Here is a 70707-nt window from a genome sequence, read left to right as displayed (position 1 = left end):
ACCAAAACGCAAGGTTAAGAGCATGGAGTCTGGAGCCAGTTTTCCTGGGTTCAAATCCTGTCTTGCACATTTTCAAGTGGTAACATAAATTCTGTGTTTTAGTTTTTACCTCTGAAAAAGGATAATAATATTATCTGCTTCATAGTGTTGTATAAGGATTAAATGGGTCAATATGTGTAAATTGCAGGGGGTTCCTGACTTTGACCATTTTTTGACTTTATGATAATGCAAAAGAGATACATTCAGTAGAAACTGTACTTTGAGTACCAATATAACCATTCTGTTTTTCACTTTCAGTACAGTATTCAGTAAATTACATGAGATATTCAAAACTTTATTATAAAATAGACTTTGTATTGAGGATTTTGCTGAACTGTAGGCTAATGTAAGTGTTCTGAGTATGTTTAAGGTAGGCTAGGCTAAGCTATGATGTTTGGTAGGTTAGGTGTATGAAATGCATATTCAACTTACAATATTTTCAGTATATGATAGGTTTTCTGGGAGGTAACATCATCATAAGTCAAGGAGCATCTGTACTTTAAGTGTTACTTGGGTTAACATAACAATTACATATCATAACAATATCTATGTCTTTGAGCAAAGTAGAGTTCGGATGACCCTGGAGCAGAAGTCTGGGGTGTCACATGCAATACCATATTTGGCCGGTAGATGACACCAAGGTCCACAATGTGCCAGCCTAAACATGAAGATATTTTTGTGTCTTTTTGGCTGCTCCTTTACCTGTGATTTGTGGGCATTGTAAGAGAAGAAATAGGACTGAAGAAGCTAAGTTTCCTTTGTAAGGCTCAAGTCTGAAATACTGGGATATTTGATTATGGTGTGAAAGCAACAGTATGTATTTGAGAGTTGCCTGACTGAAAATTATGGGGCCTGGATTTTAGTTCTGATGCTGTGGACACTGTGTGTTCCTGGGTGAGTTTCTGAACTTATCTGGGCTTCAGCTTCCCCTTCTCTTTTGCTGTTATTTGAGGAATAAAATAGAATGAGAATACAAAACAGACGTATAGCAAAGTGGGAAAAACATGAGGGAGAAGCAAAGAAGATATGGTAGGAATTAGAATTGGAGGTGACGGAATAGTGGGGATATGGCAAGGGAGGGGAATTAAAAATGGAAGTGATAAAAGTAGGAACATGACTATGGAGGCGAAGACTTAAAATAGAAAAAAATATAAAATATTATACTTGATGCCTATAATTTTTCGCGTAAAGATACCTCCCTTTACTACATTTCAGACGCTGTCTCTTGCACAAATACATGCACACACACAGACATGTGGCTTTCATCCATTCCCACAGTGTAATGGGTGTGAGGAAGGCAGAGGGGCAGGGAACTCAAACTTTCTGATAAAAGCACATAGAATCTCCTCTCTTTTAAAGCACATTAAGCAGCTCTCCCTCAGCTTTGTGTGAGCCGCATTTCCTTCCCCAGCAATCTCCTGAATGCCCTGGTTACCTCCTTGTTCCTCAGGGTGTATATGAGAGGGTTAAGTGAAGGAGTGCTCACTGCATAGAAGAGACCAAAGAACTTGCCCCTTTCTTGGGCATAGGGATTTTTGGGCTGGAGGTAGACAGCGATGACTGAGCTGTAGAACAGGGTGACCACAGTGAGATGGGAGGAGCAGGTCCCAGAAGCTTTCCTCTGCCCTTTTGCAGAGTTAATCCTCAGCACTGCCCGGGTAATGGCTCCGTAAGAGACAAGGATGAGGCTGAGAGGCACAACCAAGATGAAGACACTGGCAACAGCCATCTGGATCTCATTGTAGGAGGTGTCCCCACAGGAGAGTCGAATTAGAGCTGGGACCTCACAGACAAAATCATCCACCTGCCGATGGGGGCAGAAGGGCAGGCTCAGGGTGGATGGTGTCTGGACCACTGACTCCACTAGCCCAATGACCCAGGCCACAGATGCCAGCTGCCAGCACAGGCGGGGGTGGATGATGGTGGCGTAGTGGAGGGGCTGGCAGACAGCCACGTAGCGATCAAAAGCCATCACTGTCAAGAGGATGCACTCAGTGGTCCCCAGGGACAGGAAGATGAAGAGCTGGACAGAGCAGCCCAGGAAGCTGATGGTCTTCTTTGGGCCCCAGAGGTTGACCAGCATCTGGGGGACACAACTCGTGGTGAAACAGAGGTCCAAGAAGGAGAGATTGGAGAGGAAAAAGTACATTGGAGAGTGGAGCCTGGTGTCCAGCACAGACAGCAGGATGATGAGTGTGTTGCCCACTAGGGTTAGGAGGTAGGAAGTAAAGACAACCACAAAGAGAGTCGTTTCCAGTGCTGGGTGTTCAGAGAAGCCCAGAAGGAGGAAGCCCGGTGTGGAGCTTTGGTTAACTATGGCCTGTTCTTGTTTGTACCTGGAGGGATGAGGCTGTCACCCCAGTGTGATTCAACCTGTCTTATCAAAACTCAGCCTGGGTGTTTGTGAGGTGACAGCAGGTAGGTGTTTCTCTTCTGTCTCTGCTCGCCCAGCCTCCCTTTCCAAGGCTCGTCACCATCCAGCGGCTCCTTCTCGTTCCCTGTTCTTCCTGGTCAAACATTGTCTAGTGAGAGTGAGGAATCCATGAATGTACTGGACAGCGGATGGATACTTCCTGGGTGAGGGCAAAGGAAGCTGATTAAAATATGCATTAATTAATTAATTCATTCATTCAGGGGAAATTTATTGAGTGCCACTATGTTCTGAATGCTGTTCTAGAGTTGTCTCTTATTTATTGGATGATCTCGTAAGGTATATTGAATGAATTTTCTGATAAGTTGTCTCTGTAGGCTCAATTATTGCTCTATTGGTTGAATGAATTATATAGAACTCTGTACATTCCATTTATTTTGTATTTTTTCATTTGCAGGTAAGCTTATCAGAGACAGTATTTTATCTATGAGAGAGATTTTGTTTTGTTTTAAGATATCCCTACTTATAGAGAGACCAGGTTTGTTGCCCTTGCCTTTTTAGCAACCTAAGTTTCTGAACCAACTGACTTGCAGGGAGGGGTGGAAATTGGTCCACATGCTTCATCCTTGCCATGAGTAGTTTACAAGTAGGAGGCAAGAGTGGCCACAAGCATGTTAAAATCACCAGGAGTTCACAGGAACATTATCGAAAGACTCCAAGAGTCACTCTCCCTAAATCCTGTAGTCTTTCAGACACCACCAAAAAAAGAGTCCAAAATTTAAAGGCCAGTAACACCAATGTACTGGGTGAATGAAAGTAAAGGTTCTGTAGGATGACTGACCAATTTGGTTGGATATATCAGGGAAAGCTTCCTAGAGGAGGTGACTGGACTTTTTCCTTAAAATAGAGATGTATTGGGGCATAGAAGGTCAGCTGAGAGCTGGGGGTGGGAGACTGAAGCCACTCTGGCAGGTCAGAGACAAGGACTCAGGGTCTTATAGGACCTTAGGAAGGCCATGAGGGGAGCAGATGAGACGGTGGGCCACCCCACAAATGTGCCATGGAGCTCAGAGGATGGCAGGAGTGTCTTCCTCTTACAGGGTCCCCATCTTGTATTAAGCTCTATCACATCTCCCTTTTTGCCAGGACTCTCTGCCATTGTCTCTGTCTTCTTCCTCTTTCTCCCATTATTCTTTTCTCGCTTAAAATGTATTTTTAATTTTCAAAATATTGTTACGTATTTAAACAACCAGGTTAAGGAACTGAGCAAATGTTTCAAGTATCTTAGAAGCTTCTGTGTGCCCCTCCCTGCTCTCTCAATTTTCTCAATTTGTCACCCCTCAAGATGTCACCACCATTCTATTTATTTTTTTTTTTTTTAGACAGAGTCACGTTTTATAGCCCAGGCTGGAGTGCAATGGCATGATCTCTGCTCACTGCAACCTCCACCTCTTGGGCTCAAGCTATTCTCCTGCCTCAGCCTCCCAAGTAGCGGGGATTACAGGCACTCAAGACCATGCCTAGGTAATTTTTGTATTTTTAGTAGAGACGGGGTTTCACCATGTTGGCCAGGCTGGTCTCAGACTCCTGACCTCAGGTGACCTGCCCGCCTCGGCCTCTCAAAGTGCTGGGATTACAGGCATGAGCCACCGTGTCTGGCCTCTAAATTTTTAATTATGCCTTCGCTTTCATTTTTTGAGATGTATTTCACATACCATAAAATTCGTCCTTTTGAAGTGTGTAATTTAGTGGTTTAAAGTATATTCACAAGTTGTGCAACCAACACCATTTACTTCCAGAATATTTCATTACCCCCAAAAGAAACCTCATGCTCATTGGCTGCCGCCCCCTGCTTTGTTTTCTTTGTAATATAAAATTCTTTGCATGTAACCTTAAACAATAGCCAACTGTTTCTTATTCATCCGTCATGTGTCATCCTAATTCATTTTCTACATTTCTAACTTTGTCATTATCTTGGCATTTCATTCCTTTCCTTTCTCTGCTATATTGCTGAATCTCTTTAGATTACAACCTTTCTTAGTGACTCTTTGTTTCCATTTCCCTCTTTGATCTCTGTCTTTTCCACTCTCATTATTTTTCTCCTACTCCTTTTCCTTCTGACATATTCATGCATTGGTCTATGCATTTATTCATTTCTTGAGCCCCAAAGTGCCAGCATTGTGTTAGGAGCTGGGGAAGGAGTTGGGAGGTCCCTTGAAAGGGGTTTATGATAGTCTAGTGACCATGAGCTACCCTTGCTGTTAGTAGCTACCATCAAAGCATGGTGATAAACAACTCCCTGAACATCTGGTTCTCACAGTGACCCTACAAAGAGATATAATTATCCCAATTTTACCAAAAAGTGAACAGTCACAGATGGGACAAGAGACTTGTAGAAGGTTACCTAGTCAATAAGTGCTAGGACTAGGATTTTAGAGTACGTTTAACTCCAAATCTGGTGCTCCAGTGTTGACGATAGGTGGAAACTGATATCTCACAGCCAAAGAGCAAAGGTTCTACTTACCTTCAATCAAATAAAAATCTCTTCTGCTACCAGCAATTCCCCATGACAGAGCTCTTAATTGGTGCCCAGCCTCCACTTGTACATCAGGAAGAAACAAAAAAATAAAAAGGAATGGGCATCCTTGAATGGGCAACTGCATCTCTGGTCACAATAGGGATTGCTAATGCTGACCATCTGGCACTTTTCTAAGCACACATGTGTGTGATGAGCTGGAGCTGGCTCAGATTATCTCTTGATTAGTAAATTTTTAGGAATTTTGTGAGACAGTTATTAAACCGTCAGTGGCTTGAGACAGCCATGGCAGGAATATTTACACTATGAAAATTGGCAAACACTACAAATTGGGGCTCTCCCCATTTGCCACCAACCAAGATGTTTATTAAACATTTACTCTATGCTGCTGATTGTCCTTCACAACTCTACATATTATTCTCTTCCTTCCAATATGAAGAAGTTGAAACAAAGAAATATAAATAACTTTCCCAAGGCAGTATAGTTAGTAAGCACCAGAGCTGATGTTTGAACCCAAATCTGCTAACTGTAGAGGGAGTGCACCAACCAAAGCCCACCAAATTTCTGCAGGGAGGATGAAGCCAAGGTCAGAACTTTGCCATCGAGTTCTTTGCCATCGAGTTCTTTGCCAACAATTTTCCCCCTCAGTCTAGGGAGAGGTGTGCCTCTGTTTTAGTGGCATTGGAGGTAGAAATGTTGACATGGTATGGTGGTAGAGAGAGGGATCCCACGGAGGGAAACAGCTGATTAATTCTGCTGAGACCCTAGGGTCCATAGCCCACAGACAATTCATTAGCCACTAATTATGGTCAAGGGGGCAGGGGAATATCTATAGGAAATATGCCAACAATAGTCATCACTTTGGTAGGTAAAAGAGGTCACTCACTGCTTCTTTCTGTCAACAGGAAGAAAAAGGACAGTGTGTCTCCTCCCCACCACCTCCAGTGAGTCCCGGGCATCCTGGTAGTCCTCTCAGGCTTATGATTCATCCATTCAGGACTTCAGTTTTTAAAGTTCTCAGCTTCCTCCTTTTCTATTTAGTTATTCTGAGATGGACCACACTGTAGTAACAGAATTATAAAGCTCTGGGTTTGGAGAGTACTTAGAACATTTAGCCAATCTTCATATTACTGAATCGTTATGCTTCTCTTCCATTAGAAAGGGAGCCTATGAGATCAGCTAATAAATGGCGTGTACTAGGTCCATGGATCTACCCAGTAGTCATTTCTGCAGTCTCTAAATCTGTAACTGGAATGCACATGCTTGTCAGTTGGCAGAATCCCCACATAGTTATTTAGTCTGTGGAGTACGAGCTACAGATTGAAGTGGAAGCCCTGAATCTACACCTCTTACCACAAAGACAGTGAATCAAGACAATATCACAATTCAAGTGAAATGGCTGATTGAGGCCACCTTTAAAGGATGCAGGGGTTTGTTCCTATCATATTTCACATTTAATTCACCAGTCTGGTCACTACAAAAATCAGATGCATCTCGAAAGATGACCAGACTAGCACAAACTCAACCAAGAAATAGCTGTAATTGCAGCTGTTGTGCCTGATTAGCATGGTTTCAGGTCCATGTTATATAGCTATTAATCTGGCGAATAATGTGTTCTTTTCTTTTTGAGATGGAATCTCACTGTTGCCCAGGCTGCAGGGCAATGGCACGATCTTGGCTCACTGCAACCTCCCCATCCCGGGTTCAAGCGATTCTCCTGCCTCAGCCTCCTGAGTAGCTGGGACTACAGGCGAACGCCAGCACGCCTGGCTAATTTTTGTATTTTTAGTAGAGACAGGGTTTCACCATATTGATCAGGCTGGTCTTTAACTCCTGACCTCATGATCTGCCTGCCTCAGCCTCCCAAAATGCTGGGATTACAGACGTGAGCCACTGTTCCTGGCTGAATGTGTTCTTTTCAAATACTATCAGGAAGGAAGACCAAAGGCAGTTTGAATTTACAGGGTATGCATATAAGTGTACATTTACGTTTACATTTCTGCTTCAGTACCACGTTAAAACTCTCCCGTCATAATAGGGTCCAATGGGACATGGATGTGCTGCAAGTCCAGGCAAAAAAGCCTTGATTTACATCATTTGCTGATTTCTGCAGTGTAAATATTCTCACCATGGCCAATTTAAAACTGTCAATGTGATATTACTGAAAATGCAGAGTTGTAGAGAAATGTACAGTAACACACCATTACACAGAAGAATGTATAATACAGAGGGTTTTTTGTTTTTTGTTTTTTGTTTTTGAGGAATAAACAAACGGTCTTTATTAGGCTCAGACCAGAAGTCCACTGGGTCTTGAAGAGACCTGTGTGTATTTGTCAATTTTCTTTTTCATGTTCTTTTCCACCTATTTCTGTAGCCTCATAAGCTGTTTCTTCTTCTGGTAGTGGATCTTGGCCTTCTCCTTCCTCTTCTCCAGGGTGGCTGTCACTGCCTGGCACTTCCAGCTAACTTCATGAGCTCGGTGTCCAGGCGGACAAATTTTCTTGTAGGCTTCAGACACACAAGTTTGAGGGCAGCAGGAACCACCAAAGCTTTTTCTTGTCATGGGGTGGTGGAATGCCATCAGACACCTTGAGGTGGTTCAGGGCAGCCTGGCCTTGGTGAGTCTTGTGGGGCAGTGGGCCTTGCACCATCCACCAGAAGATGCGGCTAGGGCCGAGAAATGGCAGGGCCTCGAGAAGGGTTAGTGTTCATCCGCTTGCGGAGAAAGCCCAGGTACTTCAACTTGTTTCTGTAGAACTTGCCAGAAATGTTGATGCTCTCACAGTGCACGACCTCTACCTTCTGGCCTAGAGGGAGGGAAAGGGTTGGGAAGTGCTGAGGGTGCCACCTGAAGGCTCTCCCTCTACCTGTGACTGCACACAGGCAGTGATGGCCACAGCAGAGTTCATGTTTAAATTAAAAGATAGCCTAATGGAAAATCACTTCCGAACCAGGAGGACTGCACCCCAGGAACAGGAGTGGCTGGCAGGTCTCAGAGCAGTGCATGGGGTTGGTCTCATGGCCATGAGACTCAAACGAAAGATGGTGATTGTTGCTCATCACCAATCCAGAATATTTTTATTATACAGACAACGTTATTTAGTATTTTTATTATATAGACATAACAGATATAAATAACCAGAAGAGTATAGAAAATATGGTAAGATAGTTAAATACCTAGAAAATGAAGAGCTTAGGGATTTGTTACCTATATCTTAAAATAACTTATTTTAAAATAATAGTCATGTTTAACAACTGGTTTGCACAATTTCTGAAAATTTAACAGTTGGCTCCATGAGGCAGTATGAGCTAGCTGCAGCACACCACTGAACGTGGACCTTCTGGACATTCTGCAAAACATGACATTGTTCCACTGTATCAACAATATCTTATTAATCAAACAGAATGAGCCATGAGGGCAAGCATATTGGTGGCACTGGTAAGACAAACGCACTCCAGAGAGTGGGAAATATACCCTTTGAAGATTCAGCATCCTCCACATCTTTGAAGTTTTTAGACTTTGTGCCAGGACATCCCTCTAAAGTAAGAACACATTATTGCTTTTCACACTTCACACTAGTAATGCAGAATTGGAAAGAGATGCACAGTAACACACTATTATACAGAAGAATTTATAATACGGAGGTGTTTTTTGTTTGTGTGTTTTTTGGAATAAACACTCTTTATTAGGCTCAGACCAGGAGTCCATAGGTCTTGAGGAGAACTGTGTGTATTTGTCAGTTTTCTTCTCCACGTTCTTTTCTGCCTGTTTCTGTAGCCTCATAAGCTGTTTCTTCTTCCAGCAGTGAATCTTGGTCTTCTCCTTCCTCTTCTCCAGGGTAGAGAATGCTTGGTTGTCCTATTTAGGATCTAGAGGAAGCATATTCCACACTCATGAGAATACCACAGGGAACAGTTTACTAGCGACTGACTGAAGCCCAGAGCAGACCTGGGGTCCGCAGCTGTTCTAAGCTGTCATATCAGCCGTGTAGTACTGCTTTGGCCATGTGACTCAATACACTCTGGGGCACTAAAAGTATCAGTGGTGGGAAAAGATACAGTGTGGCATTTTGGGCAAGCCTTGAAAGGAAAATCACAACATAGATCCCTGGGGTTCTTGATCAAATCTATGCTGTCTGCTGCAGGAAAGTAAACCCCATTAGGAAACAAGTCCTAGCCTGCTCTTGGGCCTTACTAGAGACAGAGCTCCTGATCATGAGACATCAAATGGCTATTAGGCTAGAACTGTCCATCATGAGCTGGGTCCTGTCAAATCAATCAAGTGATAAGGTCTGGTGGTTGCAACATCATCAGTTATAAGAGAGAAGTAGTATATCCTGGATCAGTCGTGGGTGGAAATGGAGGGCAAATGCAAGGTGCTGAAGTGGGGGGCCCAGATTCCCATGTGCTCCACACTGTGGCCTTGGTACTTCCCAACTTGCTCATACCAGTGGCTCATGGGAGTGTTCTAGTTATTTATTGCTGCATAACAAAGTCTCCCCAAATTTAATGGCTTAAATGAACACAAACCTTATTGTATCTCACATGTTGTGGGCCAAGAATTTGGGAGGAAATTGGCTGGGTTTCTTTATATTTCATGTTGCATCAGCTGGGATCCCTTGGAAGTATTCAGCTGGCAGGTGGACTTCTCTAGAGGGTCCGAGACAGCTTCACTCACTTGCCTGGCACCCTGGTGGGTTCACTGTAAGTTTGGGCTCATCTTCTCTGTCTTCGTGCTATCTCAGGGCCTTTCTACATGGTCTGCCCATGTAGACTTTTTACTTGGAAACTCAGGACTCCAAGATAGCAAGGAGGAACAGCCAGTTCTCTTACAGGCTGGCCCCAGAGCTGGCATGGTGTCACTTCTGCCGCGCTGTTTTTGTCAAAACAGACATAGACTAGCACAGATTCAAGGGGAGGGGAAATAGATAGCCCTCCTGATGGGATGATTGTCCGATAGTTTGTAGCCATCTTTAATCTGTCATGGGGGGAGGGGTACTTTATAATTGGCTAATGGAGGAAAAATGAGATGACCTTGGTTCATGGATGTATCTGCTGAACACATTGGTGTGAGCTGAAAATGGACTGCTGCTGCATTATAGCCGCACTCAAGAGTAGTTCTGGAAGACAGTAGAAATTGTAAATCCTCCCAATGGGCAAAGCTTTGAGTAGTGCACCTGATTATCTATTTTGTGTGGAAAGAATAATGGCCTAATGGAAGAATATTTGTGAATACATGGGCAGTGGCAAATGGCTTGGTTGGTTGGTCAAGTGCTTGGAAGGAGGAGGTTTAGAAGATGAAGAACAATGAAATTTGAGGAAGAGGTGCTTGGATGGATTTATGAAAATGGGAAATCTTTTTATTTATGAAATTGGGAAAATTGTGAATATCTTTGTGTTACATGCTAATGCCCACTAGAAAGCATCCACAATAGAAAAGGCTCTAAACAACCAAGTAAACAGTGACTATAGGCCAGTTCACACTAAGCAGCCTTCTCCACAGGCCACCCTAGTGCTGGTAAAAATGGACTTATGAAGGCAGTAACTATGGTGGCAGGATGCAGGTCTGTATGTATTCAACAGCATGGCTTTCACTCACCAACACTGATCTAACTCCTGCAGCTACTGAATGTGCACCCTGTCAGAAACAAGCAAATGCTGCCCTTAATATGGCACTATATTCTGGGCATGAGTTTGCAGATCCAGGATTCAAATTGGATTTGAATCCAGACCATCTGATGCTGCACAATGCGAAAGGGCTCCGTGTATTTGTAGAAAACCCCCAAACTGACCATTTTCTCCTACTATATTCTCAACATTCAACACTTCTAGTCACCAAAACATGTTGGTTTTTATTTTATTTTATTTTATTATTTTTTGAGATGGGAGTCTTGCTCTGTTGCCCAGGTTGGAGTGCAGTGGCGTGATCTCGGCTCACTGCAAGCTCTGCCTCCCGGGTTTATGCCATTCTCCTGCCTCAGCCTCCCGAGTAGCTGGGACTACAGGCGTCTGCCACCACGCCCGGCTAATTTTTTGTATTTTTAGTAGAGATGGGGTTTCACCTTGTTAGCCAGGATGGTCTTGATCTCCTGACCTTGTGATCCGCCTGCCTCAGCCTCCCAAAGTGCTGAGATTACAGGGCTGAGCCACCGTGCCCGGCCAACATGTTGGTTTTTCTCCCAGACTGACCAATAAATTCTTCAGTGGACACCAACTTGGTGTCCTATAATTCAATTCAATTCACTTCTGACATTATTCACCTGGAGATAGAGTGAGATCCCACAGGTTAAAGGATCCCATAAGACTACTCCCCACTTTAGGTGCCAATCACAAGTCCAAGCTTCTGGAACTTCTGACCTACTGGGAACCCTATTGGGGGTTCCCACATTCCCCTCCTTGGGTTTGATCATTTATTAGAGCAGTTCACAGAATACATGAAAGCTCTTTAGTTCAATTTACCAGTTTATTATAAAGGATATTCCACAGGATACAAATGAACAATGAAATAGAAGAGATGTACCGGAAAAGGTGTGTGGGAAGGGTTACAGAGCTTCTGGGGCATGCCGCCCTCTCAGCATTTCTGTGTGTGCACCAGCCTGGAAGTTCTCTGAGCTCCGTAGTTCAGGGATTTTTGTGGAGGCTTTGTCAAATAGGTATAGTTGATTATTATTATTATTTTTTATTATTATTATACTTTAAGTTTTAGGGTACATGTGCACAATGTGCAGGTTAGTTACATATGTATACATGTGCCATGCTGCTGTGCTGCACCCATTAACTCGTCATTTAGCATTAGGTATATCTCCTAATGCTGTCCCTCCCCACTCCCCCCACCCCACAACAGTACCCAGAGTGTGAGGTTCCCCTTCCTGTGTCCATGTGTTCTCATTGTTCAATTCCCACCTATGAGTGAGAATATGCGGTGTTTGGTTTTTTGTTCTTGTGATAATTTACTGAGAATGATGATTTCCAATTTCATCCATGTCCCTACAAAGGACATGAACTCATCATTTTTTATGGCTGCATAGTATTCCATGGTGTATATGTGCCACATTTTCTTAATCCAATCTATCGTTGGACATTTGGGTTGGTTCCAAGTCTTTGCTATTGTGAATAGTGCTGCAATAAACACACGTGTGTATGTGTCTTTATAGCAGCATGATTTATAGTCCTTTCGGTATATATGCAGTAATGGGATGGCTGGGTCAAATGGTATTTCTAGTTCTAGACCCCTGAGGAATCGCCACACTGACTTCCATAATGGTTGAACTAGTTTACAGTCCCACCAACTGTGTAAAAGTGTTCCTATTTCTCCACATCCTCTCCAGCACCTGTTGTTTCCTGACTTTCTAATGATTGCCATTCTAACTGGTGTGAGATGGTATCTCATTGTGGTTTTGATTTGCATTTCTCTGATGGCCAGTGATGATGAGCATTTTTTCATGTGTCTTTTGGCTGCATAAATGTCTTCTTTTGAGAAGTGTCTGTTCATATCCTTTGCCCACTTTTTGATGGGGTTGTTTGTTTTTTTCTTGTAAATTTGTTTGAGTTCATTGTAGATTCTGGATAGGTATAGTTGATTATTAACTCAATGTCTAGCCCCTCTCAATTTTCTGGAAAATTAGGGTAGAGCTGAAAGTTTCAAACTTCTAATCATGGCTTGGTCCCTCCAGTCAGAGTCCCCATTCAGGGGTCCACCAAGGGGTCACCTCATTAGAACAAAAGATGCTCCCATTACCCAGGAAATTCCAAGGGATTAGAGCTCAATATTAGGAACTGATATATTTGATCAAAGACCGAATATTAGAACAAAAGACTCTCCTAGCACCCCTGTTGCTCAGGGAATCACAAGGGCCTTAGGAACTCTGTGCCAGGAACTGGGATCAAAGGCCAAATATGTATATCTTATTATATCACAATATCACAGCCTCTTGGCCACCGCATTATTCTGCAGCCCATGACTGCAATAGCTTTTTGGATTATATTCAGATGCTTTTCACATGTGGCTATAGACTCATGTACCATACTCAGTGATGATCTCAGAATTACATGTCATTTTGCTATGAGTCTCTCCCAAGTTTAGATTTTTGAAAAATCTTTTGGTTTCATATTATATTATGGGATATATTAGCAATCTCTGATAGTTTTGTGGCATATTAAATATTTATGGATGAAGCAGCTTTGGGAGCAGATAATGGATAGGGTGTTTATAACTAACCTAATTTAAATTTTATTATAGTTACTACATTACTATGGCTATTTTGCATGGCAATTAATGAAGAGCACTGGAACTGATTCCTACTGGGGCATAAACTTGTAGCCACTTCTGCCTTGAGCTTATTAGCTGCTTAAAATTTACACACATGCACACACATACACACAATTTATTTTGAATATGTAAAGCACACACAGCTGTAACATTTAAAAGACAGGCAAAAATATAAAGTGAAAAGCAGATTTATCTTCCATGTCTGTTCTTCAAGTTACTGCTGTCGATGATGTCATAGGGCTCACCAGCTCCAGAAACAGCTTCTTCTGCAGGAACCTAGGAGGCTTCCAAGACACAAAGGGATTTTACTTCCTGCTGAACGAAGTTGGTAATGGCTTTCTTGACTCCTCTAGACCTTGCGACCGCTGGATCCCAGTTGGTGTAATCTGCCACACTCTTTGGAAGGAGCAGGCGTCATGGGCCCAGAGCTTGAGCCGATTTCTTCTCCTTGACACGGCGATCTTGTCTAGGGGAGGCTGGCACAGAGGTCTGCAACCATGGGCCAGCTCCGCCCTGCTCTGCTGTCAGCCCGCGCTGGAGGCCAATGCTTTCGTGAGGATGCAGGCCCTAGGATTTCTTTCCATAAATATAGTCTATCCTCCATTCCCATGGGTTCTGCATCCACAAGCAAACATGAATTGAAAATACAATATTCTCAGGATGCTAAACTCATGGATGTGAGAACCGACTTTTTGTATTTGTGAGTTCTGCAAGGTCAACTTTGGGACTTCAGCATCTGCAGATTTCGACATCCAAGGGGTGTCCTGGAACTAATTCCTTGGGGATACTGAGGGGTGACTGTAATAAATATTCGTTAAATACCTACTATGCCAGATACTATGCCAGGCACTAAGAGTATAAGGATAAGTGGGCCAAAACCCTGACCCTCACTTTCCTTACTGTGTACTTTGAGAGGTAGACAATTAAAAAGATCCTGTTACTTCATGGGAAGTGCTTTTTGTTGGTGGTAGAGAGGAGCTGGAGGGGAGAGTCTTCCAAAAAGAGGGAGGAGCACGTTCAAAGGCTAAAGGTGGCAGAGAGCCTGGTGTGGTTCATAAACTTGCACTTGCAGGTAGGTCTGTGAACTTGCAGGATTCTAGGTGGTTGAGCCTTAGGAGGTGGGGATCGTAAGGTCTGGAAAACAGGCACCCGATCTAGGAGTTTGGGCTCCACATTTTATTACAGGGGGAATCTATATATTATTTTTGGCTAAGGGAGTAACATATTCAAAATTGTACTTTGGAATGATTACTCTGGTTCAACATGGATAATCAATTTGAATCGGTCAAGACTGGAGGCAAAGAGGCAGTTAGTAGTCATTCATATCATCCACCAAATATTTCTGGTTCCCTTTCCTGCCACATGATTGGTTTATTTCCCCTCACCTTGAAGTTATATGTAGCCATGAGATTTGCTTTGGTAAATGACCAATGAGTCAAAGTGTTATGCCCTTCTGATTGGAAACTAAGTGCTAGTTTGCCATTTGTCATGCTTATTATTTCCTTCTTTCCCAGCACCTAGGAGTGTTTGAGATGTTGGGTGTTCTGTCAGTCCACATCTTGGGGTGAGGATGACAAGGCAGAACCTCTGGTTGGATGACAATGGGCATGCAGCAGCAGCAAGAAATAAACCTATGCTGTTTCAAGTCACTAAGGATTGGTATTGTTATCACAGCATAACCTCTTTCCTGAGAGGAAAGAGGAGAGAATGGTTCAGTTCTAAACAGATTTTCCATCACACTCTCCATTCCATTCATGTGAGGCTTTGAGAAGGTAATGAATGTAGATCAACTTGAAAAAGGAAATAAGATTTCATAGAAGTTGGGGCTTACACTGCTGCTCCCTTTCTTCTGAAGCCCTTGCTCCATCCAGGCTCCATTGCAGCACTTTATTACTTACAATTGGATTTCATTTTTGTGCCTGGCTAGTAGAGGTTGGTCAGAATTTCAGAACTGCACTAGAAAATGGATGCAGGACAGCTGTTGCCACTGTGTAGCCACTGAAGAGCAGACTCACACCTCCTCATGGTCACTGTCATGCAGAGGTTGAGAGGAGGTAAAGGAAAATCATCTCCAGGAATGGGAGCACATTTTCAGGATTTGGCAGGAGATTAGTGTTGTGATCCCTGGAAAGTTGGATGATCAGGAAACCTACTAGGACTGGAAAAATAGAGTTTTCTGCCTGATAACCCATTTGGGTATAAATCCTAATGATGTTGGTATATTTATAATGGTGTAAAACCAACAGCATGCACTTGGTAAGTTAACAGATATGCATCTCAATTTAGGTCTAACAAATTGCTGTGTGTTCTTGGGTGAAATTACTAAATTCTCTGAGCGTCAGCTTCCTGTCAGTCCACCTCAAGCAAGTGGAGATGAACCATCCTGATGACAAAGGAAAGAAGACATTGTAAGAATCAGAAGTGGCTGGGCGCCGTGGCTCACTCCTATAATCCCAGCACTTTGGGAGGCCGAGGCGGGTGGATCACCTGAGGTCAGGAGTTTGAGACCAGCCTGGCCAACATGGTGAAACCCCGTCTCTACTAAAAATAAAAAATCAGCTGGGCGTGGTGGCATGTGCCTGTAGTCCCAGCTACTCGGGAAGCTGGGGCAGAAGAATCGCTTGAACCCGGGAGGCGGAGGTTGCAGTGAGCCGAGATCGCACCACTGCACACTCCAGCCTGGGAGACAGAGTGAGACTCCATCTCAAAAAAAAAAAAAAAAAAAAAAAAAGAAAAAAGAAAAAAGAAAAAAGAATCAAAAGTGATGGTAAAATGATGATGATAATGTGACAATTGGAGAGGGGTTACATAACCAGAAATAGGCATGGTGCAGTTGGAGAACCTGTAATGGAGGAGAAGAGAGTTAAAAACCAAATTGAAAAGAAAATAAAAATATAGAAATTAAATATTAAAAATGGGCAGGTATGATAATCTTTTTGAGCGTTAGATGTTAATTAAAGATACCTACCTCCTCTTACCTGACTCTTAGTCTTTCTCTGTCTCTTTCTCTCTCTCACACACACTAATATACTGTGACCCACTGTAAACGCTTTGATGGGTGTATGAAAGGTAGTATACTTGGGAGCTCAAACTTGTTCACAAAAGGATAAATAATTTCTTCTTAATTTAGAAAGCACATTAAGCAGCTCTCCCTCAGCTTTGTGTGAGCCCCATTTCCTTCCCCAGCAATCTCCTGAATGCCCTGGTTACCTCCTTGTTCCTCAGGGTATATATGAGAGGGTTAAGTGAAGGAGTGCCCACTGCATAGAAAAGACCAAAGAACTTGCCCCTTTCTTGGGCATAGGGATTTTTGGGCTGGAGGTAGACAGCAATGACTGAGCTGTAGAACAGGGTGACCACAGTGAGATGGGAGGAGCAGGTCCCAAAAGCTTTCCTCTGCCCTTTTGCAGTTAGTCCTTAGCACTGCCCAGGCAATGGCTCCATAAGAGACAAGGATGAGGCTGAGGCACAGCCAAGATGAAGACACTGACAACAGCCATCTGGATCTTATTGTAGGAGGTGTCTTCACAGGAGAGTCGAATTAGAGCTGGGACCTCACAGACAAAATCATCCACCTGCCGATGGGGGCAGAAAGGCAGGCACAGGGTGGATGGTATCTGGACCACTGACTCCACCAGCCCAATGACCCAGGCCACAGATGCCAGCTGCCAGCACAGGCAGAGGTGGACGATGGTGGCATGGTGGAGGGGCTTGAAGATAGCCATGTAGCGGTCAAAGGCTATCACCGTCAGGAGGATGCACTCAGTGGTCCCCAGGGACTGGAAGATGAAGAACCGGACAGAGCAGCCCAGTAAGATGATGGTCTTCTTTGGGCCCCAGAGGTTGACCAGCATCTGGGGGACACAACTCATGATGAACAGAGGTCCAAGAAGGAGAGGTTGGAGAGGAAAAAGTACATTGGAGAGTGGAGCCTGGGGTCCAACACAGACAGCAGGATGATGAGTCCACCGGGGTTAGGAGGTAGGAAGTGAAGACAACCACGAGGAGAGTCCTTTCCAGTGCTGGGTGTTCAGAGAAGCCCAGAAGGAGAAAGCCTGGTGTGGAGCTTTGGTTAACCATGGCCTGTTCCTGTCTGTATCTGGAAGGATGAGGCTGTCACCCTAGTGTAATTCAACCTGTCTTATTAAAACTCAGCCTGGGTATTTGTGAGGTCCCAGTAGGTGGGTGTTTCTCTTCTGTCTCTGCTCGCCCAGCCTTCCTTTCCCAGTCTCATCACCATCCAGCAGTTCCTTCTCATCCCCTGTTCCTTCTGATCAAACATTGTCTAGTGGGAGTGAGGAAACCATTAATGTGCTCAACAATGGATTGAGCCTCACACTGGTGCCTCTGACTTCCTGACTGAATGCAAAATGGCTGATATGAAGCGTAGATCAGCTAACTAGTTAGTTTTTATTAATTTTGCAAAAATTTATTAAGCACCTATTATGTTTGATCGCTATGCTACTACTGAATTTTCCCTTTGTTATGTGTGGAAGGAAATACAAAGAAATGTGTGTTCAGTGAGTTTCCTGATTGTAAACATTATTAGAGAATTCATCATGTTTTCTAGTGGTGGGCATAAATTTTCTCAAATCATTCACATTCTATCCACTTTACACTTTTGCAAGAGATTCGACCAGTGATAGAAATGTGGACTGTGGAGATTTCTTCTGTATGTGAAATGACTCAACCGCTAGAAAGATCACTCAGGTGATTTAGGTCTTTCAAAAAAAATTATGACTTATTAAACTAAGAACAAACATTTCTCCTGCAAATGAAATGTCCTGCCTAAATTTTCCATTAAGTGTAATATGTAAAAATAAGAAAAAATATAATGTCAGTCAGTTCTGGTTCTATAACTGCAAAAAAATCCTGAAGAATTGATGTTTGGTGATAGAAAGCTGAAATAGATTTCAATATCCTCTCCTTTTCATGTAAGATAAAATATAGTAGTAAAAACATACCATGTTGAATTTGGGACATGTAAGTAGAATTTTGCTTTTGAAAATGCTCTGTTAATTTTATTCACATGCAATTAAAAACCTTTGATTTTGAAATAAGTTGAAACTTACAGAAAAGTTGCAAGTGTAGTTCCAAGAACTTCTATATAACCTTTATCAAATTCATCAATTTTTAGTATTTTTACTCATTTTCACTATCATTATGCTCAATATGTTTATGTATTATCATTTTTACTCTGAGTCACTTGGGAATAACTTGTGGACATCATGCCTCTTTCTCCTTATTGTCTTAGTATGCATTTTCTACAACAAGATGGTCTTAATTAACACTGTACAGCAATTAAATTCAATAAACTTAAAATTGATACAGTATTGTTATGTAACATACAGTCCATATTCCTATTTTCTCCATGTCTCAATAATGTTCTTTGTAGGATTTTTTTTTTTTTTCTTGTAGGATCCAGTTGAGAGTCACATATTGTACTTAGATGTCAGGTCTGACTTTGTCCTCTTTAGTAGCCTATCCTAAGTCACTGAAGTAAGGAGTCTACTTCAAATTATTGAACAATGTGGTCATTCAAGGTGGAGGAGCTTATGGGCTGGAAGAAAGAGTAGTTCATGGCTTTGAAAAACCCTGGGTAGTTCATTCAACATCAGCAGAAAACTTGAAACATTGCAGGCAAAGAAGGCAAAAATACTGGGGTAGGGGGCTAGAGGTGAGAGATAGATCTGTAAAGAAAATTAGTAGGGTGGTTGAGTGTATCAGGGAATGCTTCCTGGAGGAGGGGACTGTCTTTTTGAGAAGGTGAAGAGAGTTTCAGCACACAGGGCCAACTCAGATGTGGGTGGACGGTGGCAGCCACTCTGGCAGTTGAGAGGCAGGAACTGAGCAAGTTGATGCGGAGGTGGCTGGAGAGGCTATAGGTTGGCAACATCTCCCCATTACAGTGTCTCTTTTTGTGTGTTTAAAAGCCCCATCTCATCTTCTTATTTGTTCAATCTGTTTATATTTGCCTCTTTTTTCTTTTCCTTCCTCCTATATTCTTTTTACTCTGAGAAAAATTTTTCCTTTAAAATATTGTTAAATATTTTAACAAAAGATTGTTTAAATCTTAAAAGCCTTCTGCGTGCCCTTCCCTAATCATACCCACTACCTACTCCTGAAGAGGCAATGACTAGTTCGATTATTACTTTTATGAAATCATTCCTATATTGTCTTATAACATTACACCCTTTGTGTTGGTAAAAAATAGCCAACTGCTCCTTATTTATCTGTCAACCATCATTCTAATACACTTTCTGCATCCCTGTCTTACACTGTTATACTCTTGGTAATTCATTGCTTAACTCTATGTCATTTTTCAGTCTCTTCAATTTACATAATTCTTTGACTCTCGTTCTGTTCTCTCTTGTTCTGTGTTTCACAACATATCTTTATTCTCACTCTCTTTCTTCTGGTCTTTTTAGTTTTTCTTGGACACCAACAAAAGTCCAGTACAACTTTACTCTCTTCCTATTAATTTCATGTTCACGGATGTATTTATTTCTTTATTAATCACCAAAGACCTAGTTGTGTACTAGGTGCTACAAGGGAATGAAATATCAATTCTTTTCTCCAATTCATTAGTGAAAACCACGTTAATACTTTGGCAGCTACCATCTATTGTGTGCTTCCATACACCAGGCACTGTGCTAAACATTTCCTGAATACCTGGTTCTCATAACTCTTTGAGGTAGTTAGTATCATCTTCCTTTTACAGAAGAAGAAATGGTCGCAGAGAGGTTAAGTAGCTTGCCCAAGGTTACATAGCTGATAAAGACCAGGCCTGGAGTCTGAGTCCTGTTTGATTCCAAATCTGGTGCTCCTGGGGTAGCTCTACCATTGACGATATGTGGACATTAATGGGCAGTAGGAGAAGAATAAACTTATAACTTTTCCTCAGTCATGTCAGAATCTCCCCATTGCCTGCTGCTGGAGCTTCTCCCTGACAACGAGCTTCTAGACTGAGTGAGCCTCTACTTAATCCTCACAATGAAATCTATAAGCAAAGTCAGGAGTGTTGGGCACCTTTGAAAGGGTGGTGGATTAGGACTCAGGTAGTACTGTTGACTTCTAATGCTGCTGCCCCACCTTTCAAAGCACTTCACAACCTATGTATGACCCGGATAATATTTCTATATTCTATATTTTCAGATGAAGAAAATAAAACATAGACAGGTTAAATAATTTGCTCAGAATTATATAGCCAGAGCTGAGACTTGAACCCACGTGGGCTGGCTCTAGAGTCAGGCACAAACTATACCCCACCACTGTCCTTCTTCTGGAACTGTAAGGCTGAAGGTTGCTGTTTGCCCACAACCTCTCCTCTTCAGCCTAGTAAGTTAACCTCTCTTTTAGTGGTAGTGGAGATAGAAAAGGAAACGTGGTGAAGTGATGGAGGGAGGGATCCCAGGACTCCCATCCCATGGAGAGAAATGGCTTGTTAATTCTCCCAAGACTCCAGAGCCTCACAGCCCACAGACAATTAATTAGCCACGGGTGCTAATGATGATTAAGAAAGAAGGAGATGATTCAGAGGAAATGTGCCAGCATTGGTGCTCCCTGTGGTAAGTAAAAAGGTCACTGCTGCTCCTCTGTGTCATTGAGGAGCACAAGGTCATGTTTTCTCATTGCCACCTCTCCTGAGTGTGCCCCATTCTTTTCTCTCAAGTCTCATTTGAGCCCATGTAAGACTTCATTATTTCTTGTTTCTTCTCTACTTGTTGACATTTGGATATAATTTACATGCAATAAAATGCACAGATTTGAAATATACGCTTTGATGAATTTTGATGACTTCAATGAAGAAACAGAAGATTTCCATCATCCTACAAACCTTCCACTTGCCTCTTTCCTTGATACTTAGTTTTGCCTCTTCTAGGACTTCATACAAATGGAATAATATATACTCCTTTGAGTAAGAATTCTTTCACTAGGAGTAATTATTTTGCAATTTATTCATGTTGTTTCATGTATCAGTAGCTCATTTCTGCTTTTAAAATCAACTTCAGTCTGGGCATGGTGGCTCACATCTGTAATCCCAGCAATTTGAGAGGCCAAGAGGAATGGATCACTTGAGCCCAGGAATTCGAGACCAGTCTGGGCAACATAGCCAGACCTTGTCTCTACAAAAAGTACAAAAACTTAGCCAGGTGTGGTGGCCTTCACCTGTAGTCCCAGCTCCTTGCGGGGCTGAGCTGGGAAGATAACCTGAGCCTAGGAGGTTGAGGCTGCAGTGAGCTGTGATCATGCCACTTCACTCTAGCCTGGGTGACAGAGTCAGACCTTGTCTCAAAAAAACATAAAATAAAATAAACTTCTTTAAGGTAGAATTTACATGTAATAAAATGCACACATTTTAAGTATATTGTTCAATATACTTAGGAGGTCAAGGCTGTAGGGAGCCGTGATTGCACCACTGCACTACTGCACTCCAGCCTGGGTGACAGAGTGAGACCCTGTCTCAAAAAAAAAAAAAAAAAAAAAAAAAAAGCAAGCAAGCAAGCATTCATACATTCATACCAGCTGATTTCATTGACATAACTTTCCTACAACAGGAAAAACAAATCTAGCAAGATAGAAATCAGATGATTGGTTGTCTGGGACAGGGCATAGGATAACTTTCTAGAATAATGAAAATGCATGCTCTATATCTTGAATGGGGTATTGGTTATCCAGGTGTGTACACTCGTCAAAACTTATTGAACAATATACTGAAAATGTGTGAATTTTATTACCTGTAATTTGTACTTCAATGAAATTTACTTTTTTTATGTTTTTTGAGACAAGGTGTTACTCTGTCACCCAGGCTAGAGTGCAGTGGTATGATCACAATTCACTGCAGCCTCAGCCTCCTGGGCTCAACCCCCCAAGTAGCTGGGACTACAAGTGCAGGCCACCACACATGGCTAAGCTTTGTACTTTTTGTAGAGACAGGGTCTCGCTGTGTTGCCCAGACTGGTCTCGAATTCTTGGGCTCAAGTGATTCACTCACCTTGGACTCCCAAAATGCTAGAATTACAGGCATGAGCCACCATGCCTGGCTTCATGCCTTATTTCTGGCTTCCGTTATCCAGCTTGTTATGGAAATTCATTCGTAGTGTTTCATATATTAGTAATTTGCTCCTTTTTATTGCTAATAGTATTTCACTGTATAAATATATCACAGTTTATCCATTCATGCATTGATGGGCATTTGGGTTGTTTCTAGTTTTGGGCTGCTATGAAAGAAGCCACAATTGTTGGGTGTGGTGGCTCACACCTGTAATCCCAGAACTTTGGGAGGCCAAGGTGGGAGGATACTTGAGCCCAGGAGTTTGAGACCAGCCTGGGAAACATGATATAACCCTGTCTCTACAAAATAATACAAAATATTGGCCGGACATGGTGGTGCATCCTGTAGTCTCAGCTACTTGGGGGGCTGAGGTGGGAGGACCACTTGAGCCCAGGAAGTTGAGGCTGCAGTGAGCCATGATCATGCCACTGCACAACAGCCTGGGTCAAAAAAAAAGAAGAAGAAGAAGAAGAAGTGAACAGTTAGTTGTGTTGCATATAGTTCTTTGTTCTTTGTGTGAACACATGTGTTCTTTATTTTGGGTAAATACCTAGAATTGGAATTTCTGAGTCATTTGATGTCTGTTTATCTTTATAAGAAACTGCTAAACTGCTTTCCAGAGTGATTGTGCCATTTACACTCCCTACAGCAATGAGAGTTCCAGATGTTCCACATCCTTGATAATACTTGGAATTGTCAATCTCTTGGTTTTAGGCATTCTATCGGCTGTGAAGTGCTCCCTCAAGTCGTTTCAATTTGCTCTGTGATGGTTAATGGTGTTAAACATCTTATCATGTGCTTTATTGGTCCTTACATGTCTTTTATTCAAATTATTTTTCATTTTTTTAACTGTGTTATTTGTCTTATTAAAACTGTAGTCATATCTTATAATAATATAATAAAGTAATATAATAAGTATTTATGGTAATACTTTGAGATTATGCAAGTATCTTTTTCTCATTATAGTTTTGCCTACTAATTTTAGCATCCACAAATGAGTTTTGACTGTAACAATTACTATTGGGCTGTTTGCCTAATGATAACTTTCATCATTTCTCCTGTTTGTTATTTTGAATTCTGTAAGAGCTGTTCCTCTCTTCCTATTCGTTTACTGTTTATTTTCTTTATTCATATCCAGTAATGACTCCTGGATGTTTATTTTATTCTTTCTTCATTATTCTCATTATTTACTTTGCTGCTTACGTTTTCCCAGATTTGGCTGTGGGGAAATCCTTTAGCTTGATTACTGTGAGTTTTTTGATGTGTCCTCATTTTTTTTTAAATCACTTCTTTTGTTTCTGGCACCATACAGTATTCCAGGGTTATGTTGTATGTTCTCTTTCCTCTCTCTGGGATCAGCCATCTCTCCAAGGACTCCTGGTTCTTTTTACCAGAAAATCGTATACAGTTGACCCTTGAACAATGTGTGGGTTAGAGGTGCTGACCCCCTCATACATTTGGAAATCCATGAATAACTTTTGACTCCCCTAAACCTTAACTACTAATGAACTACTGTTAACCAGAAGCCTTACTGATCATATATACAGTTGACTGACACATATTTTGTATGTTGTATATATTATGTACTGTATTCTTACAATAACGTGAGCCAGAGAAAAGAAAATGTTGTTAAGAAAATTATAAGGAAGAGAAAATACACTGACAGTACAATACTGTATTTATCAATTATGTAAGTTTGTGTCATCTGTTAAGAAGATGAATCATCAGTCAGAAATGGCAGGAAACTGCAGCAGCAGACCTCAATCTACAGCACATATCAAGCAATTCAACTTTTTCCTGTAATGTTATGGCTTTTCTCTGTCTCCTGGGAAAACTTCCAGCATCACTATATGGGTCTCCCGGTGTTATTCAAGCTTTATGGAATTGCACTAAACACAATTAAAAATACACAAGATCCTGGGCGCAATGACTCACACCTGTAATCCCAGCACTTTGGGAGGCCGAGGGGGGTGGATCACTTGAGGTCAGGCGTTCAAGACCAGCCTGGCCGTCTTGAACCAAAGACCGTCTCTACTAAAAATACAACAATTAGCCAGGCGTGGTAGTGCATGCCTCTAATCCCAGCTACTTGGGAGGCTGAGGCAGGATAATCACTTGAACCCGGGAGGCAGAGGTTGCAGTGAGCTGAGATCATGCCACTGCACTCCAGCCTGGATGACAGAGCAAAACTCTGTAATAAACAAACAAACAAAAGAAAAACAGAACAACCGCAAGAACCGTGAGACATCACTTTTTCCTAAAGAGAAGATGAACTGCTTACATGGGAATGATTAGTATTACATGGCATTTTAATCCCATACTCCCAACACTTGAGCTCACCCAATAGTAACAGGAGGTGGCTACACAATTATTATAGTAGGACAGTATGTACTATGACTAATTTTATGCAGTTATGATTTAATACTGTATTTTATGATTGTTTATAAGTATTTGTGTGTGAGTTTTAATAAATTTTAACTTTTTATAATAGATTTGTATATATTTTATAGTAAATGATAAAGTATGCTAGTATCTACGTATGTTTTATATGCATTTATGATATACCTAATTGTTTCTTAATTATTTTGATGTTTCTAAGCTATGAAGTTTGCGAGTTTTTTCAAATTGTCACAAAGGTACAAAAAATTTCCAGCATATTTACTGAAAAAAATCTACATTTAATGGACCCATGCAGTTCAAACCCTTGTTGTTCAAGGGTCAACTATATTGTATTTTTCAGTTCCAGCATTTCCGTTTGGCTTTTTAAAATGGCAGTTTCTACATCTCTCTCCTAAAATTCATCATTTCTTTACCCATTGTATAAATCTTTCCCTGTGGATTCTTTAAAATACTATAGTGATTTTAAAGTTTCCATCTGATAATTCTAACATTTGGGTGGCGTTTGGGTTTGTTTTTATTGAGGATTTAAAACTGTTTGTCTAATATTTCTGTTTCTTCACATGATTGGTGATTTCCTGTTTTACACTTGATGATGTGAGTAATGTGTTACAGAGATTTCGTATTCTATTATCTTTATCTATTTCGTATTCTGTTATCTTTCTCTGAAGCGTATTGAATCTTGTTCAATAAGCAGATATATTACCCACTTATCACTTTGAACTTCTGAAAAACTGGCTTTACATTTTGCTGGAATGGATCATTGCAGTTTTTTCTTGGTTCTAGGGTGAACTCCTTAAGCCTTGGTTGTCATTTTGACTTCTAGGATCTGGTCCTTTTGGGGTTTCAGTTAAAGCCACATTATTTTCAGGTGTCTGTTAATGGTAGCAGAGCCTAATCCTAAGTGAAATCTGAAATCCCCAGCTGACAGAAGAAAGTACCAAATAACTTGCATGAGAAGTAGGAGGCAGAGCCTGGATTCACTCCAAGATGGCCTGACTGCTACAAAGTGGAAATGGGCCATTGGTCAACACATCATCCTGCACTTATGACTGCATTAGTTATTCCAGTTGCTTTGTCAGGTTGGACAATTTTTGCACATTGACATCAGTCCCAAGTACCAGGCTCAGCAATTGTCTCAGAATTACTTTTTTTTTTTTGTTAGGTTTGTTCTCTGATTTTAGCTAATTATAAATTTCTTTGCTTTCAGATATATTATGGGCTATATTATCAATGTTTCTAAGTTTTGCAGTATGTAAAAGATTAGTGGAAAATAAATTTTGGGGAGTAGGGAAGGCACAGAATCACAATAGTTAACCTACTATAGCCACCAACTTTTCATGGCCCTTTGCCTGTCAACTAGTGATGAGCACTGAAACTGGTTCCCATTGGTGCATAGCTTATAGCCAGCTCCATTCTGAGCTGATGACTATATAAAAAATATACTATCCCTTCCCACACTATCTGCCTATCTGAATATGTAAAACACGCACAGTTGCAAAACTAAAAAATAACAACAATAATAAGATAAGACATATAATGAATAGTCCACCTCTCATTCCTGTTCCTCAGGCAACTCACAGAGTCAGTGTCTCCTCACAGAGGTGTTGTATGCACATTTTAGCATATGTGTATATTTTCTTCCTTTCTAAATAACAAAATATTATACATATATTTTGCAACTTGGCTTTTAAATTTAATTCAACTGTATACACCAGCATTTATTTAGTTGTCTATTGATAAGTGTTGTTCCCATTTATTTCGGTTGCAAATAATTATTTCACATGAATATTCTTGTACATGGCTTATTTCACACATATATAAGTGTACTAATAGGGCCAGGCATGGTGGCTCATACCTGTAATGCCAGCACTTTGGGAGGAGGAGGCAGGCAGATCACCTGAGGTCAGGAGTTCGAGACCAGTCTGGCCAGCATGCTGAAACCCCATCTCTACTAAAAATAAAAATAATAAATAAATAAATAATAGCTAGGCATGGTGGCGCATGACTGCAATCCCAGCTGCTCAGAAGGCTGAGGTAGGAGAATCGCTTGAACCCAGGAGTCGGAGGTTGCAGTGAGCCGAGATCGCGCCATTGCACTCCAGGCTGGGAGGCAAGAGTGATACTCCTTAAAAAAAAAAAAAAAAGTGTACTAATAGGATAAGTTCCTAGAAGCAGAATTGCTGAGCTAGAGGATATGAACACGAAAATTTTTAAATTATGTTTTTATTATAATCTTTGATACTACAGATAAATAAATGTAACCCATATAGAATAATATAATGTAACACTATAAAGCATAATAGTAGCATAATGAACACTCATGGTTTTTACATTTTTATAACAGCCTTATTGCTTACATATGTAGTTCTAGATACTATATTCACTTTTGCTTATGTTTAGTTTTCTTTGGAACATTTGTTTTAGATAATATTACTTTACCTTTAATAAAGTGAATATACAGTATGTCTCTCAAGTAATAAATTGCTTTAACAAACATTAAGTTCTCTTGGTTAAACTTCAGATTCTGAATATGGCAAGATGAAATAATATCAGGGCTTCTAATGCCCTCTTACTTCCTGTAGAAAATCTTCTAGTAGCTTATATCAGCATTTAGATTGGGCTTCATTTTTGTTAAAAAGCAGACATATCCTGAATTTCAAGTAGTTCCTCTTTTTCTCTGTCTCACTATGTAGTTTTGCTTGCTTTTGAGATTTATGGAGAGTATCATACTTTATGTAGTCTTACTCATCTTGCTTTTGTTAGATATAGTGAACTCCAAGTTTCTCTTCAAAGAATCAGTATGTCAGCATATTCATCTCTCTTATTCTTTGATTCTCCATTTGAAAGTTGAGCTTCCGGGTTCTCTTCACCCTCTTGCCTCTAGTTTCAGTAAACAACTTTCCTGTCAGTTCTAATCAGTAGTTCATATCTGTTCCCCTGGTCACCTGCTCCATCCGGAGTCACCCCTGGCCACCTGCTTTGACTTGAATCATCCTGAGTCACCTGTTCTGTAACCACCCTTCCCACCAAACTACCCACCCTGCCACTCTGGCTCATACCCCTGCTCTCTTTAAAATAGCCAATCGGAATTAGCTTAGATTGTGCGGTCCAAACCTAGCCAATAGGGGAACGACACAGCAGTAGGGTCTACCTGCCTCAGGAATAAGAACTCCTTCCCCTCCCTTGTCCAGGTGTGCTCTTGCCGTTACTCCATCCATGAGTCGCACCCTCCTATAGAAGTAAAAATTCCTTGCTGAGAAAATTAAATTTATGTCTGAGTGCTATTTCTTTGTGGCACAGTGGAATAAGCATTTGTTTCTAACACTTTTTTCACTCAATAGGTTCTAGCACATTCATCCGTATTGTTGTTTGCAGGTATGATCCTTCTATTTATGCTGCTTATGATATTCTACAATTTGGTTACCTATCTCCCTAATACTGATAGGCATTTGGTTGTCTTGGTTTGGTATGTCCATTTTAAATTTTGGTAGGTATTTTCAAACTGTTCTTCTTTGAGTGTAGACTTTTTTCCCAATCACCAATAAATGAGAATACACAGTAACTTTCTGACTGAGTTTGGTTGGCATTTTTGAAGCAATATTCTAGATCTCAAAGCAGTTTAGAAACTCTTTCATGGACGTTATTAAAGAGACTAGAAAGAGACATCTGTTCCAAGTAGGCCTCCATGGGGGCAGTGACAGGCCCAAGAGCATCCCGTCAGCCAGGGCCACATTGGGACACTCGTAGATAACCGCAACAATTGTTTTATAACTTGGCAAGATCTCCATACCATCATCTTTTACTTTTGTTACTGGAAAGGGATCCTGATCCAGCCCCCAAGAGAGCGTTATTGGATCTTGCACAAGAAAGAATTCAGGGTGAATCCATAGAGTAAACTGAAAGCAAGCGTATTAAGAAAGTAAAGGAAAAAAAGAATGGCTACTTTATAGGCAGAGCAGCCCTGAGGGCTGCTGGTTGACTATTTTTATGGTTATTTTTTGATTATATACTAAACAAGGGGCGGCTTATTCACGAGTTTCCCAGGAAAGAAGTGGGAAATTCCTGGAACTGAGGGTTCCTCCTCTTTTTAGACCATATAGAGTAACTTCAGGACATTGCCATGGCATCTGTAAACTGCCATGGCCCTGGTGGGAATATTTTGTGGCATGCAAATGTTTTATTTAGCATATAATGAGCAGTGGGAGTGACCAGAGGTCACTTTCGTTGCCATCTTGGTTTTGGTGGGTTTTGGCTGGCTTCTTTACTGCTTCCTTTTATTTGCAAGGTCTTTATAACCTGTACTTTGTGCTGATCTCCTCTCTCATCCTGTGACTTAGAATGCCTAACTTCCTGGGAATGCAGCCTAGTAGGTGTCAGCCTTATTTTACCCAGCCCCTATTCAAGATGGAGTTGCTCTGGTTCAAACACCTCTGACACTTTAGCTGGTTTTCTGAATTTGTCAGAGGGGTAAATGATGTAGTTTGGATGTTTGTACTCTCCAGATCTCATGTTGAAATGTGACCCCCAGTGTTGGAAATGGGCCTACTGGGAGGTGTTTGGGTTGTGGTGGTAGATCCCTCATGAATGGCTTGGGGCTGTCATCATCGTAATGAATGAGTTCTCACTCCATTAGCTCCCATGAGAGCTGGTTGTTTAAAAGAGCCTGGCATTTTTCCCACTGTCTCTTACCTCCCTCTCTTGCCATGTGACACGCCTGCTCTCCTTCACCTTCCGCCATGAGTAAAAGCTTCTTGAGGCCTCACCAGAAGCAGATGCTGGTGCCATACTTCTTGTATAGTTGGCAGAACTATGAATCAATTAAACTTTTTTTCCTTATAAATACCCAGCCTCAAGTATTCCTTTATAGTATGCAAAAGAGACTAATACAGCAAATGAAAAGAGATCTGTCTCTGAAAGAACTTATTTTGACATAGAGAGAGACAGAAAAAGTCAGATTGACACTGGGTAAGAAGCAAGGAGGTCAGGTCCCAAGATGAAATCCTGCCTGTGGTCAGCAAAGGGGCACCAAGGTGTCTGGGACAGTCCCGGCCCTGGCTTTGGGCAGGGAGGGAATTTCCCATAGGAAAGGAAAAGTAAAGAGAGAGAGAGAGGTCAGAGTCCAGGTTTGTTGTTCATATGGTTTCTTGAAAGGGCACTATTTCCCAGAATCCAGGTCCTCTCTGGGTAGGGAATCCCCTGAATTAGTTTTTTCTGAGAGTATATTAGATTTGCCCTCACAGTAACCCCATGCTGGAAATACCCAACTGCAGTAGCACTTTTCTCCCTGCCTTTTCCCACTGAAATAACAACAATATAGGAAGAACACAAGGACTATAGAAATACAGATTAGCGTTTGAACCCTTGCTTACCAGCTACTACTAATATGATTGTGGATGAGGTAGCTTCTTACTTATTAACAGGGGTACTAATACAGGTGGTTCCTTACAATGATTCCACTTATGATTTTTTATTTAATAGTGATGCCAAAGCAATACATACTCAGTAGAAACCTACTTCAAGTTCCCATAAAATCGTTCTGCTTTTCACTTTCAGTACAGTATTTAATAACTTAAATGAGATATTTCACACTTCCGTAGTAAATATGCTTTTTGTTAGATAATTTTGTCCAACTGTATGCTAATGTAAGTGTTCTGAGTATGTTTAAGGCAGGTTAGGTTAAGCTATGATGTTTGGTGGGTTAGGTGTATTAAATGCATTTCTAATTTTGGATATTTTCAGTGTACAATGGGTTTACTGGGATGTAACCCTGTCATAAGTGAAGGAGCACCTGTACTTACTTCATTAAAATGCTGAAACAGTAAATTAGGTAACATTTAATAATAAGTTGTGCAGTTCTTGAAATTGAAGTACTCACTAAATATTACTTTTCCTTTTTTGTTATTTACTTACTTTTCATTCATTTATTAATTCATTTGTGCATTTAGTAAACATTTATAAATTATTTCCTGTGCCAGACAGCATGCTGGAGCAGTGCTAAAGATACAAGTTAATTAAGACACAATCACGACCTTCAAGATTCCTACTGTTTTCTAAAGATTACAGACAAGCAGACGATGCTATTGTTGAAGAAACATGCTCTGAGAGCCATTTGAAGGAAGCGTAGAGGATAGAAGATGGACACATAACCCAGGATGGGGAGGAAAAGAGTTAGGGAAGGCTTTTTGACGAAGATGCTGTTTACACCATGTGTTCTTATAAATTCATAGTGGTGGGGATAGAGTTGGAGGAAAAGGCATGCTCAGTGGCATGGAGATGGCAGAGAGATTGGGGTGTTCAAGGATATGCTGGGAATTCAAGGAATGAGAATTCCCATAGACACAGACACCGCTAGACATAGAGATCTGCAGCTTAGGTTGGGGCTGTGGGTATAGATCCAGGTGGCTTCAACAGACAAAGATCTTTCCTGAGAAAAGGGAAAAGTTTTCAACACAGAAAGACCATCCCATGTTTGGAATGAGGTTTGCAAATAGATTGCTTGAGGGGAGAAGTACGTGATCAGAAAGCATTCTTTGTCTATTAACTCCTGCCCAGCAAAAGTGAAAGAAAATTCACGGGAGCATGCAAGAACAAAGGGCACAGCAAAGCTGGACAAACTCAGCAATCCAGGCAGGGGATTTCCAGCTCAGCGCTGGTATATAAGCTGCATGCAAAGTCCTTTTTCTGTCTCTGGTTTCTGGCCCCTTGACTGCAGAGATGGCTCCCAATGCTTCATGCCTCTGTGTAAGTTGGGATTTGATAAAGGGGATGGGGAAAGGAAAAGCACTTTCAAGAGTTGGGGAGAGATCTTAGAAACGGGGGATGGGCAGTAGTCAGGGCTCTGGGTGGCTGGGCAGGCATCCTTAAGGAGAAGAGGCTGGCATCGACATTTGCAGAATGGGAAGAGGGATTGTCTGAAGAGAAGCTGGTTATCTGGCTTCTGTGTTCTTTTTTAAATAAAACATTGGACTAGCTACTCTTAGGGATAAATGGTAGAAGAAAAAGTGGGGGTGAGCTTTGTGTTCCACAGGGCTGGTGAGATTTGAAATTATGGTAACATTTTTTAGGGTTCTTAAACTTAATCTTCCCTCTCCTTTCAAAGGAGAGCTTCACAAAACTCATTTATCGGAAGTTGTTAATGATCTAACACATTACATTGCATAAGAAAATATGCACCATGGAGAGAACCTGGAATTAACGCAATGCTTAACACAGAGCCTCCAGTGAAGAAATGTCTGCAATATCTAGATTGGGAAAATACTTCTGAATGGAGTATGAGGGAGGTCTTCTCAGGCTTTCAAGTGGCCATTAGGGGTGAGTTTTCTCATCTTTCAGGATTTCCCAGCTATTGAAGTAAGACTTAGATATAGTCCCTACCTTCTGTGAGTGAGGCCCTAGTCTTATCAAAGGAGATCACATTCTATATTAGTGTTACCAGGGGGTCTTTGCTCCCAGAGCTCCCAAGATGGTGGCAGGCTGCTTCCAAAATGGCGGTGGGCCGCTTCCAAGATGGTGGCAAGCCTCCTGTTCTCTGACCTGGGGTTCTTGGCCTCATGGATTCCAAGGAATGGAATCTTGGGCCATGTGGTGGTTGTTACAGCTCTATTAGAAGCTGTGGGTCACAGAAGAGAACCATGGACCCAGTGACTAGTGTTCAGCTCGATTAGGATGAACCCGGGCACTTAGCTGTGCAGAACAATGGTAAGCCTTTAGCCCGATCAGGAGCGGCAATGGGCGCCTCACTGGTTCAGAAGCACAGTGGACACCCTGCCGGATCTGGAGGGATGGAAGTCAGCCGCGGGTCTGCGACGGTGGCAAACAGCAGTGGTGAATGGCGAGCAAAAGCTCAGCTCGAGCCGTAAGAAACACGGATCAGAAGACTGCAGTTGCAAGATTTAATAGAGTGAAGACAGAGCTCCCATATAAAGGGAGGGGACCCAAAGAGGGTAGCCTTTGTTGGCTCGAATGCCTGTGTTTATATCTCGATCGTTGTCCCTCCCACTGTGATCTCAGGCAATAGATGATTGGCTATATCTTTACCTCCTGTTTTTGCCTAATTAGCATTTTAGTGAGCTCTCTTTACTACTTGATTGGTCGGGTGTGAGCTAAGTTGCAAGCCCCGTGTTTAAAGGTGGTTGCAGTCACCTCCCCAGCTAGGTTTAGGGATTCTTAGTCGGCCTAGGAAATCCAGCTAGTCTTGTCTCTCATTAGATAGAAATAAAAACACAAGAAATATAAATTAACAAGAAACACTGAACATAGTGTCTCGGTAATTTGTAAGTTATTATTATAAAGCAGTGGGATATTTGAAAAGAAACTAACAGTTCAGTGATTATGTGTCCTACCCAGGATTTCCTTCTGAAGTATTGACAGAGGGTATCCTATAGCTATGAGTATCTTCATGAGGCTGTCATATTTTGGAAATTCTCTTTGATAGTTGTTTTTAGAGTCTGATGTACATCTTTTGAAGCCTCATATTTACTTTTCGACATTTGACAAAATTTATCTGGATAGGAGAGGCAGGTAAATAAGGTGGAAAATCACTAATTACATTTTGAGATGGATAAAGGTATGTTTTTTACATCCATTGAAATGCACAGAAAAACGAAATGTAAAGATTGTCAACTAAAAAAAATCACACAATTCATAAATTTAGAAGGGGAGTTTATTTCTTATGAAAGGTTATAGTCTGCAAGGTAGCCATTCTGACAGGCTGGGAGGCTTTGCTTCTGATTGAAAACCAAAAGCAAGCACTTTGCAGGAGGAAAGGTGACACAGGAATTTATGCTGCAGGGGTTTGCTAAGTATACATATCCAATAGGTTATAGCAGAGGCAATGAATATTCAGGAAGAGGGTCCTAATGCATGCATATTGAATAAGCTTGCATGTTACATACCACCCATGGTCACTCTGAAGTGGAGACTTAACATTTAATTGCATTACAGTTAGGCCTTATACATGAAAATGTGAAGCAGGGACACAAAGGCATTCAAATGCGCAGCTTCTGTAAACTAGCCAGAACCAGTCCATGGTCAGTGGTCTCTTATCAGGAGAAAATTACTGAAATCAGTCTTTTGTCCAATTAAAACTGTAGTTATGGCTTGTGGAACAGAGGGTCAGTTAGCCTGTGTTCCACAACACGGGGTGAGCTGTAATTGTTTTAATATTGTTCCTCTCAAGGCCCATGCTTGTTTAGCTGCTAGAGAAAAAAGAAAAAACTTTGTGGCAGAACATAGTTTATTCTTTAAGTGTAGGGATGCATGACTTAACTCTTGCCTGTTATAACCCTCGGTCTTGTTTATAATTTGCTATCTTATTGCCACAAAGAATCCACTCTCTCAGTCCTATAATCTCTAACATTGCTGGTCAGTTGTGTCTAAACTGCAAAAGGGAGAAGATATAATGAGGCATGTCCAACCTCCTGTTCCATCATGACTGAAATGTTTTATTTATTTATATTTTTGAGACAGAGTCTGACTCTGTTGCCCTAGCTGGAGTGCAGTAGTGCCATCTCCACTCACTGCAACCTCTGCCTCCTGGATTCAAATGATTCTCATGCCTCAGCCTCCTGAGTAGCTGGGATTACAGGGACTCACCACCATGCCTGGCTAATTTTTGTATTTTTAGTAGAGACGGAGTTTCACCAAGTTGACCAGGCTGGTCTCAAACTCCCAGCCTCAATTGATCAGCCTGCCTCAGCTTCCCAAAGTTCTGGGATTACAGGTGTAAGCCACCACCCTTGGCCCAATGACTAAGTTTTTAAAGTTTCTCTAGGGTCCCCCTGAGCAAAAGAGCGTCCGTTCAGTTGGTTGGGGGCTCAGGATTTTATTTTCCATTCTCAAGATTGAAAAAAAAGGTGTGATTATAAAGGAATGGGACAAATTATCTTATTTGTGTTGTAACTTGGTAATTCCAAAAAAGAAGTTCCAAGAAAGAGAGGGTCACTGGCTACTGAACAGGAGCTAGAGGACCAGATAGATAGTGGAAGCGGGGGAGCCATTGTGGTGGGGAGTAGAAGTGTAAGGGAGGCAGGCATCCTAGGTAACTGTCTTGTGGCTTTCACTTCCCAGGTGCATGTCCGTTCCGAGGAAGGGGATTTAATGACCTTTGATGCCAACCCAGATGACAGCGTGAAAAAAATCAAAGAACATGTCCGGTCTAAGACCAAGGTTCCTGTGCAGGACCAGGTTCTTTTGCTGGGCTCCAAGATCCTAAAGCCACGGAGAAGCCTCTCATCTTATGGCACTGACAAAGAGAAGACCATCCACCTTACCCTGAAAGTGGTGAAGCCCAGTGATGAGGAGCTGCCCTTGTTTCTTGTGGAGTCAGGTGATGAGGGACAGAGGCACCTCCTCCAGGTGCGAAGGTCCAGCTCAGTGGCACAAGTAAAAGCAATGATTGAGACTAAGACGGGTGTAACCCCTGAGACCCAGATTGTGACTTGCAATGGAAAGAGACTGGAAGATGGGAAGATGATGGCAGATTATGGCATCAGAAAGGGCAACTTACTCTTCCTGGCATCTTATGGTATTGGAGGGTGACCACCCTGGGGATGGGGTGTTGGCAGGGGTCAAAAAGCTTATTTCTTTTAATCTCTTACTCAACGACCACATCCTTTGATGATTTCCCAAAATTAATGAGAATGAGATGAGTAGAGTAAGATTTGGGTGAGATGGGTAGGATGAAGAATATTGCCCAACTCTCTGTTTCTTTGATTCTAACACAATTAATTAAGTGGCATGATTTTTAATAATGTATTACTGAGACTAGTAAATAAATTTTTAAGGCAAAATAGAGCATTCAAAGCCAGCTTGGAATTTAATTCTTTCTTGATACCTTGTTATTTATGGAAAAACTCTTGTCTCCTTTCCTTTATGACAAGAGAGTAAGTTTTAGGTTGGGATCCATGTTCTACTGATTTCTGTATTTCTGTCTTTGTTAAGTCCAGTGCTTTATTTATATCACTCAATAATGGTTGAACCAAATTGAATTTCTACGTATAGAGCACAGTGAAATGATTTTTTATAAAATGTATTAGTTGCTCTGACATGATCACAATCAAATTACTAAACATTTTAGAAACTAAATTAAACTCCTTCCCCCCCTTCTTCTTTAAAGCTATTTGTATGAAATTAAGTCTGGCACCATGCCCCCTTTTATTCTCTATGTCCCACACCCGACTAAAATAGTTATTATTTCTGGGGATGATGGTGGGCAAGGAAAGGTATTTTCCACAGGAATCTAGCGATTCTGTTTAACTAGTGGGGATTCCTAGGGGTAGATGGACATTGGGAGTGAACAAATTTTCTAAAGCTGGGGGACTGTGGACCACCCTCTCTCCTACCTGCCTTAGGGTCTAGCAGGTCTTCTCCAGGATGAGGGCGCCAGTCTGGGTGAGGGTGGGTGAGGAGCTGGCTTCTGGGTTGACCTCAATATTCTGCTCAGGTTCTGCTGATTGAGCATTTTCTTCTCTTCCTTTTTCATGAGGAGATCCCTGTTCCTGTCTTGAGAACTTGAGTCCCTTCCTCCGTCTTCCTCCCTCCATTTACTCCTCTTTCTGACTCTCTCTCTTGCTCTCTCTCTCATGACTCACTACTAATCACCTGTGAGTTTTTTTCACGGCCTGAGACATGCCCGCCTTCTTCCACACTCATCCTAGTTCCTTGTTTCTTTAAAACTTGCTCAAGAACCAACTCCTGCAGGGGGGTTTCCAGTCTTAACCCCACTCAGCAAAATTCACCACCATTTATGGGCTTTCCTCATCACATTTATGGGTGAAATGCCCCGGGGAGGGCACTGGTCATCTGGCAAGGTCTGCACTAAGTTGGACTGATTTCTGAGAAGAGAGTCCATGGCCGCTTTTTCTGGATGTACCCTCTCCTGCAGGGTAGGGACCATGATTTTCTTGTCAACTTGAGACTTCTGATTGTAGAGACCAAGAGGTCTTCCATGGTCTTCCATCAGATAGGGAGGAAGCTAAAGGCGAGCATCACGTCCATCATCTTCCCTGCGCGTGGAGTTGTGAGGGGTAGGTTTTCCTTCCCTAAACCTGAGTATATAGAGGATTTAGGGATTTTCCCTCAAGAACTAAACATTTCCTCACGGGAGGAAAACATTTCCCCCATTGGACTCCTTAGGGCAAATCTGGCAGATTATCATACAAAAATGAACAGCCTGAAGTCTAAACTGACTCACTAATGGGTATTTCCATCCTTGGGTTGTGGCTTAATACTATCTCCCCTCCCCAACTACTCACTGCCCAGCCTGGCCTCTCCCCAGACTCCGCAGCAGCCTCTTCGCTGCCCCCTTCACTTCCTTATTCCTGAGGGTGTAGATGAGCGGGTTGAGAGCAGGTGTGACTACGGTGTAGAAGAGCGATACGAACTTGCCCCGTGCCTGGTTGTAGCGCTGCGCGGGCTGCAGGTAGGTGTAGATGGCCGAGCCGTAGAACAGGCAGACGGCTGTCAGGTGGGACCCACACGTACCCACCGCCCTCCTCTGGCCTCCGCTGAACCGCATGCAACAGACAGCTCGGGCCACGGCACCGTAGGAGGCCAGGATGACGGCAAACGGCAGCAGCAGGATGACCACGCGGGCGGCGAACATCTGGTTCTCGGTAGTGTCTCCGTCGCCTCCGCAGGCCAGCTTGAGCAACGCCGGCAGCTCACAGATGAAGTGGTCCAGCAGGCAGGGCGCGCACAGCGGCCGCTCAGCCAGGAGCGCGGTTTGCGCAACGGAGTTGGTGAGGCCGCTTAGCCAGGAGGCGCTGGCCAGAGTGCGACATAGGCGCGGGGAGGCGAGCCCCGCGTAGCGCAGCGGGCGGCACACTGCGGCCGCGCGGTCCAGAGCCATCACCGCCAGGAGGACGCACTCGGCCGAACCCAGAGCCAGCGATGCGCACAGCTGGGCCGTGCAGTGGCTGCGCGGCAGCCAGAGCGCTGGTCCGCGCAGGTTGGCCAGCAGCGGCGGCACCACGCTAGTGGTGAAGCCCGCGTCTACCAAGGCCAGGTGGCAGAGGAAGTAGTACATGGGCGTGTGCAGGCGCGGGTCGCGCACCGCCAGCAGCACCAGCGCCGAGTTGCCAGTCAAGGTCAGGAGGTAGCACAGGAGGACAAGGGCGAAGAGGACCGGCTTCAGGGAAGGCCAGTCGGAGAAACCCAGCAGGAGAAAGCGCTCCTCTGCGCTGTAGTTGGCCTAAAGGAGGAAAACTCCCAGAATGTTTGGAAGGTCGAAATAAAAAAGGGTGACTACCCCTTATAAGCAAAGGGAAAACCTTGGAGTGTGGGGTTGGGCTGGGAGAAGGAATGGAAGCATATACAAGGTCAGTTTGTGGATTGTAATCCCATTTACAGATGAGATTACTTAAAAATAAACTCCCTAAGAATAAGGGCAACACTCCAAGCTTGGCCTGGCCAACACTCAGTAGGCAGAATGATCACCTCCGTTGTTTCAGGTACTCTGTGTTTATTTATGCAACAGTTCATGTAAAATGGAGACGAGGCCAGAAGAATCCTTGAGCAGACAGAGCCAGTTGGGCCTCCTAAGTGACCTTAACCTTGCTTGATTTGCAAGCATGTCTGAAACTTTATTTGTGGTGTTTCTTGTAAATGCCTATGTTAAAGAAACACAGAACTTAAGCTCAACCAATCAGAAGCAGCCAACAAAAACGTAATTAGTAACTAGGACTTCCTCATGGGATAGACCAAATAAGGCAACTGTATAACTGTATAACTGTAACCAATGAAATATTATCTTTGCTTTTATCTATTTGTCCTAAAAAGCCTCCTCCTCATGTTCTCTCTGGGGAGCTCCCTAGCCACTTCTGGCTTGGAGCTGCCCAATTCATGGATCACTGCTCAAATAAACTCTTAAATATTTTATTGGGCCTTAGTTTACTTTCTAACACAACCCATTATGCTGCTGATTACTGATTTTTAATTTGTTGTGAATAGAGACTACTCCCAACGTCCATGCCCCTCCCACTGAGGGGAGATCAGCACACGCATACTAGCCTTTAAATCAGAAATCAGTTGGGTAGAAAAAAAGAACACTTTCTGGTAGACTAGAACATCAGGACATCTTGGTTTTACCTACATAGCTCCCTTTAGCCAGTTATATGATATGGGGAAATCTTCATTTCCCTCTGTCTCAATTTTTTCATGTGTAAATCAAGGAGTTTGAACTAGATGACATCTAAGTTTCCTGTCCCAACTCCTTGGCTTTACTATCAAATATTAATCAAAAAATAAAATAAAAAGAGAACCCCAGGGAACAAAAGGAACCTCATTCTCCAAAGGGTCTTGTTGAACCAAGTGTCTTAATGGTACAGAAACATATGGTTTATGTGATGGATGAAAGTTTATGTGATGGATAGAAATCTTTCTGCTGCATGACTTCTGACATAAATTATTGTATAGATAACTTATTTTTCACATCATATTCACTGCTGTAAATTACAAAATCACAATAACCTAATTTTTCATTTTTCAGGGGAAAAAACACTTTTCCCTACCAAAGCATCCTCTTTGATTTTATGTTTCACTCATTTTATCCTCACTGGGCAGAACAAGCATTAATGTTGTGATTAAGAACCAGGGCTCAGCAGCCAGGGCTCAAACTGCCTGGGTTTGAGTCCTGGCTCTGCCATTTTCTAGCTGAAAAACCTTGGGTATGTTACTTAGCATCTCTCTGCCTCAGTTTCCTCATATGAAAATAGAAATATGTTAAGTGGGCTAAATATGAAAAGCTGTTAGAACAAGGCCTGGCACACAGCAGTTGTTAACTATTGTCATCCTTTAATAAACGCTAACTGTTGTCATATCTGTTTCCCAAATTAAGAAACAGGTTTTTAAGGGGTTCTTATGCTAGGCAGTGCTATAACTGCTATGAACATTTACATCTCTTTTCATTTATTAACTCTAATCTTCACTCACTTGAAAATTAGGCAATAGCCTTATTTTATAGAGTATGTTAGGAGAGTAATTGAAGTGAAATTACTTGCCCAAGGCCACATCATTTGTAAATGCTTAATAGGTTTTCCACTTATATTTGACTAACTTCGAGGTCCTTCCTGTTTGATCAACCAGGATCCACTGTGCTAGAGACTGTGGAGTATAAAAGGACATGCAAAGTCTGACCTATATTTATAGATCATTTTATAATTTGGGGTCATATCAGAGATGAATAAAGTAGGAGAGGTGCCATTCAGGCTTACAGACCAATGGTAGCTAGAGATGTTGAGTTACAAAAGGTCAAATTCTTTAATGTGGTGATTACACAGACACACAACAGTTTAGCCAGGCAAGCTCTAAACCATTCCTCTTCAAATATGCCACACCATGAAAACAGGCACACAATAATAAAACTGCACAGATAACATTCTTGTTACATGTATGCACAAATTCCCCAAAACATAGGCATGTGTGCACCTGTACATATAAACCCATCACCTTCACACATCTAGAAGACAAATCTGTTGTGAAATATATAATATATATATAAATTATATTAAATAATATATAAATATATAATATATATAATATAATATAATGTGTCATCAAACTTCACTTGGTATTTCAGAATGTGCCTCTCGGCACAAGACCATTTTGTTGTAGGGCACTGTAATACCCAACTTACCTTCATGTCTAATCTTTGGCACTAATGTTTACACCTTGAATTTCCAGATAGGTTGGTCTCTTGCTCCTGCTCTGGATTCTCTGGATTTGAAATGGAGTTGGGAGTATTTAATAAAAGATGCAATTGCATAGCTGTGTTGATTTCTGGAATGGGTGCCTGAGATCAGAGCCAGGTATTTCAGGAAGAAGACAAGGGGTAGGTGTCATTGTGCTTGTAAATAGAGGAATAAAAAGAACAGGTAAGAAAGAACCTACATTTGTGAAATTTCAGGATCTAGGCAGAGGTGATGATGTCTGTTCCTGGAGAACCTTGTAATGGGGTACAGACCAGACAAGGACCTGGGCCTTGTGCTGGTAGCAAATCAGCATTAGCTGGTGCGGGCAGCAAATATCCCTCCTGGATCTAAAGGACACAGTTAGAGAGAAGGAGGAAGCATGCTGATGAGTGCTCTCACTAGAGAAAAAACAGGGGACTCAACGTTCCCTGTTATTTAGAAGAGAGGATGGAGCTCTGGGGAATAGAGTCCCACTCCTATTACTAGTACTTTGCATGAAGGTGTCTGGAGAGGAGTCCCCAAGAGTGGGGAAGAGGAAATTCTGGAGGGAAAGTCCCTTTAGGGTATGTGCCTCTGGCAGTGTATGAAAGCCAAAGGCAGCATAATTCCCTCTCATTAACATTTCTACTATTCAATTGGAACTGGTTTAGAATTTCATTCTCTGATGGAGTGACCTTAAAGCTAATTGTTTAACTTCAGTGACTCTCAATGTCATCATCTGTAAAAAAAGGAAAATAACCCTTTCTGTCAGGAATTTTGTAGATTTGTTGAAGTCATTCTCAGTTTTGAATGTAGCTTTGACTGTTATGTTATCAGCTTTGCTCCAAAGCCCACCTCCCGACTTGTGGCTGTCATCATTCTCTTTCCCTTTGCTCCTCCTTCCTCCTTGAAGATTTTTGTCCCTGATTCCCTCTCACTCTCTCCAGTACTGTGATGATTCTTGGTGAATTCAGTATCCTCATAGATTACCTTTCTATACTTTCCTCTCAGTTTCTTCCTCAGTGAGAGGTCTGCAAATTCATTGTGGCCCCTCACGCCCCTTGTATCTTCACTTCTCTATCAAGCTTAGACTGTCTCATCAATCACTATTACTCCTTTGCATACCTCAGTGTTCCTGCCCTTTTCACTTGTTACACTCTTTCAGCTAAATTGCTTTCCTATTTAAATCCAACTATAATCCTACTCTCTCCCTATATTTGTTCAGCTGACTGTGGCTGAAGAAAAGCCCATAGCCACACTGAGAGGTTTCACTTTACATTCATGACCACTACTTTAAGAGGAAGAGGCTAATGTCATGGATAATCATATTTCCCTAGTCCACTCACTTTCCCCTCTCCTACGTAACTCATGCATACTTTCTGGTCTCTCCTCAAATCCCCAATACTTCTCTCTCTCAAATAATGTCATCTTTCTCAGATAAAAATTTTACTTCATTTTTTACTGAAAAAATATAAAGCAATAAAAAGAGAAGTTCTTACTAACCCATATGTTCACCTACTTGCATCTGTGCTCACATATAGGACTCCACCTTTTCTTCTGATACTGCTAGGAATATACTATTTTGCATCTGTCTGATGCCAGTACCCCCACTTGCCCACTATATTCCATCCCTATCCACTTATTCAGGGATATTACTCTAGTCTTTCCCCTCTTTCCTGTAATATAATTTGTCCTTCCAGTGGACCATCCCCATCAATACATAAACATACTTTGATTTCACTCATTAAAAAATAATCTTCTCTTGACTTCACTTCCCCCTAGCTACCACCCAAGTCCTTGAATTCTCTTTTGGGTTGGCTCCAACAAGGCTTCTGCACTGGAAACCTTTCATCGAAGGTCACAAACTGACCTCCACATTGATATAGTAGTTTTCAGTCCTCATGTTACTTGACCTGTTAGAAGCTTTTCAATAGAGTGGACTTAGCTTTCCTTTTTGGAACATGCCTTTCACTTCTGCTATGGACTGAATTGTGTCCCCCCCAAAATTCATATGTTGAAGATCTAATCCTCAATGTGATGGTATTTGAAATGGGCATTTTAGGAGGTAATTATAGTTAAAGCGGTCACAAAGGTGAGGGCCAAATAGGATTAGTTTCCTTATAAAAGAGGAAAGGCCATGTGAGGAGGCAGCAAGTAGGGAGTTGTCTGCAAGCCAGGAGGAGAGCCATCACCAGGAACAAAATCAGCCAGCATCTTGATCTTGAACTTCCCAGCCTCCAGAACTGTGAGAAATAAACTTCTGTTGTTGAAGCCACCCAGTTTATGGTATTTTGTTATGGCAGTCTGAGCTGACTGACAGCTTCAAATCACCAAAGTCTCCCAGCTGCTCCTTCTGAATCTCCTTTATTGGTTTCTCCTCCTCTCCCTGCTGTGCCCAGGGTTCAGTCCTCTTTCCTTTTTTACATGCACTTCCCTCATCCAGTCTTATGACATTGTACACCATCTATATGCTGATGACTCCTAAATTTATATTTCCAGCCTGGATTTTTCTCCTAACCTCCAGATTCCTATGTCCAATTGTCTACCCACCAGCAGCTTTTGGTATCTAATACACATCTCAGGTTTAACATGCCATAAACTGATCTCCTTACTACCCACCCTCTCCCCCACGATATGCTTCTTCTGTAGGCTTTCTCATCTCCCGTAATGAAAATCCATTCTTCTAGTTTCTCAGACAAAAATCTTGTGATACTGACTTTTCTTCATCTCACTCACATATAATCTAACCACAAATTCTATTGGCTCTACCTGCAAAAATATGTTGTGAAACTGACAAGTCGTTATCACTGTTAGGACCACCACTCTGGTCTGTCCTTGTCAACATCTCTTGCTTGGACGATTGAAATAATCCTCTGGTTCTTCCCTTAACATTTAGTATATTCTCAATATGGAAGCCAGAGTAACCCATTTATAACAACTCAGATCATACCACTTCTTATCTCAAGATCTTTCAGCAGTTTCCATGTTACTCAGAAAGAAAAAGCCTAGTCACAAGATCTAAAGATCAGTGCCCTCCACCTCAGTACTACTGACGATATTGACTGGATCATCCTTTGTTGGGGGTGCTGTCCTGTGCATTGTAGGATGTTTAGCACCATCTCGGGGCTCTACCCACTAGGTGACAGTAGTGCCTCCTCTCTAATTGTGACAATCAAAACCAGCTCCAGACATTGCCAAATGTCCCAGTGGGAGGCATAATTATCCATGGTGAGAACTGCTGCTTGACTTAATCAGAAAAAATAAACCTCCTGCAGCTAGCTTGGTGTCTGCCTAAACAGCCTCCTAGTTTTGTGCTTGAAACCCAGGGCCCTGGTGGCATAGGCACCAGAGGGAATCTCCTGGTCTATAGGTTTCGAAGATGTGGGGAAAGTGCAGTATCCGTGCCAGAGTGCACCGTTCCTCCCCACACAGTCCCTCAAGGCTTCGGCTTCCCTTGGCTAGGAGAGGGAGTTCCCCGACCTCTTGTGCTCCCCAGGTAAGGCAATGCCCCACCCTGCTTTGGCACACCCTCCATGAGCTGCACCCGCTGTCCAACCAGTCCCAATAAGATGAACTGGGTACCTCAGTTGGAAATGCAGAAATCATCCACCTTCTGGGTCAATCTTGCTGGGAGGTGCAGACCAGAGCTATTCCTATTCGACCATCTTGCCAGCCTCCTCCCCTCATATCTAGCTGTAATTTTGTATCCATGAACCAATCTCTTCCTATCCTTCCCTCTCCCCTCCCTTTGATCCTTCCCATGCTCTAATAATCAAAATTCCACTCTCTATTTCTAATGAGCTCAACATTTTTTAGCTTCCATATGTGAGTGAGAACACATAGTCTTTATCTTTCTGTGCCTGCTTATTTCAGTTAACATGGTGTCTTCCAGGTTCATCCATGTTGCCATGAATGACAGGATTTCATTTTTTTTTCATATCTCTGCCATTTAAAGGGGGTGTTTAATATATTTACATTTAATGTAATTACTGATAGTATAGGATTTTGATCTGCCATTTTGCTACTTATTTTCTTTATATCATGTGTTTTTTATTGCTGTATTCCATTATTACTGCCTTTGTATGTTAAATAAATTTTGTTAGTGTTTTACTTAATTCTCCTTGTTGTTTCTTTTACTATACTTTTTGAGATATTTTTTAAATATTGCCCTGGATCTTGCAATTAATAATTTATAACAATCTAGTCAGATTAATAGCAATTTAATTTCGATAGCACACAAAACCTTTGCTTCCACACAGCTCCATTCTCTTCTGCTTCTTTGTGTTTTTATTGCCACACAAATTACATCTTTATACATTGTAGGCTTATCAGTACAGATTTATAATTATTTAATTATGTATTTGTCTTTTGAATAATATGAGAGAGGAAATTGCAAACAAATTGCATTTATACTGTCTTTTATATTTACCCATGTAGTTACCTTTACTGGAGTTCTTCATTTCTTCATGGGGATTCGAGTTGCTATCTAGTGTCCTTTCATGTCAACCTGCAAGACTGCTTTTATAATTTCCCATAAGATAGGTCTGGTAATTACAACTTCTCTCAGTTTTCAAAATCTGAGAATGTTTAATTTCTAGTTCATTTATGAAGAATAGTTTTGCTGGCTTTAGAATTGTTCATTGACAGTATTTTACTTTTGCTACTTTAAATATGTCATCTCATTGCCTCCTGACTCTGTAATTTTTCATGAGAAATTAGTTCTTATTCTTACTGAGAATCTCTTGTACATGATAAGTCGCTTCCCTCTTTTTGTCCTCAAAATTCTTTCTTTGTTTTTTTGGCAGTTTGATTATAATGTTTCTGTGTGTGAATATTTTTGAATTTATTTATTTATTTTTATTTTTATTTTTTGACAGTTTGAGTACCAATAAGTCTTTATTTATTCATTGTATTTTCCCAGGGAAAGGAGAAGGGAAGGCAAGAATCAGCATGTGTTAAAAAGTGATTAGAAAATGGGAAAGGAAGTACCCAGTACAGCAAAATCAACCATCAAATAAACGCACCCCAGTGATGGGGTCACCAAAGCCCAAAGGGGCTCAGTCTCCTGCAGTTCAGGAATGAGGGAAAGGGATCAGGAAAAAAACAAACAGGTACAGGCTTTCCTATCCTACCTCCCCATAAATTCAAGATTTTACACAAAGCTTTGGTTTCTAGTAGTAAACATGGAGTTACATTCGTTCGTCTCCTATTAAACAATCTTGTGGCCACTTTGACATAAGTTTCTAGCACCTGCATAAAAGTTCCTGAGTGACTTGGATATACATTCATATTCCCTTTCTTGGCCTCCTGACCCCACTTTCTACATGGAAGGCCCCCAATTGCATCTCTCTACTTTAGGATTAGAAATTAAAATTAAGTAGGTTTGATCCATCCAAAATACAGCAGTGTCTTTTTTTTTTTTTTTTTTTTTTGAGACGGAGTCCCGCTCTGTAGCCAGGCTGGCGTGCAGTGGTGCGATCTCAGCTCACTGCAACCTCCACCTCCTGGGCCCAAGTGATTCCCCAGCCTCCTGAATAGCTGGGACCACAGGTATGAGCCACCACACCCGGCCAATCTTTCTGTATTTCAGCAGAGACGGGGTTTCACCGTGCTGGCCAGGATGGTTTTGAACTCCTGACCCTGTGATCCGCCCGCCTCAGCCTCCCGATGTGCCGGGATCACAGGTGTGAGCCACCGCGCCCGGGCTACAGCAGTGTCTTAAGTGTTTGGCATGAATACATCAAGAAATGGTCGGCCCAGCGTGGTGGCTCATGCCTGCAATCCCAGCACCCTGGGAGGCCAAGGCAGGCAGATCACCTGAGGTCAGGGGTTCCAGAGCAGCCTGGACAACACGGTGAAACCCCGTCTCCACTAAAAACACAAAAATTAGCTGGGCGTGGCAGGCCCTTGTAATCCCAGCTACTCAGGACGCTGAGGCAGGAGAACCACCCGAACCCAAGAGGCAGAGGCTGCAGTGAGCCAATCATGCCACTGCACTCCAGCATGGGTGACAGAGTGAGACTCCATCTCAAAAAAAAAAAAAAAAAAGAAGAAAGAAAGAAAGAAATGGTAATGGTCTTGACTTAGGAGGTTGGGAACAAGGGATGGAGGGTTTTCCTAGCTTCAGCATTTTTGCATACATCGTTTAAGAGTTGTGGAGACACTCCAAGCATTAAATGTGTATGTGTGTGGGTGTGGTTGTGGAGACACTCCAAGCATTAAATGTGTATGTGTGTGGGTGTGGTTGTGGAGACACTGCAAGCATTAAATGTGTATGTGTGTGGGTGTGTAAGTTTTCTTTTGGAGGTGAACAGAAAAGAGGGCAGAGTAGAAGACAAGTTTTTAGGACAGAAGATCTGGTCTAATAGGTAATAGGGGAAGGGGAATACAAAAGAAAGGATGGTTCAAGATCCCCACTTTAAGAAGAGGGCCCCCCAAACTAATGTTTCAGACCTTTTTGCCTGGTGCAGAACCTTCTGTCAAAGATGCTTTGGCTATTTTTCTCTCAATACAAAAAGAAGTTTGTAAACAAAACCCCCAAAGAACACGGAGAAAGACCAATACATTATATTTACACAAACTAGGCCACCTAGCAATCAACTTAGTGAAGTCCTACAAAGCCCAGACAAATACAATAACTGGGGTGGGGGCAGCATTTAGATGAGACAAGAACCCAGGATCAGACACACACCACCCAATGCGTTCAACATTGCATTTGTCCCGTTTCAACACAGTGAGGTAGGTTTGCGGTGATCTCACAGCATGTAAACGAAAACCCCTTTTTCTCCTTTAGCTACCATGACACTATTAATCACTACTGCAGCAGGGCAGGACACAGGCCCCAGGCACCACAAAGCCCTTGCTTATGTGTCTCCCTGGAACCCGAGAATTTTGAAAGGTTAAGGATCTTACCTTACTTCATATATCCATCCCTCGACAGCACAGGATTAAGTACAGGAGTATTGGTCGTTAAACTTATCCTTAGCAACTGTAGTTTTACAAACACACACACACCCTGTGGTACATGGTAGGCCTAATCTAATGTGCCCTAGGGTTAGACAATCTTCACCTAATCTTGGCTTGCTCTCTGGGCTTTTCACCTGGACCAGCCTCTCCTAGCCTCTGTGTACCACCATTTCCTGTTTAGACTAATTCCCAGTCTTCCAGTAGAAGGCAATCAAGTCATGGGGCAACCCAGTTAAAACCTAGTCTCCCATAAAACATTTTCAAGGCAGAGGGGTTTCAAGAGGACACTATGGCAGAAAAGCCAGCTCTTATTGGCAAAAATGAGGTAGTTCAATGGGCTGTGCACTCCAAATAGTTGCTCTCCACGGTGGCAAAAACAACAAAAAGTATTCCTGCTGCGCAGACCTGGAGCTGCTGCCGGCTTCTCCCTGAGATTGCTCATGTACCTGAGAACACAGTGCAGGAAATGAGGGCCTTAGATTAAAATATACAGAAATACAAAACCAGAATATTTATATTAAGGAAAAAAAAGTTAAAATGCACAAGATACGTCATTCGCACACAGCTAGTGCAGTTGGCATCCTGGAGAAAGTGGGACCCAAGGTGCAGTATCAAGGGAGCAAATAAATAAAATCACATTGGCCCAGAATGGGGTGGGGGTGAGCATAGAGCAGCAGGTCTGCAGCTGTTCCCCCAACACCCTTTTTGCCATCAGCATTACCCATTGCTTGGCACAGTTGCCAGCACCCTATCCCAAAAGTGGGTATGAGGATACAAGTTGTGAAAAAAAAACACTGCTTACTCCTGAGAGATTCCCTTCCACAGAATGTAGTGGCTTGGCTCCATGAATCTGGTCTTATATTTAGTCATTTCACTGTGGCATGAGAATTATTATATATCCTTCTTTAAAAGGAAAACAACTTCCCTATCCAGGCCACTTTCAAAAGCTGGAAATTCTGGGGATGGAGACTCAAAGTATGCAGGTTGTAGGGTGATTCCCCCCTCCTGGTTGCCCCCAGAACCCTCACTTGCATTTGGACACAGCATGGTTGGAGTTCCTTTGACTCACCCTTTCCCCCCACCTAGAGGGAAGAAAGGGTAATGGTGTGAACCCAAGCCTAAGACACATGGCAGTGCCAACTAGCCCCAATGCACCCTATTCCCACTTTCTCCACTCTGCCTGCTCCTCGAAACTTCCTGATAGCAAAAGAATAGCCCCCACCCATTGTGGCTCAATTCTGCGCCTCCGGGAGCAGGGCACGGCTGTGGATTTCTTCTTCTTCCTCCCGAAAGTAGGTTGGCTTTCCCTGTGCACTAGGACCCTGCTGGGCCTTCAGCGGACGTGAGGCTACCATATGGCTGATGCTCTGGCAGAAGTGGCACTTCTTGGCCTGGGGTGGCAGCTTGCATTCGTCGACATGATGGTCTAGACCTCCACAGTTGTAGCACCTGTCTCCTTTTGATCTGCGCTTTTGCATGTTCTTCCCTTTTGGCCGTCTCTCACTCCCAATACAGAACACTCCACCAGGTCCGGTGACACGGATGGATTCCAGACCCTTGGCTGACTTCTTAAAGGTGAACTCCACTGCCTCACCCTCCTTCAAGCTCCGGAACCTCTCCATGTGCAGCTTACTCTGGTGCACAAAGACGTCCACTGGGGAGTCGAGCGTGACCCCGGCGCGGGCGGTCATGGACAGGAAGCCGAATCCCATGCGCACGTTGAACCACTTACAGATGCCCGCACCGTGCAGCAGCTGAGGCTCGTCCGCCGCCCGGGCCGCGTCCTCCGGCGCCGCCTCGGACGTCTTTTCTGCCGCCTTGGCGCAGCCACCTGCAAACTGCTGGTTGGACACGGAGCCCAGGGCCGTTGGCTGAGCCCGTGGCACCGGGCCCCTGGTCTGGCGGCTGCTGGCCCCGGAGAAGTCCGAAGGCTTTGAATTTATTTTACTTTCAGTTTGTCGAGCTTTGCGAAAGTGTAGATTAACATTTTTTCATTGAATTTGGAGGTTTTCGGCTAGTATTTCTTTAAGTATTCCTTCTGTTCCTTTTATTCTATCCTCTCCTGAAAATTCCCTTATATGTGTTTTGGTACACTGGATTGTGTCCCACAGGTTTCTGAAACTGTTCATTTTTCTTCTTTTTAATTCATGTTCCTCATACTGGATAATTTCACCACCTATCTTTAAATTTACTGATTTTTTCTTCTGCCTTCTCAAATCTGTTATTGAGGCCATCTAGTGAAGTTTTTATTTCTATGATTTTATTTATCAATTACCGAATTTTATTTGTTTCTTTTTTAGCATTCCATCTCATTATTGATGTTCTGTATTTGGTGAGATATCATTCTCATGCATTCCTTTAGTTCTTTTGACATGGTTTCCTTTAGTTCTTTGAACTTGTTTAAAATTGTTAGCCTAATATGTTCACCTAGTATGTCCAATGTCTGGTATATGCAGTCTACAAAAGGCACTTTAGATTTTAAAAATGAATAGGTTAAAAAAAGAGGGTGGAAAAAAGTATACCATGTAGAAAACTATGATAAAAGAGCTGAGACACCTCTACTAATATTGGACAAAGTACCTTGAGAAAAATAGCATTACTAGAAATAAAGAGGCATATTCTATAATGATAAAATTTCAATTTATCAGGAGGATATAAGGATTATAAACATATACACAATTAGCAACACATCCCCCAAATACATAAAACATGAAAATGACAGAATTGAAGGGATAAACAAAACATTAATAATAGTTGAAGATTTCAGCACTCCATTATCAATCATTGATAGAACAACTAGATAGAAAATCAGCAAGGATACAGAGGCTGAAACATTATCAACCAACTTGACCTACTTGACAACAACAAATGAATTATACACGCTTTTGAAACACACATGGAACATTCTCCAGGATAGACTAGATGGGAGGGCACAAATTATCTATAAATTTTTTAAAAAATTGAACTAATACAATATATGTATTCCAACCACAATGGAATTGAATTAGTAATCACCAACAGTTGGAAACTTCAGGAATCCACAAATGACAGGTGAAAGAAAAAAAAAACACAGGGGAAATATTAAAAAGAATTATGCATGAAATGAAATGAAACCATAACATGTCAACATTTATGAGATGGAGATAAAGCAGTCTTAGAGGAAAAACTGTAGCTGTAAATGCCTACATCGGAAAAGAAAAATACTTCTGATCAATAATTCAACTTTCTATGGTAAGAAGCAAGGAAAAGAAGAGAAAACTAACCCCAAAGCAAGCAGAAGAAAGGAAATAATAAAGATGAGAGCAAGAGTAGATGGAATAGAAAATAAAACGCTATAGAGAAAAGTAATGAAATCAAAAGTTGAATCATGGAAAATAACAACACAATTGACAAACCTTTAGCTAGGCTTGCCAAGAAAAACAAATGGCCTAAAATTCCTAAAACCAGAAATGAAATTGGGCACATCACTGCCAACTTTATAGAAATTTAAAGGATTATAAAGAAATCCTATGAACAACTTTATGCTAACATATTAGACACCTTCGATGAAATGGATAAATTTCTAGAAAAACTAATTACCAAAATTGACTGAAGAGGAAATAGAAAATCTGTATAAGCCTACAAGAAGTAAAGACATTAAAATTGTCATTGCATATCTTCCCACAAAAAAGGCCCAGGCCCAGATGTCTCCACTGGTGAATTCTACCAAATATTTAAAGAAAAAAAAAATACAAATCTATACAAAGTCTTCCAAAATATAGATCAGAAATTCCAAAATATAGATCACTTCCCAACACATTGCATAGGAATGATAGAAGTGTTGTAAAATCATATTCTAGTGAGTATGTACTTTTATACATAAGGAAGTTAAGAGACACAGGGCCTCATTTGTGATCCTTTGGGAGTGTGAGAAGCACATATTTCCTACACCCATGTTCCCATTTGGAAGGGCTTCTCTGACCAGCATCAGCCACAAGTGACTTTGCTGAGTAGGGCATCCAGAAGAAGGGGCTGAACGTGGCATTTGAAGGCCCTTTCCTCCTTTCTTCTTGGAATCTGACTGCATGGAGGAATCATACTCCTGGGTTCTCTCCATTAAGTGATAAGCTTCAGGAGACAGGTGTTGACTATGGGTGCCCGTGCCTATTATTTTGAGGAGTAAATTCAATTCCTGGAGAGAATAACATATAAGCAAGTGCTTTGGGGTCACAAACTGCTTCCCAGGTCATTAGGGGAGGGAGGAATAAAGATGCTATGTTGTTGAGCATTGTTTTGACTTCTCAATTTATCTCTCAGTTGATTCAGAGAGATGTAATGAAAATGAATTAATTGACTTATTGATTGAAATTAGTGGAACAAGGAGGCATGTCTTTTCTTACCTCATAAAAGCAAGTCAAAGCCGGGTACAGTGGCTCACCCCTGTAATCCCAGCACTTTGGGAGGCCAAGGTGGGTGGATCACCTGAGGTTGGGAGTTCGAGACCAGCCTGACCAACATGGAGAAACCCTGTCTCTATTAAAAATACAAAATTAGCCAGGTGTGGTTGTGCATGCCTGTAATCCCAGCTACTCAGGAGGCTGAGGCAGGAGAATCGCTTGAACCCAGGAGGCTGAGGTTGCGATGAGCTGAGATTGCGCCATTGCACTGCAGCCTGGGCAACAAGAGTGAAACTCTGTCTCAAAAAAAAAAAAAAAAAAGCAAGTCAGTGGTGGGGTGAACCAGGGCGAAAAATGTTGGCTCCAACCAAGCACAGCCAAATCTCCCTAGGCCCTAGGCTTGGTGAATCCAGTGTAAGTTTCTGAGACAGATTTACAAGAACTTCCACGTCTTTTGCAAAAAAAATGCAATTCAATTTACAGCAAAATGAAAGGAGCACATTCGAGTTCCTGGCACGCTCTAGCTTATTGACAAAATGCCCACCAGAGTTCCCTCTCCTGCCTGTCTCAGATGGGCTGGGCTGGGCTGGATGTCATTCTAGCAGATTCACACAGGGAGGCAGGCAACAGCTTGTCTTAAAGATCCTTCTTTTTTGAGGGAAGCTATTGTTCAGGATGGAGTAATTAGAAGTGTCAATGGGATGGGGGATATCAGGAGATGCTGAGATACAATGTTTCAGATAAAAGCCTGGGCCCTGATATGCAATTTGCCCCAGTACAGGAAGACCCAACAGACACAGAGAAATTGACAACCTCCTGTCAGGACCCAGTTCAAATCAGACATGGTTAGAGAGCTTCCTGACCTGTGGGCAGAACTTTCATCTCTTGGGACACTGGCCTCCGTGGTACCAATTCTATCCAAGACTTCCCAGGTACGAGAAAAGATCTCTCTTCTTTCCTTCATTTTCAAACCATTTTAACTCAGAGACACATTTTCCTGGAATTTGAAACCTCATGATTTTTTTTACTGGGGAAAGTGCATTTCTCAGGAAAATGGGGACAGGACAGAAATCAGGTTCCTGGAGAAAGCAGGGTTCGGGGTTCCAGTGTAGTCCCAGCAGGTGAGCCACAACTGCGCTCTGGCCCCTGGTTCACAAATGCCCCAGCTGTGTAGATGGGCAGAGGGTGTGTTATTCTGTTAAAGGTAGGATTTGAGCCACTGTATTACTGAGGTGTGGTCTATGACTTCTAGGAAAATCCTTTTGGATCTTCTGATTTTACAGCTTCTATATTCATATTTAGTTCGTATCTAACACAAGGAATGAAGTTGTGATGCATGCTACCCCATGAATAAGCCATGAAAACAAGAGGCTGAGTGAAAGAAACAGACAAAAAGATCACAGAGGGTCTGATTCCACTAATAGGACATGTCCAGAATAGGTGAATGTGCAGAAATGGAAGGTAGATGAGGTTGCCAAGAACTGGGAGGAGGAAGACAAGGGGAGTAACTGCTAACAGATAAAAGGCTTTCTTATGGGGGTATGTAAATATTTTGGAACTAGATAGAGGTGGTGGTTGCACAACATTGTGAAGGTGCTAAGTGAGGCAGAACTTTCCCCTTTAATTAGTTAATCTGTGTTATGTAAATTTCACCTCAAATAAAGATTAAGTGAGGAGGGTGGGCTCTCAACTCAGAACCAGAGCAAATACTTCATCCCAATGCAAATGTTACTTGGCTATTTTGGCTGCACCGACCTGAGCACTTCCATCAGAGCTGGCTCCGTGAATCCCAGGATCCAACCTGTTTGTTGTATATGCTCCTTGGGGAGCTTGGCTCATGACCCGACTTGGAAATGACATTTCCGGGTGCTAGGATCTCTCTGTGCCCAGTGCTGGGGCTGCACCAGGCACTGAAGCCTTCCCACCTCAGGAGGGCTGTGTCCTCCTCCTGTGTGATGAGGAAGAATGTGCTGCTTAGTCACTGGCCTCAGTAGCGGTCTCTGGGCATGAGCTAGGTCTCAGTGAGCCCAGGGATGGGAAGCCTGGCTCTGCCCCTGAAGCCACATGCTGCCTCCAAAGTGGGCATTTTCTCTTTGTTGAAGGGTAAGTCACCTCTCCCCCTGAAACTCTTTTATCTATAAATCTCCTTTCATTGTTGGGGACCAGAGCCCAACTGCTCCTGCTTGGTGCCTTGGTGGCCTGGGGTGGGCCACGGAGGTCTGTTTGCAGCTTCTCTTCTGTCACCATCATGAGTTCTGACACCCTGGCCCAGGCACAGAACTTCAGGTCACCCTGATGTTTCCATAGGCACCAATGTTACCAAGCCCCAAGACTCATCCTATGACCAGATTAGATCTGAGCCAGATCTGTGGTCCTCCCTGGCCTCAGATAAGAGTCTAGGCAACAAGCGCAGGGAGGGGAGGGGCTGGGGCTGAACCCTTCCATTTCAAGAGAGCTGCCGACTGAAGGGGACTCCATCATCCCAGCAAGGAGGGAAGATAGGTGGGCTCACTTGGAGCTGGTCCCTAGCGTTCTCCTAAACCCTACTGATGCACCAATATGTGACTGCCGGCCACAAGGTCACCTGTGGAATATTTCCAGGCATATCGCAGGCATTTATCAGTTTGTGGAACAAACTCTGTTCTAGAAGCTTCTGTGATTCAGAAGCGAAGTTTCAGCAGCTCAGGGTTGTAGGACCAGGTAGATCTCACTGTTCTGAGACTTTCCATAATTCCGTCTGTAAACTTTTCATCATAAATGTGATCATCAGTTCAGGCTCCCATGACAGAGATCACAGACTGAGTGGCTTAAACAACAGAAGTTCATTCTCTCAGTTTTAGGAGGCTGAAAGTCTGAGATCCAAAGATCGCCAGGATCATTTCTTTCCAAAGCCTCTCTCCTTAGCTTGTAGATGGCTGCCTTCTCCCTGTGTCTTCTCATGGTCATCCTTCTGTGGGTGTCTGTGTCCTAATCTCCTTTACTTATGAAGACACTACTCCTACTGGATTAGGGCCTACCCTAATGACCCATTTAAACATAATTACCCATCTAAACAAACATAATTACCCCTTTAATGTCCCTGTCTCCAAATTCAGTCACATTCTGAGGTACTGGCATAATTCAACATATGAATTTAGAAGAATACAATTCATCTCATAGCAACAGCCCTTAGTTGGGGATGCTGAGGCAAAAAAGAGTCAGCTACTATGAAAAAGAGCTGGGATTTGCCCCCAAGAGGTCAGCTCTCACAGTCTCAGCATGAACTCCTCAATCACTGGGTTTGACCAAGCTGTGGGATTCCAGAAGGGGTAATGACCTTCTGTTTAACTTTCAAGTTAGGCAACAAACCACCTTGGTTTTCCTAGGGCTATGAGGATTCTCAGGACAAGAGATGTTCAGAGCTTAAACTGGGAAAGTCCTAGGCAAAGCAGGATAAGTTGGTCACCCTCCCCGCATGATTCTACAAAGAAAGACCTGTGATTGGCAATATGGAGCAGAGTGCCTGCTCCTGTTGTGGACGGACGTAGCCCAGGGTTCAGGTGCGAGTCTCCCTTGGGACCCCAAGAAGCCTTTTTTTTTTTTTAACCATTTTGTGGAACAAGCTTTGTTCCAGAAGCTTCTATGATTCAGAAGCAACGTTGGCTTTCATGAAGAGGTCACCAGCACTTCCCCAAGTGTAACTGAGCTGCATAAAGCTCTCCATAGGCACCCTACCCAAGTGTCTCCTCTATGTCAAACCCTGTTCCAGAAGCTGGAGAAGTTAGTGAAAAACATTGTGAAGAGAATAAAAACCCCGATAAATCTTCCATTCCCACAGAGGGATTCCTGCAAAAGTAAGTAAGTAAGTTGCGTAGACACTCAGCATGTGATGAATGCAATGTTAATAGGATGATCAGCAGAAGCTTCTCTGGAAGTTGATCCTGGGGCAAAGATTGGAAAGAGGAGAGAAAGCTTACAGATGTGCAGAGGCCCTTCCAGGCAGCAGAACAGCATAAAGGTCCTACCAGGAGGCCCTCATGCTGAAAGTGAGGAATTGAGGGGAGGTGAGTAGGAGAGAGGTTGGGTAGACCTTCCCTAGAGCACTGAAAAGCAACTGCCCCATCTAGGACTCAGAATATCTTACAGCCTTAAGGTAGATGAATTGCCTGATGCCTCCACCAAAACCATGCCATGAAAACTGTCTGTGTCAGTGAGAGAGCTGGAGAACAAAGGTAAAGAAATGCACCTTTTTCCCTTATGGGCACCTAGGTGCATGGATACACACCTGGCGTTGGGCATAGCATCAAGAATACCTGCACGAGGTGGAGAGAGGGCAAGCAGGAGAGGGTACCCTGCAGTGGAGGATATGGGACGGATGGATCTCCTGCAGGAGACTCATTCCTCTCCTTGACTTTGCTCTGTGAGATTCCTACCAACCTTGGGAGGCCCAGCAGGACCCTCTTGGGAAACCTAGCAGGTCAGAAGGCAACCCTGACTGTCTTTCCTAGACCTGGTAAGTTACCAACCTTTGTCTTTGCAGGGTGTGCCCAGGCAGCAAAGGTAGCCCACCATGGCCCAGCTTCTCTCAATGTTCTCTGGTAAGCTGGATTGGGACAACGGGACAGAGACTCCAGGACACGTGAACATGAGTCATACGGGAGGCGAGTGGTTGGTGGGCAAACAGGTGGTTTTCATCCAGACAGTGCTGGTGGCCTTCTGTGGGCTGGTGGGCAATGGTGTGGTCTGCTGGCTCCTCTGCTCGCAGGTCAGGAGCAGCCCCTACATGACCTACATCCTTAACCTGGACGCTGTTGATATGGTCAACCAGTCCTGTGTAACAGTGATCCTGTTGGAGAAAATCCACGTGCTGTATCACCAGGTGACATTGCAGTTGGCCGTGTTTCTGGAGCCTGTCTCCTATTTCTCCGACACAGTGGGTCTCTGTCTCCTGGTGGCCATAAGTATTGAGAGATTTCTGTGTGTCCTCTGTCCCACCTGGTGCTGGTGCTGCCACCGCCCAAAGCACACCTCTGCCATGATGAGCATCCTGAGCTGGGCCCTGGACCTTTCTTTGCATGTGGTTAGCCAGGTTTGTGAGTACTGGGAGAAGGGCCTGGCATGTGACCAATTTCAGGCAGGCTTTATAATATTTCACATGCTTATTTGTCTTGTGATGGGCATTTCCAGCCTGACTTTGACCATCAGGAGCCTGTCCTACCTGAAGAAGTGTTCACCCATCCGGATCTACCACATTGTCCGCTTTGTGGCTATCAGCTTCCTTGTTTGGGGCCTGCCCTTAGTTGTCCTTGTGCACCTGCCAGGAGAAGAATACCTGGCCTTTGCCTTTGACCTCCTGTTGCTGCTGTCCATGGTGGTCAGTATGGCTCAAACAGCCATGTACTTCTTGGCTGGCTGCCTTCGAAGGAAGAGGCATAGGGAGTCCTTAAAGGTTGTTCTCCCAAGGGCTTTGTTGAATGAGATGGAAGGTGGAGGAAACAAGGGGTCTCAGGCAAGGGAACAGCAGGTTACCAGGACTGAGCTCCTCCCACTCCAGGAAGCTGTTCCCTAGGACTGACCATGATGCCCTGTATTGGTCCATTCTCATACTGCTATAAAGAAATATCTGAGACTGAGTTTTCTAAAGAAAAGAGGACTAATTGGCTCACAGTTTGACAGGTTGTACAGCAAGCACTCCTGAGCACAGGAGGCCTCAGGAAACTTACAATCATGGCAGAAGGTGAAGGGGAAGCAGGCACGTCTTCACATGGCAGGAGCAGGAGGAAGAGAGCAATGGGAGAGGTGCTATACACTTTGAAACAATCAGATCTGGTGAGCACTCACTCGCTATCATGAGAGCAGCACTGAGGGGGAAATCTGCCTCCATGATTCAATCACCTCCCACCAGGCCCAACCGCCAATACTGGAAATTACAAATGGACATGAGATTTGGGTGGGGAACACAGATCCAAACCATATCATGCCCTGTGGAGTCTGCCCCATAAGGAGGTGCTTGAGTCCTGGCAAACATAAGACTCTGAATAGGGCAGGAAGTCAAGTGGTGGAAACAACTGTGACTAGAGGAAATGTTCACTGAAGACTCCCTTTACCTCAAGACTGCTCTAATTACTTTGCAAATATAAAACCAGGTAATTTTAACAATGCTATGATAGATAACTTTATTATTATCCTGCTTCAGCCTAAGCCAAAAGGCCACTTGGCCCACTTAGCCAGTGGTTATCCAAAGGCCCCAGCACATTATAACAAGCACAGTCCTTCACCATCACGCTCCCTCTTGGTGATCAATCACAGTTGGACTCTTGTGGGTCTGTCTCTGGGCCCTCTGCTCTATTCCATCAGTCTATTTATCCATCCATGGACAACACCACACTTGATGTAGTTACTGCATCTTTATCATACATGTCTATCTGCCAGAAGCTGAGTCCTCCTACAAGCAGCTAGAGAAGAAAAAGACATATATGTACAGAGAATCAAAGCTACAAAGCAGATTTCTTATTGGAAAATTGCAAGTTGTATGGAAGTATTTTTTTAAAGAAAAAAATGCCAACCTAGAATTCTTTACACAGTCAAAATATTTTCCAATAAAAAGGCAGAATAAAGAGGTTTTCAGATAGACAAAAGAGGAAAGAAATCATCACCAGGAGATGTACAGATTGAGAAATGGTAAAGGACATCCATATAGCAAGAGAATAATGACTCCAGATGGAAATCTGAGTCTACTAAAGGAAGGAGCCCTTTGCACTGCTGGACTCTCCATAGGATGCTGAATACAAGTAGTGAGAGCTGAGATCCTCACCTAGTTCTTCCTCTGGGGTGAAAGCATCCAGTCTTTCATCATTAAGAATAACGTCCAGTAAACATCAGCTATAGGGTTTTTGTAGGTGCCTTTTATCAGTTTAAGAAAATTCACTTCTATTCCTAGTTTTTAGGAATATAAATAGACTGGAAGTTTTTATAAGGTTGTTGGATTTTGTCTAATGCTTTTTCCAAATATACTGAAATAATGATGTGCTGTTGTCTTTTCATCTGTTAATATGGTGGGTTATACTGGCCCATTTTTAATGTTGAAGCAGCCTTGCATTCCTGGGATAAATTTCACTTTGTCGTTCTGTGCATATGTTTATATTTGTGTTGCATATGTATGTATGCTGAAGGGCACGTGTTTCTGTGTGTGGCAATGCAGTAGACCTAGGTTAGAAAAAAAAAACCCTCTAAAAAAGAAGAATTAAGTAAGATGGCTAACAGTACCTGACTTCAAGACTTATTGTAAAGGTTCAGAAATTCAGATGGTATGGTATTGGTAAGAGGCTAGACAAATGGATCAATAGAACAGAATACAGAGTCCAGAATAGACCATCACATATATGTTCAATTGTTTTTCAAAAGTTGTACAGCAAATTCAGTGGAGAAAAGACAATCTTAGCAACAAATACTATTAGAACAATTAGATATGCATATTAAAAACTTCAATCCATACATGGCACCATTATTCAAAATGTATCATAAACCAAAATGTAAGGCCTAAAACTTTAAAATTTGCATAAGGAAAAAGGTAGATATTAGTGTGACTTTGAATTAGAGAAATATTTGTTAGATAAGCACCAAAAACATGATGCATAAAAGGAAAAAAAATGATCAATTGGACTTCATCAAAATGATGTGTGCACTCTGAAAGACCCTGTGGGGAGAATGAAAAGACAAGCCCCACGCTGGAGGAAGTATTTGCAAATCTCACCTCTGATGGACTCATATGTAGGATCTACAAAAAGCTTTGACTCCTCATGGCCCTCAGGAGTCAAAGGGGTGCTGTGCTCAGGGCAGAAATGGGAGATGCCTCCCACCCTGTCATTCATGTCCCCTGAGCAGTGGTGCTCAAAGTCCCCTACCAATGTCCCTTCCTGGGTACTTCTTGGCTGGCTGAAGTACCCTTCTCTCCCCACATCTACACCGACAGGCCAGGCCCCTCTTCCAGGGCACAGGGAGGGACAGTTGGTCTCAGGCTGTGGGTGCCCAGCTTCATGCTCACCCCTTCCTTCAAGGCCCACTGGGCCTGTCTCACAGGATATAGTGAGGTTGTCTGGTATCTCCTGGACATGCTGTCTGGGTCTATTCCCAAGCTGCAGCCAGAAAAATGGAGAGATGTATGTCAGACCAGGTACCCTTCCCACAAAGCATGGGTCTAGATACACAGTACAGAGGCCACAGGATGGCCAGCCTAGAACCTGTGAAGTGTGCCGGGGACCACACAAGGGCTGTCTCCAGACAGCCAGGCGAAGCTTTGCTGGTTTCTTGGTATCTCATTTCTTTCCTTTTCTTTTTTTCTTTTTTTGAGACAGGGTCTTGCTCTGCTGCCCAGGCTGTAGTGCAATGATGATCTCAGCTCACTGCAATCTCCACTCTCTGACTTCCAGGCTTAAGCCACTCTCCCACCTCAGCCCCACCAGTAGCTGGAACTACAGACGCGTGCCACCACACCTGGCTAATTTTTTTGTTTTGGTAGAAATGGGCTTTCACCATGTTGTCTAGGCTGGTCTTGAACTTCTGGACTCAGGCAACCCACCCTCCTTCACCTTCCAAAATCTTGGGATTACAGGCGTGAGCCACTGCATCTGGCTGTTACTTCATTTCTTGCCAGTTGCCTTACCCTCATGAAAAACCCCCTTCATTCAAAATCAGTAAGAGGAGAAAGGTGGTAAAAGAATCAATGGAAAGAAAGCAGGATAGAACATCTGTCCATATAACTTCTTTATGTCCCATTGGAAAGAAAAGCCTAAAGGGGTCCATTGGTTTCTATTGCTCTGCGGTCCCGAGGATGGCATTACACAGTGCAATAACTACCAGCAGGGGCCATACTTGATTTCAGCAGACGTCAGTGAGGACATACCTGGGATCTTCTGGGGTCATGGACATGGACTTAGAGCAGAACTGAGTAAACAGGTGTGCACAGGCACGCACACACATGCACATACACGTGCACATGTGCACACACAGGGACACACACTTCTGCACTGTTCTAGACTGCTCCTGGGGTAGCAGTCCTGGGCTGCACAGATGAGCCCCTCCCCATCCACTCTGACTCCACAAGGCTCCCCTGACCCCGCTAGTCACCTGGCCTGTTGTCAGTGGTGTCCTTTGTGTCCCGCCTTGGCACAGGCTCAGGACCTGGGATTGCCAGATGCTGAGAGATGAGATGAGATGGAAAAGATGAGGGAAGCAAGGGAAGAGGGAAGAGAGGGAGGGAGGGATGTGGGGAGGGAGGGAGGGAATAAAGGAAGGGAGGGCTGCCGGAGACCAGCCACCCACGGACAGTAGACACAGATGACAGCAGACCCTCTCAGGGATGCTTTGTACAGACTGTCATGAATGAGCAATGTCACTGGAACTCCAACTTTTGCTCCCTTCCCAGCCCTCTGGGGGTCCCTATCAGGTGCAGTTTGAATTACAGGAAATTACTGGATGGTCTTAACCCTGGCATCTGCCTGAGAGTGGGAGGCTGCAGTGCAGTGTGGCTCACAGTTGTGTGGGAACCTTGGCCTTTCTGGTCCTTGGCCCTACTGCGGCCTTTGGGATGGGGAGACTGTGAGAGGCTGGTCAGGATCTGGGCTGTGCCACCCTCATTTCCCATCCACCCCAGTATGTCCAGGGCTTCCTGCAGAGAGCTCTGGGCAACTCAAAAACAGGCAGGACATAACAACAAAGACTTTATTGTGCTTTAATCAAAATAAGTGGGGGCTTTGAGGCCAAGGAAGGGGTCCTTTTCCCCCAGAAGAGGCTTTCTTAGGCATTGTTGAATCTATGCTGGAAGCTCTGGTCCCACCTTGGAGCCTCCTGTAGTGAGTAGCGCCAAGTTTCCTGACTTTTTCTGACCACAAAATACAACTGCCAAGAATGGCAGATGAGGGTTCCAGCCTCCTGGACTCTCATTTGCTTAGTTTTCTTCAGTCTTGTGTCCTGGAGCAGATTGTGGACCCTGGAAGCAGGGCCCCAGTGCCATCTGCTTGGGCCTCAGAACTCCGCCCCACTGGTGGTCTGGTGGTGGCCACTTATCCTGCAGGATCCTGGCCATTTCTGCTTCCTTGAATGGATGAGGTTGGTGGCTGGTCCACGTGTTTCTGCCCCACCCTCACCAAGGTGGCCAGTGGTAGTTTGAGCTTGGTAACATCATCAGCTTGGCCTTGCCAGGCACACATAGGGCCTGGGTATGTACGCAGCGCTCCAAGGGGGCTTGCTCCGCTAAAGCCAAATACTAGTTCTGGCCACGGCCACGGGGGGCTCCATCTCCTGTGTATCTTGGCTGCTGCTGGGGGCCCAAGGCACCCCTGGTCCCCCTTCCCTTTCAGGGCTCAGGTTGAGTCTGGGCTAGGGCCCTCTGGGTCTGGGAATTGTGTGTTGAGAGGGGGGTTCTGCCCTACAGGTTGGGACCATGGATGCAGTGCATGCTGCTGGCTGGCCTGGGCTGTGGGGACGCCATGCTCACCCTTCCCTCCAGTGGCCTCCAAGTGTCCAGCTTCCCCATCAATATTGCTTTTCCATGTCTAAGGAGCTCTCTGGGGCTTTGGGGCAGCTTGCTAAGTGCTGCCCTGGCTCCTTCTGGGCCATGATGGTCACCGTCTGCCAAGGGTGATCAGATGTAGCCACCACATGCAGGAGAGTTGTCTCTGGCCCTACCTCTGGGCTATCAGGGGGCTGGGCAGTGTCTGGTATTGGGGGCTAGGCCAGTCCTATGGTCTTAGAGGTGTCCAGGGCAGATATGGAAGTGACAGGGGCCTAGCATCTCTGCTCCAAGCTCTACTGTGAAAACCACAGGCCTCTGAGGTCCAGGTCCATGTGGAGCTTAGAGAGGGCGTTCCAATGCAGGAATCACCAAGCACCCTGTGGTCTATCCTGAGCTGGGGATGGGCTGGCCACACTCTGAGTTCCCAGGGCCCCCAGAGAGCAGCCTGCTGTCCTGGGCTCTGCAGAAGCTCCCTTATGCCTCTGGGCTTTGGCCTTGGGTACAGCATAGCCAGGTGAGGGTAAGGGAGGATGAGGCTCCTGTTTCAGGAGGGCTACACCCATGGGCTGCTGGAGCTGGGCTGTGGGCCAGGGAGAACCAGCCCATCCCCTTGGGGAGGGTCTCAATGCTGGGGGATATCTGCAGAGGCCTGGGTGCTGGGGGTCTTGCTCAGGTTTGGCTGAAAGGAAAGCAGATTTGGTCAGCTTTTCCATTGAGAACATCTTGCTTTTGCCAGTCTGGATCCCACAGACCTGGGTCCCTGCAGTCCTCAGGGTCCCCGTGTGGTCCCCCTGGTCTAATGCTGAGGACACTCCTGCAGGCTGCTACTCCCAGAGCGAGGTGTGTGTGCAGCCTAGAGTGGGGAAGCTGTCAGGGAAGCTCAAGTCACTCCAGGGACAGCCCCCAGGGTTCAGGCTGACTCAGTCTTCCTGCCTCACACTCTTGCCCCAGGGCTGCTTAGCCTGGGCTTTAGCCTTGACTCAGAGCTCAGATGGATGGGGCCTTAACTGTTACCTAGCCCCTTTGCCGCCCAATATGGGGGCTTATCTCCACAGTGGGTGAGACACCCTCCACTCCTCTGGGGGATCTCCATGCCAGGGCTGGACTGTTCCCACACTCAGCTGAGCAATCAATTCTGGCTCTGGGCCAGGGTTTCACCTATACCCTCTCCCTAGATCCTCTTAGGGTCTCTGACACTGATTTTAGGCCCTTGGAGGGGTGCTCAGGAGTGAAGGGCCCCTGCTGCTCTCCAGGGCTGCTGGTACTCACAGGTGTGGTTGTGGGCTTGCACAGATGGATATGACCCCTCCAGTGTCCTTCTGGGACTTTCAGGAGTGAGAGCAGGAGGGTACAGGGGAGGGGCTTGGAAGAGTCTTGCTCACATCTCACTGTCTTTGAGGCATGTCCAGTAAACCCAAGGTCAGCTTTTGCCCTAGGCCCAGGCAGCCTGTTTTCAGAAGCTTCTTAGAGGAGGAGGGAGAGGAGGGGCTGGAGGAAGGCCCAGGGAGCAGGGCTGGTGAGGTCTGGGCACTTCCCACTATTTACTGCCCCACAGGGTGACACAGGAGAAGACTTGGCGCTGAAGCCCACCTGGGTGTGCAGGTCACAGTGCATGCTTCTCAGCTCCCCCATGGAGGCCTCAGGGCGCCTCATCACCACATCTTCCTCCAGGGCCCAGGCCTAGGACAGTGTGTCCTGAAGAAACTCCTGCAGGCCAAACAGGAACAGCTTCAGGGGGTGTTCTAGGGACAGGGTGACTATCAGGCTGGGAGGTGTAAGTGCGAGAGTCAGTGTCTGCACCTTGTTCCCGCCCCAGGCACCTTCCACTGGGCAGTGCTGGATCCTACTGTGGCTGCCCCAGGGGTCCAGATGTTCACAGAAAACCACAGCTGGAGGAAGGCCTGGGCAGGGAAGTGCTCAACACACTCTTGCCTTTCATCTGGGTTGTGTCAGGAGTGGGTTTGGTACCTGGGTCCACTCCCTGCCCAGCGCACAAGGCCTGGTCTGGCCCTACCTCCGGGCTGGAGCAGAGAGCCGTGTGGGCAGTGTGGATGCTGCTGTCAGGTCATCACACACCAGAAGCCAGGAATCTGTCCTGGCTATAGGTCCCAGGGTCTGTCCTGCATGCTCCTTCTGGGCACCATTGGCCACCCAGGGACTTAATTCCGTGGCTGTGAAGGCCATGTATACTGTAGTTGTCACCACGCACTCACCTTCCAGGAGGTAGACATCCCAGAGCCTCAGGATGAGCATGAAGGAAGTCTGTGGGAACAGCAGGTTTGGGAGGACCTGGCCTTTCCAGCCTGGGGGCTGGTGGCTTGAGCAGGGCCCACTGTAGCCTCAGTCTGGACTTCCTGAGGCTCCTTCTGCTTGGGAAGAGACCCACCCCATCTTCCATAAGGCTGGGTCAGACAAGGTCCAGCAGCTCTTCATGGGGATGGACTCATCTCAGCAGAAATGTGGCTCCCAGAATAAGGGGCTTCCTGAGGGCTTGTGGCTTCCCTGGCTCCTCTGGCTCTTCCAAGATGGGTCCTGGCCCAGTCTGCCCAGAATTCCCTGGTGTCTGGTGTGTGATGCTCCTATCAGACAGGTCCTGGCTTGTGTGCCCTGCAGAGACCTGCCTGTGCCTCCTGTGGGGTGGGGGTGAGCTGGGTCCTCCTGGGGAAGCCAGACCCCTGGGCTGGGGGAGCTGAGCACTGTGGGGAAAGAAGGTACCTGGCCGGGGGTCTCTCTATGCATCCTTATCCCATCGATGAAGCACCATAGAAACCAGTTTAAGGTGGAAAGCCGGATGCACAACCCTTCCTTGTCCTGATAGAAGGAATAGAAGTGTTCAGGGCCCCTTGGGCTTCTGTGAAAACCTCCGTATTCCAGGCCCCACTGCAGACCCTTCCCCAAGAGGTAGAACAGTGGTGGCTGTGCCCCAATACCTCCCCATGGCATGGGCCCCCAGTGGATGTACTTCCCCTAGCCTTGGCTCAGCCAGAGCTTGGCCTGGTCCCAGTGCCTCTGTACCCTCCAGGTAAGGAAAAGGAGGCCAAACTTTGAATCCGTTGAAAACCAGATCAAGCCCTGGCTGGAAGCTGGCCTCTTACCAGCCCCAGGCTTCCCCTGTCCCCGCTAACCCCATGGGACCCAGGGCCTCTGGGGAAGAGCTGAGGGACTGTCCACTCACCATGTGCTTCATAAGCTCTCAGAACACTTTTAGCAAAACTTGCTCTTGATGGGCTTGGAGACTCTGGAAGTTAGAACATCTTGGGATGTAGACTCCTGAGAGGCTCCTGGGGCCCCAAGGAATCAGAGACTACTCCTGAGATGTGGAGCCATCAGGCTGAGTAGTGGCAGTTGGGCAGTGGCAGTTGGGCAGCAGCGGTTGGGCAGCAGTGGTTGGGCAGTGGCAGTTGGGCAGTGGCAGTTGGGCAGCAGCGGTTGGGCAGCAGCGGTTGGGCAGTGGCAGTTGGGCAGTGGTGGTTGCTTCCAGACCCCAAGGCCTTTCACTCTCCCATCCAGTGACCCCATCATGTGGATGGGAACGCCCCTGGGGCCTGGCTGGAGGCACTGCTTAGTGGCTTCCTGGGCCATGGTTCCAGAAGGGCAGGCCTGCCTTTGAAGCAGTGAGGACAGGTGGGAGCTGGTGGGGTGACCAGGGGTGCTGGAGGGTGTGTGGCCTTCTCCTGGATGTGGGGTCAGGGCAGGGGACACAGGACAGAGAGAAGCTGTCATCTGGGCTTGGTCTAGCCATGGGCAGGGAGGGTGGTTGGGAGGGTGGCCAGCTGGGAGGTGGAAGGACCAGCAGGGTTGTAAGAGTCCCCTGTATAAGGTCAGGGCCAGAAGGTTGTGGCACCAGGATGCAGAAGGTGGTCACAGGGCAGCTGTGATCCCGTTTGCTGATGGGGATGAGAGGCATCTGACTTGGGGTGTTGGGTCCCTGGCCAGTCACAGGCTCCTGTGGGACTCTCAGCAGGGGATATCCTGGAGGCTCAAAATGAGCAGGGGACAGAAGGTGCCTTGTCTGTAAGTCACAATTACCCAGCCAGTGTGGCCATCCCCTGTCCTGGCTGTGCGATGCCTCGTGGGTAGCTGTCCACTGTGAGCTAATGTCACATGGGAGGACTGTGTCACCTGAGAGGGCAGAGGTCACCTGGGAGAGTACCATGCTTGGCAAGCCTCTCATTGGCCAGCAGCTGGGCCAGCACCCAGATGTCTCCTCATTCTGGAACATGAGCAGGATAGTGGCTCATGGCATGATATGGCTTATGCCCCTGCAGTGATATGGCTTATGCTACCTCTGGCAAAAGCCAAAGTCATCCTGGAAAGACTTCACCAAGGCTGACGTCACCTTGGAGGGTTGAGGTCACCTGAGAGGGCTAATGTCACCTGAGCACACTAGGTCACCAAGAGGGCAGAAGTTACCTGGAAAGGCAGAAGTCCCCTGGCAGAGCTGAGGTCACCTGAGGAAACAGGTCACTTGGAAGGGAAGAGGTCACTTGGGAGAGGTAATAGGAGGAGAATATGCCCTCTGAGAGGGCAGAGATCATCTGGGAAAGCAGAGGTCCCCTGGAAGACCTGAGTTCACCAGGGAGGGGAGAGATAACCAGGGAGGACTAATGTCACTTAGGAGGGCTGAGGTCACCTGAAAAGACTGAAGTCATCTGGAAAGGCAGAGGTCACCTGGGAGAGCTGAGGTAACCTAGGAGGGCAGAGGTCACTTGAGAGGGGAGAACTAATGTCACCCAGGAGGGCAGAAGTCACCTGAGAAGGCAGAGGTCACCGGGGAGGCCTGCCACAGGTCCCAGGGAATTTAGGGTGCAGCTTCCGTGCCCCTCTCCTGACACTGTGGGTCACTTGAGCCAGTCATGGACATCTCAGTTGACAAGGAGCTATGGAAGAGACTCCTGCTTCATCCAAACTCATGTGTGGCCAGAAAGGGCATAGGTGAGGGCTGTTAAGAACACCCTGACCCGAACTGCAGATGCTAAGCTGGGGAGGCCACTGTGCCGGGCTCAGGGCAACACCCATGAACTGAATCCCTATGAAGCCTGGCTTGTGGATGCTGACCACTGCACATAGGGGCCTGGGATGGCTCAAAGGCTGCTGGGCACAGGAAGACAGCTAGGTCCAGACCCTGTGTGGGCAGCCCATGGAGTCTGCTCAGCAGCTCTTCCTGCCAGGAATGGTCTGGAAAGTGGGGGCTGGAGAGTGGGAGCAGCCATCTCAGTAAGTCCTTCCCTGTCTGCTGTGCTGTTCAGGGTTCGGGTGAAGGGGAATTTTGATCCCAAAGCCTGATTAAGATGATGGCTTCTTCAGGATCCAAACTCACTTTATGACAAAAGAAATGTTCATTAGGCACTTCACCAACTTGTAAAATATTCTGAGAGGGACAATCTGCAACAATGCAAAGCTTGTGGGGTTTGAGGTGGGAAAGGAAAATAAAACTCAGGACTCCAATTCACTATGCCAAAAGGAAAAAATTAACCTGAAAGCTGAGTCATGCAAAAAGCTGTCTTTCCTTTTGTTCCTCAGCAGATAGCTACAGATAGAAGGTTAAATAGCTCCTCAGGTAGCTAGTCTTATGTTCATCTTATGTAAAGGGCCTATTACTGAGTATGAGATGAATCCATAATTGACTGTTTTCCTGCCTGCTCCTTTTCTCTTGCAACATGTGGATAACCACACCCTCTTTCCCCTCCAGCCCACTTCTCACCTTTAAATATTGAAGCCCTCACAATCATCTTTGAGAAAGGCACATATACCTGTTTCCTGGGTGCATCCTTAACCTTGGCAAAATGAAAATTCTAAACTGACTGAGACCTATCTTACATACTTTTTCGTTTACAAGTTGGCAACCAATGGAAGAGACTCTGAGTGAAGGTGGCCCTGACCTTTGACAAATCTATTGGTGCATGGTACCAGTATGAGCTATATTTTTAATTTATCTGTTTTAATTTTGAGACAGTGTCTCACTCTGTCACCCAGGTTGAAGTGCAGTGGCACAATCACTGCTCACTGTAGCCTCCACCTCCTGGGCTCAGGTGATCCTTCCACCTCAGCCTCCTGAGTAGCTGGGACTACAGGTTTGTGCCACCACACCTGGCTAATTTTTGTAATTTTCATAGAGACAGGGTTTTGCCTTGTTGCCCAGGCTGGTCTTGAACTCCTGGGCTCAAGCAATCCTCTGGCCTTGCAAGGCCTCCCAAAGTGCGGGGATTACAGGCATGAACCACCATGTCTGGCCTTGAGCTATCTTTATTGTTCAAACTGTTACAATAGGTAATTAGTCAGACATGAATAGGGCAGGAGAAGGAACGTAGCCCAGGAATGTCAGGCAACCATCAGATGATGGTCAGGAGGTTGTTAAACTGCCTCTTGAAAATAATAATTGGTTGCAGCTGGTGCCAGGGAAAGGCAGCCTCCCAATAAAAACACCTCAAGTTGGTAATCAGCAGCTTCCCAATAAGATCTCAGGAGTTGGGCTAGTGGACTTAAGCATGTGCACTAACAGGCAAAATGGCAGAGTTGAACCAGTATATAACCTTTCTCCAGGAACACTTGGCTGGTAAGGGACGAATGCCTTAAGTGAGCGTGTGTACAATTTTGGTAAACACAATGTGTATGTTGCCCCTTCCAAGTGCTGGCAGGCCACTGTGCACGTGGACAGCCCACCGCAACGGAAAAATCAAGGGAGAAGGGATGCAAACCACACCCCCGCCCCGAGAGGCATGCCAATGTATGAAACCCCAAGTCAAAGATCAAACCATGAACTTGATCTCTCAAGTCACCCACTTGGCCCTCTTTCAAGTGGACTTTACTTTCTTCAGTTCCAGCTCTAAAGCTTTCTAATACACTTTTACTCTTGGCTCTAAAACTTGCCTCAATCTTTCACTCTGCCGTATGCCCCTCAGTCGAATTCTTTCTTCTGAGAAGGCAAGAATTGAGATTGCTGCAGACCCGTATGGATTTGCTGCCAGTAACAAAACCAACAGGACAATTTGCTGAGGCCTGGGAGGTACCATCTCCAGAGAATCCCTGATTTCTCAAAATGTTGTTGAGATCTAAGGTTTCTTTTGCTGTTCAACTCCTTTTCTGGAGTTTTACTTGCATGCAACAAAGATGAGTTTTTCTGAATCCATGATAATGGAAAGCAAGCAACTACTTTCTGGAATTTCAGCTTGCTTCCAACAGGGAAGATGAGTTTTGAGTTTTTTTCCTGCTTCTAGGATGATAGAGAGCAGTCTTCAACCTGGGCCTTATTCCTACATAAGTAGCTGAAATGGAGTTTGTCTTGGAAATTCTCCTTAATGACTGAAAGTTAAGATTAAACTACCAGCTGGTCTTGATTTCTCCTTACCATTAGAGTGCTCAGTAATCTTATAAATTGTGCAATCATTTGTTTTGCTTTACTTTTTTGTTGTTGTTTATTTGTTTGGTTCTGTTTTTGTTGTTTTAGTCTTTTTTCCATTGGGTTTGACCACTCTAGTTGATTTGGTCAAACCTGAAGGAAAGTTCTAAATTATGGGGAACAAGACCTCTGAACTGGCTAAATTCCTGAAGCTGGGAAAAAAAAGACAAAAAAAGACAAATCAGCCATCAAAACAAGAAAGATTTCAGTTACCTGAAGGGCTTTATTTACATAACAAAACAACCCTTTGCTAGCCAAGCCGAACTGAAAGAGCAATAGTGATTGCCCCATGCTGTAGTTCAGTAGCTAAGGTTCTGCCCTTTTGCCACTATGGCAGACTGGGTTTGGTTCCTAAATAAAGTCCTTTCTGGTTTGATATTTGTGTTACATTTGAAATATTAGAAGTTTGTCCCACCTAAAACATGGTAATGTAACCAAAATGCAGGTTAGTTGCTTGTTGCTCGCAGAATCCAATTAACAAAAGTGAAGTCTGGTATGAAGAAAGTAATTTATTTCCAAAACTAGCTTAGGGGAAGAAATGCAGGTGTCCTCCATATGGCTTCACTTTTAAAAGGCAGGGGAGGAAGTGAGCAAGGGTGGTCGGGGGGTCCATGCTAGCTCTTGTGCCTTATCTACTGGGCAATCAGCTTGTGACTGCTGGCACCTTCATGGGCAGGCTGTTATCTCTTGAGACAACCCCCTAAAGAGTGAGAGTTCCCACAGTGGGCATGCTTGGTTTATAAATCAACTGTTAATTCTCAAGTTGACTTTCCAGTTTGAGCATGTAGTTAGATGAACTTGCACCATAGGGAGAGTCCGGTAATAGGGAGGTAAAAGGCTATATTTGCATTCCTAAAAGCCTAAGTAGGAAGTGGGGAACTGAAGGAACAAGAAAAGGAGAGAAAAAAAAAAACAAAACTGATGTCTCAGGAAAATGGGTGTACTCGGTTACAGCAATGAGATTTTAAAGGATTTTTAAAGCTCAGTGGTTAAAAGTCAGCTTGATTAAATGCTAATATCATATATAAGGTGTCAAAATCTGGCATGAGGGTTATAAAGTTATAAATGTAACTCAAAAGATAATTATCCTTGTGTAATTTTTTTTGATAAATAAGTCATTTATCCTGAGTTATTGG

The 70707-nt window shown here is 44.0% G+C and overlaps 4 protein-coding genes, 1 long non-coding RNA gene, 1 other non-coding gene and 2 pseudogenes across 6 annotated transcripts in view; 1 reads left to right on the top strand and 7 right to left on the bottom strand.

The window, feature by feature from the left end:
* LOC129039005 (olfactory receptor 2H2) overlaps nt 1-5008 on the bottom strand; it is a 5207-nt gene extending 199 nt beyond the window's left edge. The window contains exons 1-2 of the mRNA XM_063665949.1: nt 4935-5008; nt 1-2612 (exon numbers count right to left, since the gene is read on the bottom strand). The exon at nt 1-2612 is cut by the window's left edge and continues 199 nt beyond it. Of these exons, the coding sequence (XP_063522019.1) occupies nt 1418-2188 (771 nt within the window). The 5' untranslated portion in view covers nt 2189-2612; nt 4935-5008 and the 3' untranslated portion in view covers nt 1-1417. The remainder of the gene's footprint in view (nt 2613-4934) is intronic.
* Nucleotides 5009-7233: 2225 nt separating this feature from the next.
* On the bottom strand, nt 7234-7751 carry LOC129038788 (large ribosomal subunit protein uL13-like; annotated as a pseudogene).
* A 181-nt stretch (nt 7752-7932) lies between these two features.
* On the bottom strand, nt 7933-8016 carry LOC129039753 (small nucleolar RNA Z195/SNORD33/SNORD32 family). The gene has a single exon (XR_008503455.1). It is a non-coding gene; the product is annotated as a small nucleolar RNA Z195/SNORD33/SNORD32 family (small nucleolar RNA).
* Nucleotides 8017-16368: 8352 nt separating this feature from the next.
* On the bottom strand, nt 16369-17295 carry LOC129038842 (olfactory receptor 2H2-like; annotated as a pseudogene).
* Nucleotides 17296-31332: 14037 nt separating this feature from the next.
* UBD (ubiquitin D) lies at nt 31333-35209 on the top strand. Its single transcript, XM_054493125.1, has 2 exons — nt 31333-31411; nt 34739-35209. Exons 1-2 carry the CDS (start codon nt 31385-31387, stop codon nt 35207-35209), a joined length of 498 nt encoding a protein of 165 aa, XP_054349100.1. The 5' UTR covers nt 31333-31384.
* LOC129039394 (putative olfactory receptor 2I1) lies at nt 33315-40755 on the bottom strand. The gene is made up of 2 exons (XM_054493124.2): nt 40305-40755; nt 33315-37862 (listed from the first exon to the last, which is right to left on the bottom strand). The coding sequence occupies exons 1-2, from the start codon at nt 40308-40310 to the stop codon at nt 36921-36923; spliced, it is 948 nt and encodes a 315-aa protein (XP_054349099.2). The 5' UTR covers nt 40311-40755; the 3' UTR covers nt 33315-36920.
* A 7738-nt stretch (nt 40756-48493) lies between these two features.
* Nucleotides 48494-54285, bottom strand: LOC129039004 (protein lin-28 homolog A-like). The gene is made up of 2 exons (XM_054492569.2): nt 54228-54285; nt 48494-49267 (listed from the first exon to the last, which is right to left on the bottom strand). Exons 1-2 carry the CDS (start codon nt 54283-54285, stop codon nt 48537-48539), a joined length of 789 nt encoding a protein of 262 aa, XP_054348544.1. The 3' UTR covers nt 48494-48536.
* A 7080-nt stretch (nt 54286-61365) lies between these two features.
* LOC129038429 (uncharacterized) lies at nt 61366-70451 on the bottom strand. The gene is made up of 3 exons (XR_008503147.2): nt 65348-70451; nt 64386-64983; nt 61366-63879 (listed from the first exon to the last, which is right to left on the bottom strand). It is a non-coding gene; the product is annotated as an uncharacterized LOC129038429 (long non-coding RNA).
* Nucleotides 70452-70707: the final 256 nt, after the last annotated feature.

The sequence above is a fragment of the Pongo pygmaeus genome, chromosome 5, assembly GCF_028885625.2.
Source record: "Pongo pygmaeus isolate AG05252 chromosome 5, NHGRI_mPonPyg2-v2.0_pri, whole genome shotgun sequence".
In the NCBI taxonomy this organism is placed as follows: Eukaryota; Metazoa; Chordata; class Mammalia; order Primates; family Hominidae; genus Pongo; species Pongo pygmaeus.
Note: the sequence above shows the minus strand (reverse complement) of the source record. Positions and strands in the feature narration are given on the sequence as shown.

Excerpts from the sequence above, each read along its gene's own strand:
- LOC129039004 (XM_054492569.2), bottom strand. The coding sequence starts at position 54,285 with ATGCCTGGAAATATTCCACAGGTGACCTTGTGGCCGGCAGTCACATAT. Across the intron at positions 49,268-54,227 it reads AGTCACATATTGGTGCATCA|CTCGACAAACTGAAAGTAAA; the intron begins GTAGGGTTTAGG and ends ACTTTCGCAAAG.
- UBD (XM_054493125.1), top strand. The coding sequence starts at position 31,385 with ATGGCTCCCAATGCTTCATGCCTCTGT. Across the intron at positions 31,412-34,738 it reads CCAATGCTTCATGCCTCTGT|GTGCATGTCCGTTCCGAGGA; the intron begins GTAAGTTGGGAT and ends TTCACTTCCCAG.